The sequence below is a fragment of the Gadus macrocephalus genome, chromosome 4 (genome assembly GCF_031168955.1).
Source record: "Gadus macrocephalus chromosome 4, ASM3116895v1".
In the NCBI taxonomy this organism is placed as follows: Eukaryota; Metazoa; Chordata; class Actinopteri; order Gadiformes; family Gadidae; genus Gadus; species Gadus macrocephalus.
The window spans coordinates 34,175,193-34,244,349 of record NC_082385.1 but is presented as its reverse complement, the minus strand read 5'-3'; the positions used below and the strand labels follow the sequence as shown (position 1 = coordinate 34,244,349).

The 69,157-nt window shown below is 52.7% G+C and overlaps 4 protein-coding genes and 2 long non-coding RNA genes across 11 annotated transcripts in view; all 6 read right to left on the bottom strand.

The window, feature by feature from the left end:
* The window catches only part of LOC132456526 (uncharacterized), a 5,789-nt gene extending 125 nt beyond the window's left edge, over positions 1-5,664 (bottom strand). Inside the window, exons 1-4 of the long non-coding RNA XR_009525513.1 lie at positions 3,872-5,664; positions 3,539-3,640; positions 2,479-3,202; positions 210-305 (exon numbers count right to left, since the gene is read on the bottom strand). This is a non-coding gene — a long non-coding RNA (uncharacterized LOC132456526). The remainder of the gene's footprint in view (positions 1-209; positions 306-2,478; positions 3,203-3,538; positions 3,641-3,871) is intronic.
* On the bottom strand, positions 851-2,394 carry LOC132456525 (uncharacterized). 3 transcript variants are annotated; one of them, XR_009525510.1, is made up of 5 exons: positions 2,322-2,394; positions 2,121-2,214; positions 1,747-1,857; positions 1,327-1,528; positions 851-995 (listed from the first exon to the last, which is right to left on the bottom strand). It is a non-coding gene; the product is annotated as an uncharacterized LOC132456525 (long non-coding RNA). The 3 variants fall into 3 exon arrangements; XR_009525512.1 differs by having other exon boundaries at positions 1,747-1,834; positions 2,136-2,214; XR_009525511.1 differs by lacking the exon at positions 2,322-2,394 and having other exon boundaries at positions 2,136-2,229.
* Positions 5,665-10,593: 4,929 nt separating the features above from the next.
* ftcd (formimidoyltransferase cyclodeaminase) lies at positions 10,594-21,701 on the bottom strand. Of its 2 annotated transcripts, XM_060050894.1 has the most exons (14): positions 21,261-21,701; positions 20,668-20,851; positions 19,377-19,505; positions 18,510-18,598; positions 18,088-18,267; positions 17,609-17,746; positions 15,435-15,566; positions 14,941-15,002; positions 14,586-14,715; positions 13,923-14,084; positions 13,191-13,234; positions 12,881-13,019; positions 12,155-12,250; positions 10,594-11,287 (listed from the first exon to the last, which is right to left on the bottom strand). In XM_060050894.1, exons 1-14 carry the CDS (start codon positions 21,312-21,314, stop codon positions 11,204-11,206), a joined length of 1,623 nt encoding a protein of 540 aa, XP_059906877.1. In that variant the 5' UTR covers positions 21,315-21,701; the 3' UTR covers positions 10,594-11,203. The 2 variants fall into 2 exon arrangements, with proteins under 2 accessions (XP_059906877.1, XP_059906878.1); XM_060050895.1 differs by lacking the exon at positions 21,261-21,701 and having other exon boundaries at positions 20,532-20,811.
* A 2,112-nt stretch (positions 21,702-23,813) lies between these two features.
* On the bottom strand, positions 23,814-36,950 carry LOC132455510 (target of Nesh-SH3-like). The gene is given in 20 exon segments (XM_060049372.1): positions 23,814-24,163; positions 24,516-24,638; positions 24,864-25,022; positions 25,845-25,874; positions 26,115-26,194; positions 27,014-27,119; positions 27,729-27,938; positions 28,204-28,293; positions 28,711-28,884; positions 29,335-29,403; positions 30,812-30,931; positions 31,174-31,254; positions 31,391-31,430; positions 31,994-32,046; positions 33,076-33,229; positions 33,231-33,258; positions 33,470-33,591; positions 33,748-33,816; positions 34,024-34,111; positions 36,877-36,950. Coding segments are annotated over 20 exon segments (2,055 nt in total). The 3' UTR covers positions 23,814-23,978.
* Positions 36,951-38,268: 1,318 nt separating this feature from the next.
* Positions 38,269-65,444, bottom strand: LOC132455509 (mucin-4-like). The gene is made up of 22 exons (XM_060049371.1): positions 64,012-65,444; positions 62,652-62,879; positions 61,667-61,833; positions 61,239-61,267; positions 61,105-61,137; positions 59,989-60,026; positions 57,629-58,338; positions 56,021-56,290; positions 54,727-54,888; positions 54,264-54,322; positions 52,417-52,437; positions 51,594-51,832; positions 51,251-51,312; positions 50,108-50,372; positions 47,222-49,482; positions 45,678-45,897; positions 44,521-44,731; positions 43,975-44,163; positions 42,444-42,682; positions 41,837-41,907; positions 40,869-40,929; positions 38,269-40,286 (listed from the first exon to the last, which is right to left on the bottom strand). Exons 1-19 carry the CDS (start codon positions 64,070-64,072, stop codon positions 42,475-42,477), a joined length of 5,433 nt encoding a protein of 1,810 aa, XP_059905354.1. The 5' UTR covers positions 64,073-65,444; the 3' UTR covers positions 38,269-40,286; positions 40,869-40,929; positions 41,837-41,907; positions 42,444-42,474.
* A 2,184-nt stretch (positions 65,445-67,628) lies between these two features.
* senp6b (SUMO specific peptidase 6b) lies at positions 67,629-68,687 on the bottom strand. Of its 3 annotated transcripts, none has more exons than XM_060050917.1 (4): positions 68,530-68,687; positions 68,292-68,442; positions 68,013-68,169; positions 67,629-67,971 (listed from the first exon to the last, which is right to left on the bottom strand). In XM_060050917.1, the coding sequence occupies exons 1-3, from the start codon at positions 68,580-68,582 to the stop codon at positions 68,032-68,034; spliced, it is 342 nt and encodes a 113-aa protein (XP_059906900.1). In that variant the 5' UTR covers positions 68,583-68,687; the 3' UTR covers positions 67,629-67,971; positions 68,013-68,031. The 3 variants fall into 3 exon arrangements, with proteins under 3 accessions (XP_059906900.1, XP_059906901.1, XP_059906899.1); XM_060050918.1 differs by having other exon boundaries at positions 67,629-67,965; positions 68,037-68,169; XM_060050916.1 differs by having other exon boundaries at positions 67,629-68,169.
* Positions 68,688-69,157: the final 470 nt, after the last annotated feature.

Below are 69,157 nucleotides of genomic sequence, written 5' to 3'. Positions count from 1 at the left end.
GTAAAAAACAGTAGTAATTGGACTCTAATGTAAGGTAACAAACACAGTAGTAGTTTGTCTCTAATGTAAGGTCAAACACAGGAGTAGTTGGGCTCTAATGGCGCGTAAAAAAGTAGCAGCTGTAGTTTGTCGGGTAACCAACCACAGTAGTACCTTAACTTTCTACTGGACAAACTAATCCTGCGTTACAACAAGTCCACTCAGTTTACTTTATGCAAACTTACGATGATCCTTGTTGGTAGAGTGATGTCGTCCTCCAGAGTCTTGGCTCCCCTACCAGCTCGCCTCCGCTCCAGAAACACGTTCTAGTAAGAAAACACAGCGGTAGTTTGTTAACGCATGTCAAAGTAACTGCTGTATTTTGCCCTTTAATTCAACCATGTAAGTAAATACAAACTTACGAGGAATCCTTGTTGGTAGATTCCTAGTCGTCCTCCAGCGTCTCAGCTCCACAGAGTCCTGATCTGGAACAAACAGCGGAAATCTTGCTGCAACATGTGGTAAAACAGATGTAGTCATCTGGTATATATGGTACAAAAGGCGGTGGTTTGTGGTAGCAGTATTCTACGAGAAGTGGCAGTGAGTGTGATGATCACTGCAGAGTCAAGCTCCATCTACCCCACGACAGACGTCCTTCACCAGGCAGGGCCTCCACCAGCACCTCCACCAGGCAGGGCCTTCAGCACGGCTCCTCCACCAGGCAGGGCCTTCAGCACGGCTCCTCCACCAGGCAGGGCCTCCATCAGCTCCTCCACCAGGGGCCTTCAGCACGGCTCCTCCACCAGGCAGGGCCTCCATCAGCTCCGCCACCAGGCAGGGCCTTCAGCACGACTCCTCCACCAGGCAGGGCCTCCATCAGGCAGGGCCTTCAGCACGGCTCCTCCACAAGGCAGGGCCTCCATCAGCTCCTCCACCAGGCTGGGCCTCCATCAGCTCCTCCACCAGCTCCTTCAGCACGGCTCCTCCATCAGCTCCTTCAGCCATGGATTCCTGGTCTGGTTACAAACACAGAAGTTTAATACATATTTTTGTAAAGGAAAGCAGAGGAAAACATTTTCCCAGATGAATCTTTTCAAAATGTCACCACCAATCAGAAAGCAAGTGAAGAGGTTTGTGTAAAACCAGTCCTCCCTGACCAGCTCTGTCCCTGACTCTAAACCCTGACTCTCAACCCTAACGCTGAACCCTCTGAGGGCAGGAAGACGCGCCTTCAGTGTAAAGGTTCAAACCACGGAGAAGGAAGAAGAAGGGGAAGCAGTAGAGAGTAGTGAAGTAGTGAGGTTAGTGACAGACGTGAGGGAAAGGCGTGTGGAAGCACACAGGTACATGTGGGGTCAAGAAGATCACTCCCACTGGAGGTCATTGATCCATCAGCCTCAGACCGCTGAGCTCAGCAGGTCTTCTGGAGGACGAGGCTCAGATGAACTGAGGAGACGGGACCAGCAGGATATCCGGATCAGGGCGGGTTCAGCTCAGGTTTGTCTGCCCCCGACCACGCAGGATCAGGTGAGGTTCAGCTCAGGTGTGTCTGCCCGGACCAAACAAGGACATGGATTAGGTTCAATATTCAAAAGCTGCAACATTATCTGAACCAAAGAGACATCATTAAGGAGCAGGCAGGCTTTAGGGCACCTTGCTCAAGGACATATCACTGTATCCTAAGGACTTGAACCCGGCACCATTGGTCTGAGAGTTGAACTCCCAACCCCCTACCTAGTCCACTATATCCAGATAATGCAAACTTACGAGGAATCCTTGATGGTAGAGTCCTGGTCGTCCTCAGGATTTGCCTTCCAGATGTACGGCTTCTCCGTCAGTCCTCCAGATTCCTTGTCTGGTTACAAACGTAATTTGTCTCTAATGTAAGGTAACAAACACAGTAGTAATTGTCTCTAATGTAAGGTAACAAACACAGGAGTAGTTGGGCTCTAATGTAAGGTAGCAAACACAGTAGTAGGTTGTTTCTAATGTAAGGTCACAAACACAGGAGTAGTTGCGCTCTAATGGCGTGTAAAAAAGTAGCAGCTGTATTTGTAGTTTGTCTGGTAACCAACCACAGTAGTACGCCTTAACTTCTACTGGACAAACTAATCCTGCGTTACAACAAGTCCACTGTTTACTTTATGCAATCTTACAAGGATCCTTGTTGGTAGAGTGATGTCGTCCTCCAGAGTCTTGGCTCCTCCATCAGCTCTCTTCAGCCAGAGACTGGGTCTGGAAGAAACAGCGCAAGTCTGGCCCCAACGGCTGGTAACAAACATGTAGTTTGTCTTTATTTTTAAGCCCTTTATTTCCACTTTGCTAGGTTAATACAAACGTACAATCCTTGTTGGTAGAGTGATGTTCATCCTCCAGATTCACAGCTCCCCTACCAGCTCACCTCCGCTCCAGAAACACAGCAGTAGTTTGTTAACGCATGTCAGAGTAACAGCTGTATTTTGCCCTTTAAGTCAACCATGTAAGTAAATACAAACTTACGAGGAATCCTTGTTGGTCGATTCGTAGTCGTCCTCCAGCGTCTCAGCTCCTCCAGCAGCTCTCCTCAGCCAGAGTCCTGGTCAGGAACAAACAGCGGAAGTCTTGCTTCAACATGTGGTAAAACAGATGTAGTCATCTGGTATATATGGTACAAAAGGCGGTGGTTTGTGGTAGCAGTATTCTACGAGAAGTGGCAGTGAGTGTGATGATCATTTCAGAGTCATGCTCCATCTACCCCACGACAGACAGTCCTCCACCAGGCAGGGCCTCCATCAGCTCCTCCACCAGGCAGGGCCTTCAGCACGGCTCCTCCACCAGGCAGGGCCTCCATCAGCTCCTCCAACAGGCAGGGCCTTCAGCACGGCTCCTCCACCAGGCAGGGCCTCCAGCACGGCTCCTCCACCAGGCAGGGCCTCCAGCACGGCTCCTCCACCAGGCAGGGCCTCCATCAGCTCCTCCAACAGGCAGGGCCTTCAGCACGGCTCCTCCACCAGGCAGGGCCTCCAGCATGGCTCCTCCACCAGGCAGGGCCTCCATCAGCTCCTCCAACAGGCAGGGCCTTCAGCACGGCTCCTCCACCAGGCAGGGCCTCCATCAGCTCCTCCAACAGGCAGGGCCTCCAGCACAGCTCCTCCACCAGGCAGGGCCTCCAGCACGGCTCCTCCACCAGGCAGGGCCTTCAGCACGGCTCCTCCATCAGCTCCTTCAGCCATGGATTCCTGGTCTGGTTACAAACACAGTTGGCCTCAGCAGTAAATCACCTGGGGACGCAACACACCCCACCTACTGCATCTGAGGTTCACTTGTAAAATGGAGGATGAATTTAAAACATAATTAAACACTTAAATTAGACAACGTCTGCAGATTGTCGCGTTCAGCAATTCAACCACTACGGTCGTAGCAGCACTCGTAACAATAATGGCTCATATGACTCCTAGATAAACCCGGTATGAATTAACTCAAATCTCAGCTTGGCACAGATGTAAAGTCATAAGATGAGCAAAACCAGACCTAAACTACCGTGGATTTTAGTGTTTCAGATGAGCTTAGTGATGGATACCCTCTGGTCTGGTGCTGCAGGCCCCTGGTCTCCAGCCTCAGTCTCTGGTCCATCCTGGCACCACAAGCCTCCGGTCCCCAGCCTCTCAGCCTCGCCTTTCAGCTACAGCAGCAGGTTTACATCAGCATTTACCCAACAATAAACTTAATTGACTCATCCAAAACCTAGTTACACAATTAATTTAACTATTATTTTATAACTCAAGGCTGGAAAATACTTGAGACCAGACATGAGCATTCTATTTTGGGAATGAAGACAGCAGTCCAAAAGTTTAAAGAAGTGGTTCAGGCCATGCATTGAAACTGACCTCTAATCACACACAAGAGCACTGACCTGTTCTGGAGGACTTGTGAGGAGGTGGAGATCTGGCTCTGGGTGAGGAGGTGGAGGTCTGGCTCTGGGTGAGGAGGTGGAGGTCTGGCTCTGGGTGAGGAGGTGGACACCTTGGGACAAACTACATGTTACCTTTTTAACCTTGTACAGATAGAGTATCTTCTACTGTAACACGTGGGAAGGACGGCCATTATTTTAGCTTTGATATTATCCAGTTGGTAACTCAGCACCAAAGTCGTTGTTTAACGTCATTCCATTAGGTAGGGTTTAACTTCTGTGGCAATTAATGACAGCAGATATTTAGAACGTACAAAAGCTGAAGTCGCAAAGAACACTAAGCAGTATTGACATTAAATCAAATTTACTCGCCATATTCAGGTGCTGGGTTCCGTTGAAGAAATGTCAAATTATCTTCCACCTTGAAATGATCTTCAGCCTTCACTGATGTCAAAAATGGGCCCGCAAGTAGAACGCCGTTTTGTACGCAGCGAGAGTCCCGTTAACGTGGTTAAAAGTACGCTGCAACAATCGAAAATTAAACATATTGTACGATGTACGTGTCAGTATGTATTTAATATCAAACTTAAGTTGTTTAAGATAATGGGAAAACAATTCCCAATGGAAACGACGGAAAATAGTTTCCGTTGGCAACGGCTCGAGGTTACGCAAATATAATCCAGAACCTTCAGCCAGATTCCTGTCCAACTAACTGCCAGGTGGCTTCTAATGGTTGTCAAGACTACAACGTTCTATGCTAACCATTGGGACTAAATCAAGTGACCGCACTCAAAACCTTCCACGACGGGAAGCACAAACCGTCCGACTGGAATCCGAACATTCCAGCCGGAACCAACCAAGGAAAAAACATAACCAGCGCCTCACCTTGAGCTGAGCGGAGGAAGATCCTGAAGTCCAGCGATGGTCTTCATTAAAATACAGCCAACAGACTTACCTTGAGGAGATCTGTTTGTTGCTGTTGGTCATTACTACTATTCAGTGTACCTTTAAATTATTATGCACCCAGTGTGTACAAGTTATATCAATCAAAACCGTACGAAGAACCCAACTACCTTGTACATCCCACAACAACAAATCCTTGCCTAAAAACAATGGAATCATTCAATAAGGACTGCCCTTACTAAAATAAAGCCCAATTCCTGAACTATCCAACCATCTTCATGGTTTAAAGATTTACAGACTTGACATGCCATTGTGTTCCAATCACCTTTGTCTGCTCCCTCGTTACTTATAAAACTCTACAACTCCATCACTAGAGCGTTGCATCCTACTCATGGGGGTGTGGTCTGAGTGAGCAGAGATGCATGCTGGGATACAGTGCCGTCTGACGTCTTCAGTTCTATAGACAAGCCCCTCAGGAGAAACCAAGTGTTTGAGAATCTGTCGTGACATCAGTTACATGCACTAGAATATCCTTCAAGATGGCGGCAGGATTCTCAGAGGAGAAAGGCCAAGAGGAAGATGTGAGGGTTCTTCCCCTCAGCCAGTGGAACACAACAACGGTCTTCATCAGAGTACTATGGAACACTTTGAAACAGTCCTCCTCTTTACACCTTGAAGCCCCAGTGAAGGTTTCCTTACCTCCTCAGCCGAAGAGCACAACTTCAGCACGAAGAGCGCACTAGTTGGAGTTCCCACGATTGGTTCCCTTAAATCAGAACCAATCGTTCAGCTAGTCCTGTCCGAAACAAATACAGTTCAGCCTGCGAAGACGTGCAACTGAGAGCGAGACAAGATCCACAGGGCTCTCCATCAATCCAGGCTGGTAGGAAGAGCCATCTTGAATATCCATTTAGGTCCCTTTCCAACGTCAGACTCTCCTTGTGGAATTCCTTGGTGTCCATCCTCCATTGATCCTGATTGGTGTAGTCCTAGTTTGAAGTCACTGATCTGAACACGCTGCTTGCATCCTTTTACACTTGAGTTGGATACTCTCCTTCCTGCCCAGTGTGTTGGATATCGCTCCGCAGCGTCGCTCAGGGCTCTTCACGTCTACTGGAGGCCTCAAGTAAACGTGTGGCCGTCCATCAGGTATGATTTAGTTGACCATTCCAATATCCCAAGCCAACCACACAGACCCCCGTATGAACATTATCACAGTCAAAGCAAGCCGGACACACACGCACACACACAGAACCCAGGACACGGACGTAGAACCCCATGCCAGGTGGAACCAAACACACGTAGAACCCCATGCCAGATGCTCAAAAATCATCCATCTCATGTCAAACCCACACACACCACTGAGCCATAAAAGGCCAAACAATCATGCAGGGTAAAAACCTCATGCCAAAGAACATTCCATCATCCAACCCCAGCTCTCCTGCCAGGGCACCCAGAACAGAACAACCAATGTCTCCAGAGACGTAAATTATGTACAACATTCTTCAGTGGCGTCCCACATTGGTGATGGATTATTCTTGGCGTCTCCAAGGTTGATTCAACGTCTCTGAAGTCATGTCTTTGTAGTCCAGTGGTTTCCTGAATGAGGGGCCTTCACAGATGCAAACGGTGCAGCTTTAGTCAGCCTGAGGACAGGAAGGAGGTCATCCGTTCAGTAGACCACCCAGTGGAGGGGGGTGGCTCTTGAGGAGCAGGATACATCTGGGGATGGCCTCAAATATAACCTTCTTGGAAATGAAACCGTTCCTGAGGATTCACGATGCCTGGAGGGGACTGTTGAATGTGTTCCATGGTTCTCTGTGTCAGACTGAAGTTGTGTTTTAGTCGTTGAGATGAGGAGCCCCCTCATCCCCCCCTGGTGTTTCTCCTTCTGAATCCCCGTCTCCATCTTAAAGAACATTCTAGTCCAGGTAACTGACGTCACGACAGTTTCTCAAACACTTGGTTTCCCCTGAGGGGGCGTGTCTACAGACCTGTAGACTTCAGACAGCTCTGTATCCCAGTATGCACCTCTGCTCACTCAGACCACAACCTCATCAGTAGAGAAACACTCATGTGATGAAGATGCAGAGCTCAGTAGAGTAGCTGGAAAGAAGACTGAAGATATCAGAACCCAACCCATTACTCCAGTTTACAATGATAACTTAGAACCTGTAACCGTTTTAACAAACCATCAAAACCAACATAAAACAAACACCTAAGTAACCCATGAACCAATAAAACATCCTCACTTCTCAGATCAACCTTCAGCTAACAGGTTAACTCACCAGGAAGCCAAAGTACATCAATGTGCCCAAGAGTAATGAGAAACTAATCACTTACAGTTCAACTTCATGGTCAAGTTGGGATACTCACAGAACTGCAGTTACATATCCATGATGGACCTTTGAAGGACAGAACAGATTACCAATTTTCCCCAAACTTGGGCACTGTCCCACATCTACCATCTCCATTAAATCAGATAAATGAATGACAATACAAATTCAGGGCTTTTGGGATCATCCAACTTTTAAATAATGATTAAGATAATTAACTAATCCAGTTACACTAATTATTTGACTGTCATTAGTCAAGAGTGATTTACCTCTTACTTTGACAAGTTTGAATGTATAGTTTCTAAAATGTTACTTTCAGACAGAATCATTATTTAAATTTCGAATGAGAGTTAAACCACCACAATCCCTGATTTCCTTCGCACATTATCAGTGATTCATATTCAACATACAAGTCACCGCAGTTGTGCTTTACCACACAATACTACTCACATCAGGTCCAGATGAGATGCTCTTCCTTACTTCAAAAAGTCTTTAACCTGTGAAACAGGAAGAGATGACAAATAAGTTACAACAGACCTCAAAAAAACATTAAACACACGTTCTGATTTCTGGGAACACAACATACCGCGTTTGGGAGACGCAACACTGCCAGTGGAGAACTCCAACGTACTGTCCGGCTCCCTTTTAAGTGAAACGCACCAGATGCAACCAATTGACTAATTAAGAAAAACACTTGGCAGGCGAGCTGCGGCAGGTGAGCTAATTAGTAAAACTCGACGCAGGTTCTCACTTGGTAACAGTGAGAGTTTATTACAGCTCCGTGTTTGATCTTATATGACCTCCCTCATTTTAATTAAAGGGAAGAGTCTGATTTGACTGATTTAGATTCATACTTCAAAACGAAAAAAGTCTTCATTCAATTCACCTTACTGTGTGCATGAGTGTGTGTTACTGATGTCAAGTTGGTGAAAAGGAAGTCCCGTGTGATCTTGCGTCCCTGTGTGTGTAGTGAGCGAATGTGGACAGCGGAGGGCGATGTTACCACACGTGAACATCTGCTCTCTGAGCGCTCTGCGAGATACCGGCTGTTTCCCAAAGTGAAGGCTGCAGCCTTGCTAGGACGCGTCCTTGCTAGTCGCGTCCTATGGAGATGAGACTAGAGTGCTAGCTCGAGTGCTTCCTAGCGTTTGTAACGTCGGACTTTGGGAACGACTTGGTAGTGTGGAAGCGCTTCCGCTTTTTAATACTACGTGTCCGCTTGTAAACACATGTGCGCTTATGAATAAAACATGGAAGCAATCAAGCTGATCGATATTTATTTGACTTTTGTCTGTTATGAATGCGGTCATGTCTCCTTCGCATGGAGCCTCTTTGGGGAAGTCACAAAAGCTTTGTTGTTGTTGATCGAATTGTCTTTATTAAAAGGAAAATCCATTCAATTTTTATAAAACGAAGTGAAATTGTCTGAGAACTTAATTCATGCATCACATTTACAGTACGGTTGATTACTATTATGCAGGGGGAAAAAGACAAAGAAAGAGATGATAAACGTGTATTTATTTTTGAACACATAAGTATATCATATAAAATACAATTATATACGTTCATTAAAAATTACAAACGTTGCAAATGATCGGTTGTGCATTAATTTTACAACATTGGATAGTGGCACTATCCCTTCGACCGGTAAACAAATGTTTGTGCGCCACCCTAAGGCGCACAAAAGCCTCCGTTTGCTGGGCTGACCCTAAAAAAAACGATTCCACACAAACATAAATAGGTATACATAAATAATGTAATCTTGTGAGCGAGTAAATTGACATTGGTGACAGTGGTGTTTAACACCGGCTAAGTAGGCTACATGCAAAATATAGCAACGTATCATTAAGTTGCAAAAACGTTTGAAAAGTGGCACAGGTCTTTAGGCTGGATTATTTGCATCAACATGATGAATCTATAAAAAGCAATACGGCACAAAATATTTCTGAAAACTAATATAACTTCACTTCGTTTGAACGTGTACTGCTCTGCCATTTTCAAGAACCCGCCCAGTGAACGCAGAGGATTGTGGGTAGTTTTGGCTCGTCTAGGATGCAGCGATGCATCCTTGAAAAATCTCGGAATTCTCAAAAACAAAGGACGCAAAAATGGCGCAGCTTTCGAGTGTCCTCAACATTGGAACAGTGCTTGTCGGCGTTCTATGACGTAGCGTCCTTAAAAGGGCGGCCGTTAAGCATGCTTCCTTGACATTGGGAAACAGCCACCGTCTCCATTGCAACCGTAACTTGGCAGCATCCTGAACGGCCCTTTGAGGAGTGAGAAGGAAGCTTTCACCAAAGAGACCAGAGAGGCTTGTTCACTGGTTAAACTGGAGTCATCGCCTACCACCACACACACACACACACACACACACACACACACACACACACACACACACACACACACACACACACACACACACACACACACCATATAGATTCACACCATATGCACGAACACACCACAGATACACACATATAGATGAACACACAATATTGATCCACACAACATATAGATGCAAACCATATGCACACACACACGCTAGATACAAACCATACACGCACAACCCATAGGTATACATACCCTAACCCTCCACCATACAATAATACCATGCAGGCTATTAATACTATAATAACATCACGGAGTAATACTATAATAATACCATGTAGGCTATTTATACTATAATAACATCACGGAGTAATACTATAATAATACCATGTAGGCTATTTATACTATAATAACATCACGGAGTAATACTATAATAATACCATGGAATATAGGATACCATGGAATAATACCATGGAATAATGCTATAATAATACCCTGTATTAATGCTATAATACTACCATGTATTAATGCTATAATAATACCATGTAATATAGGATACCATGGAATAATGCTATAATAATACCCTGTATTAATGCTATAATACTACCATGTATTAATGCTATAATACTACCATGTATTAAGGCTATAATAATACCATGTAATAATGCTATAATAATACCCTGTATTAATGCTATAATAATACCATGTAATAATGCTATAATAATACCCTGTATTAATGCTATAATACTACCATGTATTAATGCTATAATAATACCATGGAATAATAATATAATAATACCATGTATTAACGCGATAATACCATGGAATAATACTTTAATAATACCATTGAATAATACTCCAATATAATAATACCATATAATAATACTATACTATAATACCATGTAATAATACTATAATATAATATCACACTAACAATAAACTGTTATAACTTTACTCTATACTATACGGTAGACTTTAACTCTAGGTAGACTTTAACACTAAGACTTAAACTCTATAAGGTAGACTTCAAATCTATAAGGCAGACTTTAACTCTAAAGGTAGACTTTAAATAGACGTTTAATGTATAAGTAGATTAAAACTTTCTTTAACTATCTTTGTAAAACTACATCAATAATCTTTGTAACATTACATCCAAAATCTTTATAACATTATATTTATAGTCTTCATAACATTACATCCATAATATTTATAACATTACATCTCTAATCGTTATAACATTACATCTATAATCCTAATGGCTTATATTTATAATATTTTAACATTACATCTATAATATTTATGACATTACATCTATAATCTATAACATTATATCTATAATCTTTATAACATTACATGTATAATCTTTATTAAATTACTTATATAATGTTTATAAAGTTACATCTATAATCTTTATAAAATTACATCTATAATCGTTATCAAATTACAGCTATAATCGCAATGACTTATATCCATAATCTTTATAACATTACATCTATAATCGTTATGACATTACATCGATAATCTTTATGATTTATATTTATAATCTTTATGACTTATATCACCTTAATGACATGACTTGTATTAACTTCAGACATTATGTCTTATTATTCAGGTTTACGGTTGAAGTTCTAGGCTAGAGTTGATCATCTAAATTCAAGGTCTAGGGTTGAAGGATGAGGAACCAGAAGGGAGGTTCTAGGTCTGGGTTGAAGGGGCGAGGCACTACAAGTGGGGTTCTGTTCTCGGCGTGGAGGTTCTGTTCTTGGTTCTAGGTTCTGTTCTCGGCGTGCGTCAGTACAACAGAACACTTCTCCTTGGCCTGCTGGAGCAACTCCAACGCTCTCTTCTGGGTCTGCAGAACCAACACAACAGGATTTACGGTCAATCGCGGTCAAAGTGTCTAATCTAGTATCAAATCTGGTTTCTAATCTACCATCTAATTTAGTGCCAAATCTGGTTCATAGTCTTAATCTAATCTGGTGTCAAATCTGGTTCATAGTCTACTATCTAATCTAGTGTCAAATCTGGTTACTAATCTACTATCTAATCGAGTGTCTATAGTTGCTAATCTAGTATCTATCTAGTGTCTAATCTGGTCACTAGTCTATCTAATACAGTGTCTAATCCAGTCACTAATGTACTATCTAATCTCATCTGTTATCTACTCTAGTGTCAATCCAGTCACTAATCTATTGTCTAATCTAATTTAATGTCTATTCTATGTAATCTAATCTAGTGTATAATCTAGTCCCCAAACACTCGGTGGTGTGTCTGGCCTCTCAAAGAGGCTCCACCCTCATGGAGGTGGGGCCTCTCAAAGAGGCTCCACCCTCATGGAGGTGGGGCCTCTCAAAGAGGCTCCACCCTCATGGAGGTGTGGCCTCTCAAAGGGGCTCCACCCTCATGGAGGAGGGGCCTCTCAAAGAGGCTCCACCCTCATGGAGGAGGGGCCTCTCAAAGAGGCTCCACCCTCATGGAGGAGGGGCCTCTCAAAGGGGTTCCACCCTCATGGAGGAGGGGCCTCTCAAAGAGGCTCCACCCTCATGGATGTATGAGGAGTCACCGTCCCCATGTATATCCCACTTTGTACGGGACCCCTCTGAGCTAGGGGACCCCCCTCTGAGCTACAGGACCCCCCCTCTGAGCTACAGGACCCCCCTCTGGGCTACAGGACCATCAGTGCCGGACTCTGACCTGCGGCCAAACAGGAAGTACTTACTGCGGTTTTGAAGGAGAGGTCGCTGATGTCTTTGAGGTTGATGACGACGTTGTAGTACGCACCAAACACCGCCGTCTCCAGCGCCTTGGCCGACACCTGGACACCGATAATACACCAATAATACACCAATATTACACCAATAATACACCAATATTACACCAATAATACACCAATATTACACCAATAATACACCAATATTACACCAATATTACACCAATAATACACCAATATTACACCAATAATACACCAATAATACACCAATAATACACCAATAATACACCAATATTACACCAATATTACACCAATATTACACCAATATTACACAAATTTTACACCAATATTACACCAATAATACACCAATAATACACCAATATTACACCAATATTACACCAATATTACACCAATAATACACAAATTTTACACTCTCTCTCTCTCTCTCTCTCTCTCTCTCTCTCTCTCTCTCTCTCTCTCTCTCTCTCTCTCTCTCTCTCTCTCTCTCTCTCTCTCTCTCTCTCTCTCTCTCTCTCTCTCTCTCTCTCTCTCTCTCTCTCTCTCTCTCTCTCTCTCTCTCTCTCTTTAAATCGGTGTCCGGAAACCAAATATTTCCCGGTCTCCCAACCAGGAAGGTTTTCTAGTGCTAGTACAAAGAAACAAGAAGCGAAACACAAAGCGTCAGGGGTCAGGGTCAGGGGTCAGGGTCAGGGGGTCAGGAGGTCAGGGTCTGACCTGGGCGTCGGACAGGCAGGATATGTTCCCCTGGAGGACCAGCTGTATGAGGGGGTCCCAGAGGGAAGACACCCTCTCAGCCAGAGAGAGAGGAACTCCCACCGCCTCGCGCAGACCGGCCTGCATGGCCGTCTGCCTCCTGGGCACGGGGGAGGAGGAGCTTGTGTTAGGCTGCTTTAGGATACTCCAGGTTACACTACGCTGCGTTACGCTACGCTGCGTTACGCTACGCTGCGTTACGCTACGTTACACTAACAGGAGGCCCCAGGCTCCCCAGGGTTCTTCCAGGAGGTCCTGGTCCAGGTCTCACCTCTCCAGCTCCTCCTCTGTGCCCTTGGGCAGCTTCAGCGCAGCCTGAAACGGGAGGGAGGAAACGTTAGATCTCTGCCCACCGTCAGCAGCACGTCACCTGACCTGACCTGTCCGTCACATTTCATCCTGTCCATCACAGTCTTAAAGCAGACGTTTATGCTCCCGAAACACAAAGTGCACACAATTTGAAGTTTGTGGAACTAATATCACATGGTGGATGTAATACGGTCAGAGTGGATGTGATATTAGACAGGATGGATGTGATATTAGACAGGATGGATTTGATATAAATCAGGGTGGGTGTGATAAAGTCAGGGTGGATGTGATGTGGTCAGAGTGGATGTGATGTGATCAGGGTGGATGTGATGTGATCAGGGTGGAAGTGGTAGTAGCCAGGGTGGATGTGATATTAGACAGGGTGGATGTGATATTGGTCAGGGTGGATTTGATATAAATCAGGGTGGGTGTGATAAAGCCAGGGTGGATGTGATGTGGTCAGAGTGGATGTGATGTGATCAGGGTGGATGTGATGTGATCAGGGTGGATGTGATATTAGTCATGGTGGATGTGATATTAGTCAGGTTGGATGTGATCAGGGTGGATGTGGTGTGATCAGGGTGGATATGATATTAGACATGGTGGATGTGATGTGATCAGGGTGGATGTGATATTAGTCCTGGTGGATGTGATCCAGGTGGATGTGAGCCTCTGTCCCGACGGGTCTCCCCACCATGTAGGAGGTGAAGGCCGAGGAGTCTGCATCCACCAGCAGCAGCAGGTCCTGGACCGCCTGATGGAACGGCGGGATGAGGCCGCGCATCGCTCCGTCCAGACCCTCAAACTGCCTCTTGCCGTACGTCATCTGGCCCACCATGGCGCCCAGTGCAGCCCCCTGCGGTCGTCAAGACACAGCATCACCTCCCCGTGTAGCATCAACTCACCTGAAGGTCTTGAGGTCTCAGGGTCTAAGGGTCTGAGATCTGGGGTCTGGTGGGGGTCTTTGGTCTGGGGACTAAGGGTCTGGGGGTCTAAGGGTCTGAGGTCTGGGGTCTGGGGGTCTGGTGGGGGTCTTTGGTCTGGGGACTAAGGGTCTGGGGGTCTAAGGGTCTGAGGTCTGGGGTCTGGGGGTCTGGTGGGGGTCTTTGGTCTGGGGACTAAGGGTCTGGGGGTCTAAGGGTTTGAGGTCAGGGGTCTAAGGGTCTGGGGGTCTTTGGTTGGGGGTCTAGTGGGGGCCTGAGGTCTGGGGGTCTGGTGGGGGTCTTTGGTCTTTGGTCTGGGGGTCTGGTGGGGGTCTTTGGTCTGGGCGTCTGGGGGTCTGAGGTCTGGGGGTCTGTTGGGGGTCTTTGGTCGGGGGTCTGGTGGGAGTCTTTTGTCTGGGGTCTGGGGGTCTCACCAGAGCAGCGACAGCAGCAGAGACGGAGCCTCCTCCTGGGGCGGCGGACCTGGCGGCCACACTCTGGACGAACTGACGCAGGGACAGGGAGACCAGACTCGTGTCCCCTGGTCCCTGGTCCACCATGTACCTGGACCCACAAAACACCATCAACACCTTGGAGTCACAACACACATGCTAACAACGCACACTTGAGTATGTTTGTAATGATATGTGTGTGTGTGTTTGCGCGTGTGTGTGTGTGTGTGTGTGTGTGTGTGTGTGTGTGTGTGTGTGTGTGTGTGTGTGTGTGTGTGTGTCTATGTGTGTGTGTAAATGTGTGTGTGTGCGTGTGTATGTGTGCACTATAACCTACTCAATGACTCTCTCCTTGGGGTTGAACGGTCCCAGGGAGTCCAGCCCTAGTTTACTGATGACCTGCAGAGAGAGACAGCTAGTTAGCCACAGCTAGTTAGCCGCAGCTAGATTGCAAGAGGTAGTGAGCCACAGCTAGTTAGCCACAGCTAGTGAGCCACAGCTAGTTAGCCACAGCTAGCTAGCAACAGCTAGTGAGCCACAGCTAGTTAGCCACAGCTAGTTGGCCACCAGTCACCGGGGCAGGTCTCCACAGAGTCATTCAGTAGGGTTGGTTAAGTGCTCTCATACTGGGACTGGTTCTGCCTCTCCGCTGGTTTCCAGTTCCATGTCACTCATCACTCAGATCCCGCCCCCGGCAACATGATTGGTCGACCAAAAGTCTGTGACCTCCGATGGCCCAGCAGCTCAAAGATGGGCGGGGCCTATCTATGATGGGGGCGTGGCCTCCCTCCGGAGGGGGGTACCCCTGGGGTACCGGGGCCAGAGGCTCACCAGGCGGACTTTGTGCTCCTCCTCCAGGATGAAGAGCTGATCCCTCTGGATGTAGAAGTCGGCGGCGTCCAGCAGAGCCTTCAGGGGCAGCAGCCCCACCACCTGGGAGCCCACCACCGGCAGCCTCAGGGCCTGGCAGGAGCACCGGGGAACCACCACCAAGAACCACCGAGAACCACCAAGAACCACCACCAAGAACCACCAAGAACCACCACCAAGAACCACCACCAAGAACCACCACCAAGAACCACCAAGAACCACCAAGAACCACCGGGGAACCATCACCGAGGAGCCAGACAGGAAGTACATGGAGAGGAGGACAGGAAGTACATGGAGAGGAGGACAGGAAGTACATGGGGAGGAGCACAGGAAGAACATAGGGAGGAGGACAGGAAGTACATGGGGAGGAGGACAGGAAACACATGGGGAGGAAGACAGGAAGGGGAACATGAAGAGGAAAAAATAAGTTTTCGATCAACAGTGGTTTCAGTTGACTTGCTAAGGTGAGGCCGTCCGGTACACAACCCTGGACTACACAATGCAGTGGCGCTGTGCAGCACCCAACACTACCACACAGTGCAGTGGCGCTGTGCAGCACCCAACACTACCACACAGTGCAGTGGCGCTGTGCAGCACCCAACACAACCACACAGTGCAGTTGCGCTGTGCAGTACCCAACACTACCACACAGTGCAGTGGCGCTGTGCAGTACACAACCCTACCACACAGTGCAGTGGCGCTGTGAAGTACTCAACACTACCACACAGTGCAGTGGCGCTGTGCAGTACTCAACACTACCACACAGTGCAGTGGCGCTGTGCAGCACCCAACACAACCACACAGTGCAGTGACGCTGTGAAGTACTCAACACTACCACACAGTGCAGTGGCGCTGTGCAGTACTCAACACTACCACACAGTGCAGTGGCGCTGTGCAGTACCCAACACTACCACACAGTGCAGTGGAGCTGTGCAGTACTCAGGAAGAACATAGGGAGGAGGACAGGAAGTACATGGGGAGGAGGACAGGAAACACATGGGGAGGAAGACAGGAAGGGGAACATGAAGAGGAAAAAATAAGTTTTCGATCAACAGTGGTTTCAGTTGACTTGCTAAGGTGAGGCCGTCCGGTACACAACCCTGGACTACACAATGCAGTGGCGCTGTGCAGCACCCAACACTACCACACAGTGCAGTGGCGCTGTGCAGCACCCAACACTACCACACAGTGCAGTGGCGCTGTGCAGCACCCAACACAACCACACAGTGCAGTTGCGCTGTGCAGTACCCAACACTACCACACAGTGCAGTGGCGCTGTGCAGTACACAACCCTACCACACAGTGCAGTGGCGCTGTGAAGTACTCAACACTACCACACAGTGCAGTGGCGCTGTGCAGTACTCAACACTACCACACAGTGCAGTGGCGCTGTGCAGCACCCAACACAACCACACAGTGCAGTGACGCTGTGAAGTACTCAACACTACCACACAGTGCAGTGGCGCTGTGCAGTACTCAACACTACCACACAGTGCAGTGGCGCTGTGCAGTACCCAACACTACCACACAGTGCAGTGGAGCTGTGCAGTACTCAGGAAGAACATAGGGAGGAGGACAGGAAGTACATGGGGAGGAGGACAGGAAACACATGGGGAGGAAGACAGGAAGGGGAACATGAAGAGGAAAAAATAAGTTTTCGATCTACAGTGGTTTCAGTTGACTTGCTAAGGTGAGGCCGTCCGGTACACAACCCTGGACTACACAATGCAGTGGCGCTGTGCAGCACCCAACACTACCACACAGTGCAGTGGCGCTGTGCAGTACCCAACACTACCACACAGTGCAGTGGCGTTGTGAAGTACTCAACACTACCACACAGTGCAGTGGCGCTGTGCAGTACTCAACACTACCACACAGTGCAGTGGCGCTGTGCAGCACCCAACACAACCACACAGTGCAGTGACGCTGTGAAGTACTCAACACTACCACACAGTGCAGTGGCGCTGTGCAGTACTCAACACTACCACACAGTGCAGTGGCGCTGTGCAGTACCCAACACTACCACACAGTGCAGTGGAGCTGTGCAGTACTCAACACTACCACACAGTGCAGTGGCGCTGTGCAGCGCTCACAGTACTGGAACATGGCAGCACAGCCCCAGGATGAGCCCTGACCTGAGCGTGGCTGCAGACGGCCTCGTAGACGGTGTGGAGGGCCGTGACCTGGTAGTCCAGCAGGTTGGTGGAGACCTGGGCCAGCTGGGCCTCCTCCAGGTACCAGCCCAGAGCCTGCACCTTCTGCAGCTCCCCTGGCTGGGGGGGGGGAGAGGGGTCAGGGGTGCTCCCACCGCACAGACACCCCTGGTAAGACCCCAAGGGGGCCCTAACCCCCCTGTATCTGGTCCTGGTACCTCCACCCAGATGAAGACTATCTAACCCCCCTGTATCTGGTCCTGGTACCTCCTGGGGGGGGGTCTAGGTCCTGGGGGGGGGTCTAGGTCCTGGGGGGGGGGGTCTAGGTCCTGGGGGGGTCCTGGGGGGGTTAGGTCCTGGGGGGTCTAGGTCCTGGGGGGGGGGGTTAGGTCCTGGGGGGTCTAGGTCCTGGGGGGGGTCCTGGGGGGTCTAGGTCCTGGGGGGGTCCTGGGGGGTCTCACCTGGCCCTTGCCCCGGCCCTGCTCCCTGAGGTCCAGCCCGATGCGGTGAGCCTGCTCCTTGGTGCTGATCAGGTTCACGTTGAAGGCGATCAGGAAGTGACGCGCCCCCGTTACCGTGGCGCCCCAGGAGGGGACGAAGGAGGCGGGGCCAAAGTCAGGGGCCCATTCGTCCTGCTTCAGCTGGGAGTTTGAGAGAGAAAGAGAGAGAGAGAGAGAGAGAGAGAGAGAGAGAGAGAGAGAGAGAGAGAGAGAGAGAGAGAGAGAGAAAGCAAATGTGGTTGTGGGTGTGTGTGCATTTGTGTACGTGTGCATATGTGTGTGTGTGTGTCTCGGCGTGCGTGCGTTTGTGTGAGTGTTCGTGTGCATATGTGTGCGTGTACATGTGTGTGCGTGCGTGTGTGTGTCGGTGTGTGTGTGTGTACCTTCTCAGGTAGAGCTTCATACTCTCCTGCCCGAATGGATGGAAGATTCCTCCTCTTCTCTGAGCGAGCGGCCGCTCCATACAGATACACTGTTGACACAGATACACCATAGTTACATTATAGTTGCACTATAGTTACACTATTGTTACACCATATAGCTACATTATAGTTGCACTATAGTTACACTATTGTTACACCATAGTTACATTATAGTTGCACTATAGTTACACTATTGTTACACCATATAGCTACATTATAGTTACACTATAGTTACGCTTTAGTTACACTATAGTTACTATCATCAGTCATGAGACGGGTCGTGTGGCGGGGGGGGTCATGTGACGGGTCATGAGACGGGTCGTGTGGCGGGGGGGTCATGTGACGGGTCATGAGACGGGTCGTGTGGCGGGGGTCATGTGACGGGGGGTCATGTGACGGGGGGTCGTGTGGCGGGGGGGTCGTGTGACGGGGGGGTCGTGTGACGGTGGGGTCGTGTGACGGGGGTCGTGTGACGGTGGGGTCGTGTGACGGGGGGGTCATGTGACGGGGGTCGTGTGACGGGGGGGTCGTGTGACGGGGGGGTCGTGTGACGGGGGGTCGTGTGACGGGGGGTCGTGTGACAGGGGGGTCGTGTGACGGGGGGGTCGTGTGACGGGGGGTCGTGTGACGGGGGGTCGTGTGACGGGGGGGTCGTGTGACGGGGGGTCGTGTGACGGGGGGTCGTGTGACGGGGGGGTCATGTGGCGGGGGTCGTGTGGTGGGGGGTCGTGTGACGGGGGGGTCGTGTGACGGGGGGTCATGTGGCGGGGGTCGTGTGGCGGGGGGTCGTGTGGTGGGGGGTCGTGTGACGGGGGGTGTGGGACTGACCCGGGACGTGCAGCAGCTCCGCCAGCCGCTGGCCGAACAGCAGAGCGCAGCGGACGCAGTCGTCCATGGAGACGTTCTGGACCGGGACGAAGGGACACACGTCCAGGGCCCCCGTCCTGGGGTGCTGCCCTGGAACACACAGGGGACTGGGACCGGGACCGGGACCGGGACCGGGACCGGGACCTGGACCCGGACCGGGACCAAGACCCGGACTGGGAACGGGACCGGGACCGGGACAGGGACCAGAGCATGGACCAGGACCACAGAGTACTACTGCTGGTACCGTGACATACTAATGAACACTCTGTTGACAGTCTGGGTTAAACAGTCACAGAGCGACCGTTGACCTTTGACCTCTCTGTGAAGTGATCCCTGACCGGGGTGTTCTGCCCCCAAACACCGGCCGCTGATTGGTCAGCGGCCAGCTGCCGTGGTTACACATTAACTAGCTCTGATGAGGTTACCATGGTTACAGATTAGAGCCACATTGTGTAACATTCCAACCAGCTCCTAGTTTTAACTCGCCCAGACGTATCGGTATTGAACGTCCATCAATGGGGGTTTCAATAATGGATCAATAAAATAACATCCCATAACCGATATATTCTCCCTAAGAAAGAGGAAACACTCCTAAACCCCTCCCACTTACCCTTAACTCCTCCCAATTACCCCTTAACCCCCCTTTCACCCTAAACGATGATGCTGGAGGCGGGGCTAACCTGTGTCTGTATGGGTGGAGGCGGGGCTAACCTGTGTCTGTATGGGTGGAGGCGGGGCTAACCTGTGTCTGTGAGGGTGGAGGCGGGGCTAACCTGTGTCTGTATGGGTGGAGGCGGGGCTAACCTGTGTCTGTGAGGGTGGAGGCGGGGCTAACCTATGTCTGTGAGGGTGGAGGCGGGGCTAACCTGTGTCTGTGAGGATGGAGGCGGGGCTAACCTGTGTCTTTGAGGGTGGAGGCGGGGCTAACCTCTGTCTGTGAGGGTGGAGGCGGGGCTAACCTCTGTCTGTGAGGGTGGAGGCGGGGCTAACCTGTGTCTGTGACGGTGGAGGCGGGGCTAACCTCTGACTGTGAGGGTGGAGGCGGGGCTAACCTGTGTGTCTGTGAGGGTGGAGGCGGGGCTAACCTGTGTGTGTGAGGGTGGAGGCGGGGCTGACCTGTGTGTGAGCTCATGTCGATGAGGGTGGAGGCGGGGCTGACCTGTGTCTGTGAGGGTGGAAGCGGGGCTAACCTGTGTCTGTGAGGGTGGAGGCGGGGCTAACCTGTGTGTGTGAGGGTGGAGGCGGGGCTGACCTGTGTGTGAGCTCATGTCGATGAGGGTGGAGGCGGTGCGGGCGGCGTTGAGGGCCCCCTCCACCACGGCCTCGGGGGAGCCCACGAAGGTGTAGACGGTGCGGTGGGTGGAGGCCCCGGGGTCAACGTCCAGCAGGCTGCAGCCCCGCGTGCTGGAGATGGCCCCCGAGATGGCGTCAATAACCTGCACACACACACACACACAGACACGTACAGGCACAGGCACAGGCACACGCACAAACACACACACACACAGGCGCACACACGCACACACACACACACACACAAATACGCACACACACACACACATACGCACACACACACACACATACGCACAAACACACACACACACATACGCACATGCACATGCACACACGCACAGATGTACGCACGTACACACACATAGATGCATGCACGCACGCACACACACACACGTACGCACACACACACGCAGACAGACACATAAGTACACACGCACGCACACAAACACACACTGTATCATATACCATACTGTCGCTTACACGCACCAAATAAGGTACTAACTATAACACACTTTAAGACACTATAACAGACTATACAATAAAGACTCTTACCTTTTTGTCTCGACCCTCTGAGAAGTTTGGAACACATTCAACAAGTTGAGCCATGATGTCCTACTACCTCCCTACTAACTCACTACTACCTCACTACTAAGTCACTACTACCTTCACTACGTCACTATTAGGCCACTACTACGTTCAGTACTTCACCACTGCGTCACTTTTACGTCACTCCTACGTTCAGTACTACTTCACTCCTCTGTCCACCTCTTGTTCAGTCCACTCCTTGACTCTGCAGAGAAGAGACAACTCAGAGAGGTACAGACCAGAGCAGTAGAGCACAGAGCAACAGACCAGAGCAGCAGAGCACAGAGCAACAGACCAGAGCAGCAGAGAGGAACAGACCAGAGCAGCAGAGCACAGAGGAACAGACCAGAGCAGCAGAGCACAGAGCAACAGACCAGAGCAGCAGAGCACAGAGCAACAGACCAGAGCAGCAGAGCACAGAGCAACAGACCAGAGCAGCAGAGAGGAACAGACCAGAGCAGCAGAGCACAGAGCAACAGACCAGAGCAGCAGAGCACAGAGCAACAGACCAGAGCAGCAGAGAGGAACAGACCAGAGCAGCAGAGAGGAACAGACCAGAGCAGCAGAGCACAGAGCAGCAGAGCACAGAGCAACAGACCAGAGCAGCAGAGCACAGAGGAACAGACCAGAGCGGTAGAGAGAAACAGACCAAAGCAGCAGAGAGCAACAGACCAGAGCAGCAGAGAGAAACAGACTAGACCAGCAGAGCACAGAGGGACAGACCAGAGCAGCAGAGAGAAACAGACCAGAGCAGCAGAGAGGAACAGACCAGAGCAGCAGAGAGAAACAGACCAGAGCAGCAGAGCGCAGAGGGACAGACCAGAGCAGCAGAGAGAAACAGACCAGAGCAGCAGAGCGCAGAGGGACAGACCAGAGCAGCAGAGCGCAGAGGAACAGACCAGAGCAGCAGAGAGAAACAGACTAGACCAGCAGAGCGCAGAGGGACAGACCAGAGCAGTAGAGAGCAGATACAGAGGCCAGCCCAGCAGAGCTCTCTAATGATTAACTTCAGAGTGTGGGTCAGCTGCCTCCCAGTTCAGCGTTCAATCCGCAGCCAACATTCCTCAACTATTAGTCCAGCAGGCGTACCATACTACCAGTATAGTCCACCGGTATGGACCAGTGTAGTTCAGTGTAGTTCACCAGTGTGGATGGCATACCACCAGTAAAGGAGACGGTTCAACCTCGAATCCTGCGGTTAAGGGTGAAGTGATGTTCGTTCAGGGACGGTCGGAGCCTGAGGTTAAGGGTTAAGGGTTAAGGGTTAAGGGTTAAGGGTTAAGGGTGAAGTGATGTTCGTTCAGAGACGGTCGGAGAGGGATCCAATGGGAATGAGCCTCAGAGTGAAGCCTCTTCTACTCGTCCAAACACGGCCTGCAGAGCGTCACAGCTGGAGCTGATAGAGCTGTGTTACCCCTCAGGAAGAGCTGGTTAGGGAGGTTAGGGTTAGTTATGGAGGTTAGCTTAGGGTTAGTTAGGTAAGGGTTAGTTAGAGAGGGGGGGGGGGGGGGGGGGGAGAGAGAGAGAGAGAGAGAGAGAGAGAGAGAGAGAGAGAGACAGAGAGACAGAGAGACAGAGAGACAGAGAGAGAGAGAGAGAGAGAGAGAGAGAGAGAGCGCCCTGGTGTCTGGCTAGGTGAAAGCAGAGATTCATGTCCTGCCTGACTCATCTGTTGATGCTTTTCACATGGATGTTCGCCCTGCCAAGGCCTAGACCTCCTCCCTCCTCCTCCTCTGTCCTTTTCCCGTCCTCTCTTCTCTCCTTATTTTCTATCCTCTCCTCCTTTCCTCACCTCTCTTCTCTCCTCCTTTCCTCTCCTCTCTCCTCACCTCTCTTCTCTCCCCCTTTCCTCTCCTCTCCTCTTTCCTCACCTCTATTCTCTCCTCCTCTCCTCTCTCCTCTTCTCTCCTCTTCTCTCCTCCTCTCCTCCTCTTCTCTCTCCTCTGCTCAACCTGGAGAAAACTGTGGTCGTACTGGATAGCTTTTAGTAGAACCAGTATGAGATTGTGTTTGTACTGGTCAGTCCCCAGTAGAGCGAGCAGCAGACTGTGGTTGTACTCGGAAGCTCCCAGTAGAAACATTATAAGGCTGATACTACTAGGTAGTCTCCAGTAGAAAAGACTCTGTCGCTATCTGGACCTAATTGGACCAACCCTACCAGAACTGTTTTAACAAGTCGGCTCATCCAATAAGAAGTCTTGAGGACAAGCTGTATAACAGACACTTAGCAGCAGCTAGCACTCCTAGCGTCCTTAAATTTGTTCCTTTAGTGGAACATTTCCTACCTGCCGGAAGTGAACTTAAGTACGACCAGGGGTTTAATTTGTCCTGCATACACAACTAACTTACTCAACTAACCACTTTAAACCTTGCGCTAAAACTTCCTTAAAGCTTAATAAAGGATACCACGAAAACCCTGGGGTCTTTTATCTTTGATTGTTTTTTATTATCAGAAAATCCACTTAAGAGTTTGAGTGCATTGAAGATGGAAGACACATCCTCCAACATCCAACATGGGAATAATGTGATTTACAAAAATGTTGTGAAAAAATAGACATCCTCTCCATTTACAGAGAATACATTTCTGTTGTGCAAAGCATGGAAGGGGGACTCTGACTGGCCCCCCTGTCGGCTCAAAGTACTGGGTATAGATCCATGCTAGTCTCCTGATAGTTCTTTCTGTATTTACAACACCGGGTCTCGGGAGGGACTCAGGAAGTGACAAAATCCTTCACTTCCTGTCTCGGGCGCGGGTCTACAGCGGCCCGGGATGGGCGTCCCGCACTCGTACCAGGACACGTAGCCGGCGGCGGCGCCGGCGCCCAGCGGCCCCAGGCGGACGGGCTCCTGCCGCGCGGCCCGGTAGAACCCTGGACAGGGCAGAGACCCTGGTTACCACGGTGACCCTTAACATCACGCAACGGGCAAGGACCCCTGTTACCACGGTGATCCGCAACATGACGCAACCGGGCGAAGACCCCGGTTACCGCGGTGACCCTCAACATCAACATCACACAACGGGCAGATACCCCGGTTACCACGTGACCAACACCATCACACAACAGGCCAAGGACCCCTGTTACCACGGTGACCCGCAACATCAGCCAACAGGCAGAGACCCCGGTAACCGCGGTTACCCGCACCATCACGCAGCGGAGGAAAAGGCACCAGTTACCACGTGGTAACAAGGGGCTGTGAGGGGCACTGGAGGGCGAGGGTCACCTGTGCGCGGCGGCAGCTGTCGGGGGCGGAGCTGTGGGCCGGTCCTCCCGTCCAGGAAGGAGTCCACGAACTGACAGTGGTCCTCTCCGAAGCCCGCCTCGTCCCCGATGTCGTAGAACTGACCTGGACAGACCGCCACCGCCGTCACCACCATCACCACCGTCACCACCATCACCACCATCACCACCATCACCATCACCATCACCATCACCACCATCACCACCATCACCACCATCACCATCACCACCACCACCATCATCACCACCCCTTCCTGGTCCAGAGGGACCTGTCTCTGGACTGTCTAACCCCAACCTGCTCCTCACTGCCCTGTGTCACCAGGTGTGTTACCTGTGAGCGAGTCACTCAGGTAGATCTTGTAGCGCAGCGAGTTGCAGAGCTGCACGCCCACAAACTTGCGGTACCAGGTGCGCTTGACGTACTGCTGGCCGGTACAGTCAGAGGGCGGGTCCGACCGGAACGGGAACCGCGTCCAGATGGCGTCTTTACCTGAACCCCGCCCACCAGGAGGGTTAGACAGTACAGACACGGGTCATTAGGGAGTAGGTAGGGGTTAGACAGTACAGACACGGGTCATTAGGGAGTAGGTAGGGGTTAGACAGTACAGAGACAGGTCATTAAGGAGCAGGTAGGGGTTAGACAGTACAGAGACAGGTCATTAAGGAGCAGGTAGGGGTTAGACAGTACAGAGACAGGTCATTAAGGAGCAGGTAGGGGTTAGACAGTACAGAGACAGGTCATTAAGGAGCAGGTAGGGGTTAGACAGTACAGAGACAGGTCATTAAGGATCAGGTAGGGGTTAGACAGTACAGAGACAGGTCATTATGGAGCAGGTAGGGGTTAGACAGTACAGAGACAGGTCATTAAGGAGCAGGTAGGGGTTAGACAGTACAGAGACAGGTCATTAAGGAGCAGGTAGGGGTTAGACAGTACAGAGACAGGTCATTAAGGATCAGGTAGGGGTTAGACAGTACAGAGACAGGTCATTATGGAGCAGGTAGGGGTTAGACAGTACAGAGACAGGTCATTAAGGAGCAGGTAGGGGTTAGACAGTACAGAGGACAGGTCATTAAGGAGGGGGTAGGGGTTAGACAGTACAGAGACAGGTCATTAGGAGCAGGTAGGGTTAGACAGTACAGAGACAGGTCATTAAGGAGCAGGTAGGGGTTAGACAGTACAGAGACAGGTCATTAGGAGCAGGTAGGGGTTAGACAGTACAGAGACAGGTCATTATAGAGCAGGTAGGGGTTAGACAGTACAGGTCATTTGGGGTTATTCTGTGTAAGTAGGTTTTCAGAGACGAGGACTCACCAGAGGCGTTCTCACTCACGCGTGGGTCAGCTGAGAGAGAGAGAGAGAGAGAGAGAGAGAGAGAGAGAGAGAGAGAGAGAGAGAGAGAGAGAGAGAGAGAGAGAGAGAGAGAGAGAGAGAGAGAGAGAGAGAGAGAGAGAGAGGGGGAGAGAGACAGAGAGAGAGAGACAGAGACAGAGAGAGAGAGAGATCATGGGGGACCAGTAGGTTGTGGTTCTATGTAGTCAGTACCTAGGGCGTCAATATTGTACCAAAGAGTCAAAGTCATACCTGACTCTGTGCTGAAGGCCACCGGCTCACTGGGGGGTCCAGCTCCAAGGTCATTCTTAGGTTTCACCTTGAATGCATAACTAGAGAGAGAGAGAGAGAGAGAGAGAGAGAGAGAGAGAGAGAGAGAGGGGGGGGGGGGGAGAGAGAGAGAGAGAGAGAGAGAGAGAGAGAGAGGAGGGGGGGGGGGGAAGAGAGAGAGAGAGAGAGAGAGAGAGAGAGAGAGAGAGAGAGAGAGAGAGAGAGAGAGAGAGAGATGTTTCTGGGGTGTCCTGGTTCTAGTGTCTCATGTTTCTAGGTGTCCTGGTTCTAGGTGTCCTGGTTCTAGTGTCTCCTGGTTCTAGGGTGTCCTGGTTCTAGTGTCTCATGGTTCTAGGTGTCCTGGTTCTAGGTGTCCTGGTTCTAGGTGTCCTGGTTCTAGGTGCCTGGTTCTAGTGTCTCATGGTTCTAGGTGTCCTGGTTCTAGCCTGTGCTGGTTCTAATGCCTCATGGTTCTAGGTGTCCTGTTCTAGCCTGTGCTGGTTCTAGGTGTCCTGGTTCTAGGTGTTCTGGTTCTAGGTGTGTCCTGGTTCTAGGTGCCTGGTTCTAGTGTCTCATGGTTCTAGGTGTCCTGGTTCTAGCCTGTGCTGGTTCTAATGCCTCATGGTTCTAGGTGTCCTGGTTCTAGCCTGTGCTGGTTCTAATGCCTCATGGTTCTAGGTGTCCTGGTTCTAGGTGGCCTGGTTCTAGGTGGCCTGGTTCTAGGTGTCCTGGTTCTAGGGTGTCCTGGTTCTAGTGTCTCATGGTTCTAGGTGTCCTGGTTCTAGGTGTCCTGGTTCTAGTGTCTCATGGTTCTAGGTGTCCTGGTTCTAGGTGTCCTGGTTCTAGGTGTCCTGGTTCTAGGTGTCCTGGTTCTAGGGTACCTGCTCTCAGGCCGGAGGTTCTCCACCACCGTGTGCGTCTGGTCGGTCGTCAGGACGGACACCTCCTCTCCGTCCGGTCCCGTTGCCGTGGAGATGACCTCGTACTCTGGGGAGAAAGGTGACGTCATCAACGCCCGCGGTCGGAACAGCAGCCGCGGAACCAGCTCTGAAGAACATCTGTTCTGAGGAACATCTGGTGCGGGCCCCCCACTGAGGGCTGGGTGGTGGGAGCATGGGGTGTCTGGGGAACATCTTGAATGTGGGCGTGGTGCTCAGCAGCATGCGGAACGCTAACCGGTTCTCCATCTACTGGTTCAGAACGTCAACTCTCAGCGCTCCGTGTAGAGGCTGAGAACAGGACGGGAGCTGGGTTCTCCTGGTCCGACCCAGCTGGGTTCTCCTGGTCCGACCCAGCTGGGTTCTTCTGGTCTAGCCCGGGTTTGGTACTCTAACAGTTATTTTTTTAGTTTATATAATTTGTGTTTGAAATTGTAAATAATTATACTTGAAGAAAATACTTTTGTTTTGAGAATTATTTTCCTTTTAGTGTGGTTCTCTAAACTGGGTGTGGTTCTTTAACCCGGGTGTGGTTCTATATCCCGGGTGTGGTTCTCTAACCTTGGGTGTGGTTCTCTAACCCGGGTGTGGTTCTCTAACCCGGGTGTGGTTCTCTAAACCGGTGATGGTTCTATAACTTTGGTGGTGGTTCTCTAACCTTGGGTGTGGTTGTCCGTGTTCTTCCAGTCCAGGATGATGAAGGAGGGGCATCCCTCCACCGTTACCACGGTGAGGTTAGAGGGCGGGGCCTGGGGTGGCGTGCTGGCGTCTGATTCGCCGGGCTTCTCTCCGGGGAAGAAGAGGAGGGAGGAGGTGACAGAGCAGGGCTCCTCAGGCCTCTTGTCCGTCTTGTACACCACGTGAGGGGCTGGGTGGAGTCAGGGTGGAGAACAGGGAGGAGAACAGGGAGGAGTCACGGTGGAGAACAGGGAGGAGTCAGGGAGGAGGGAGGGAGGAGGGAGGGAGGAGGGAGGGAGGGAGGAGGGAGGAGTCAGGGTGGAGGCAGGAGGTCAGGGTGTCTTATAGATACCAGGTCCTACCTAGAAAAGGTCTCACATAGAATTAATTATACAGAACAGGCTCCATGTAGAGCAGGCTTTAATACTGGTCCAGAGCAGTATTTCTTTCCTCACCAACGAAGCGTTTCTTCCCCAGGGCATCCAGGTCTGAGTTGGGCTGAGAGCTGAACACCTCTGACTCCTCCCAGAGATCCAATCTACTGGCTGATGAGATGAGGAAATACATATCGTTAGCTGAGTGTATACGTCTGAAACACACAAAGCTAGCTGAGTGTATACGTCTGAAACACACACAGCTAGCTGAGTGTATACGTCTGAAACACACACAGCTAGCTGAGTGTATACGTCTGAAACACACACAGCTAGCTGAGTGTATACGTCTGAAACACACACAGCTAGCTGAGTGTATACGTCTGAAACACACACAGCTAGCTGAGTGTATACGTCTGAAACACACACAGCTAGCTGAGTGTATACGTCTGAAACACACACAGCTAGCTGAGTGTATACGTCTGAAACCGTAGTTTACATGAAAACCATGTTCATTGTTAATGTGCCCTTATTGTTACATGTTGGCACTGTTTCTATGATGGCAGATGTATATGTAGAGGACAAGGCTACCCATACTGCTGGTGGTGGTGGTGGGGTTGGTGGTGGTGGTGGGGGTGGGGTTGGTGGTGGGGGTGGTCCTGGTCATCTGTCTCTCCTCCTGCCCCTTTGGCCTTGGTGTCACAGCGGGAAGGTTGGGCTTCACCCCCGACAACCTCTCCGTCTGCTTCCAGTGGCTGAGCTGGTCTACACAGGAGACAGATCCTAACTGCTCGGTCGTCGGCTTATTGGCCTTTCACACATGAAGTCCGGAAGAGCTCCGGGGAATCTGGTCCGGAGTTGGTCCGGAGCCGCCCTCTCACAGGCAACACACAGCCGGAGATCAGCAGCGTCAGATGTGTTCAAACGCACTGGGGGTGCTCCGGATACCTCAGGTCAGGTCTGGTGCCTGGGCGAGCGAGTAGGAGAGCGACGGGAAGCAAGAAGAATGCAGCGGGAGTCGCAGTGTGTCACTCTCCGTAACGCTGACCCTTTCTGCGATGGGTCAGAGCCGCCGTCTTTCAGATGTGTTCGCAGTATCACCACGAGAGCGGAAGGCAGAAAGGAGTCGGAACTTAAATACAGACGAGAAGAGCAAAGTGAGAAGCAGCTGCACTGCGTTCTCCCGATCGATGGTTCACAGACTCAGCGGTTCACCTTTGTCTCCAAGTTCGCCCACCAGGTTAGGGATCTGGTCGACTGGGATCGCAGGACGGACAGGATATCCTGTAAGGGAGGACAGACAGCTGGACGTCAGAACCAAACCTGGAACTGGACTCCTACATAAAGCGGAACTGTACACCGGTATAGACTAGACTATACATAGAGCATTGGTTATGGATACCGGACTCAGTGCCTTTGGATGTACCTTGTCTTTATGAGGACAGAACAGGGAAGAACGTCTGGTGTGGCTAAATGTTCCAGGGGAATACCTTATCTAATGCCATGGATTGTGTTCTTCTCTCAGCCAAACACCTGCTGCAAAACCTGCTGAAACCCTCCTTCATGAACCTGTAGCACATCGACCCGCCTCTCCCAAGAGACCACCTTCTGCCAATCAACACATTGATCCAGAGCTAAACCTAGTGCACATACATACAACACAAACTACGTACATGTACCATCTAGTACTAGGATGATGTGAGCACCATGGCTGTGCCATGTAGTACGAGTGCCATCTGACCTGTCTGTAGAACTGGTACCGTCTAGAGTACTCTGGCTGCAGTACCAGCACCAGCAGTACTAGTACCATGGCTAAAGGTTTTGCCAAGATTTTGCAGTTCAGGAACACGGCTGCTAGTTATCATTTAGTTTTCTTCGCCAAGGATGTTTCTCAGCCAATTATTCAATCCTCAGGCTAATTGACTTTCTTGGTTTAATAAATGTGTTTTTTTCTGAAGCGCTCCGTTGAAACATGTTGGATGCTCCCCTACGACTCACAGGAGGCCCGGGGAGGTCATTAGAAACACAAGCTGGCTTGGATCCACCGCATTCCAACGCATTTCCTCCGATCTCGTGCATCAGAACAAGCTGACAATACGCACAACATTACCATCTTCTCTGTCTCCTGATGGACCAGAATCTCTGGAGAGTCCAGGAGGTCTCCTGATGGACCAGAGCCTCTGGAGAGACCAGGAGGTCTATTGATGGACCAGAACCTCTGGAGAGACCAGGAGGTCCCTGATGGACCAGAACCTCTGGAGAGAACAGGAGGTCCGTGATGGACCAGAACCTCTGGAGAGACCAGGAGGTCCCTGATGGACCAGAAACTCTGGAGAGACCAGGAGGTCTATTGATGGACCAGAACCTCTGGAGAGACCAGGAGCTCTATTGATGGACCAGAACCTCTGGAGAGACCAGGAGGTCTCCTGATGGACCAGACCCTCTGGAGAGACCAGGAGGTCTATTGATGGACCAGAACCTCTGGAGAGACCAGCAGGTCCCTGATGGACCAGAACCTCTGGAGAGACCAGCAGGTCCCTGATGGACCAGAACCTCTGGAGAGACCAGGAGGTCCCTGATGGACCAGAACCTCTGGAGAGACCAGTAGGTCTATTGATGGACCAGAAACTCAACGACAACAACAGGTGGTGGAGGGTGGTGTTGACCCTGGCGAGTGGAGGGTGGTGTTTACCGTGGAGGGGTGGAGGGTGATGTTTTCCCTGGAGGGGTGGAGGATGCTTTTTACCCTGGCGAGGCCGGGACCAGACAACGGGGCGAGGGAGGACCAGCGGTCTGAGCGGGTCTCGATTGGCTGGGGAGAGAGGAGGGACTGTTAGCAGGCAGCCATCACAGGACCACCTCACCCAGCAGACCCAGCCAGTGGATCACAGAGCAGCCTCCAGGCTCTGCAGACCCAGCCAGTGGATCACAGAGCAGCCTCCAGGCTCTGCAGACCCAGCCAGTGGATCACAGAGCAGCCTCCAGGCTCTGAATGAGGAGACAGGAGGAGAGAGGAGGAGGAGACAGGATGAGGAGGCAGGAGGAGGTAGTCACCGAAGGAGGTCCGCGGGGAACCAGGGAAGGTCTGATGTTTGATCAGAGAGGAGAGGGGAGGGCGGGTCCGGTTATAAAGAGCTGAAACAGATCAGAGAGCACAGAACCCAGATCAGAGAGCACAGAACCCAGATCAGTGAACCCAGATCAGTGAACCCAGATCAGTGAACCCAGATCAGTGTCAGGGGGGTCTGGTGTGGCGGTCTCAGGGTCTCACCTGGTCTTGGAGGGAACATGGCCCGGGGTCCCAAAGGTTTCTGGACAAGACATAACATGACATAGCATGACATAACGTGACATAGCATGACCTAACAGGACATAGCATGACCTAACGTGACATAGCATGACCTAACGTGACATAGCATGACCTAACAGGACATAGCATGACCTAACGTGACATAGCATGACCTAACAGGACATAGCATGACCTAACGTGACATAGCATGACCTAACAGGACATAGCATGACCTAACGTGACATAGCATGACCTAACAGGACATAGCATGACCTAACGTGACATAGCATGACCTAACGTGACATAGCATGACCTAACAGGACATAGCATGACCTAACAGGACATAGCATGACCTAACAGGACATAGCATGACCTAACGTGACATAGCATGACCTAACAGGACATAGCATGACCTAACAGGACATAGCATGACATAACGTGACATAGCATGACCTAACAGGACATAGCATGACCTAACGTGACCTTACAGGATGTCACATGACTATGACGCTACATGATGCTATCGAGGTCCCAACCCCCCACCAACCAATCAGAATGCAGATCCTGCCGGCGGAGCCTACTCACCAGGGGGCTGGCCGGAGGGCTCCCCATCTGGACGGCCTTCCTCTGGCTCTGATCTGTGAGGAGAACCGGATCTATCATCGACGAGGTCTACTGTGGAACAACCTTCTGTTGTTCTGGTTTTATTGGTTCTACAGGTTCTACTGGTTCTAGTGGTTCTGATGGTTCTGATGGTTCTACTGGTTCTACTGGTTCTAGTGGTTGTACTGGGTCTGAAGGTTTTATTGGTTCTACCGGTCCTAATGGTTCTAGTGGTTCTGCTGGTTCTGATGGTTCTGCTGGTTCTAGTGGTTCTGCTGGTTCTAGTGGTTGTACTGGTTCTGACGGTTTTACTGGTTCTGCTGATTATATTGGTTTTACTAGATTTACGGATTCTAGTGGTTCTAGTGGTTCTGGTTGTTGTGCTGGTTCTAGTGGTTGTACTGGTTCCAGTAGTTCTACTGTTACTACTGGTTCTACTGGTCCCCTGTCCTCTGGTCCTCTGGTCCCCTGGTCCTCTCCCCTGGTCCCCCTCTCCCCTGGTCCCCCTCTCCCCTGGTCCTCTGGTCCCCCTCTCCCCTGGTCCCCCTCTCCCCTCTCCCCTGGTCCTCTGGTCCCCCTCTCCCCTGGTCCCCTCTCCCCTGGTCCCCCTCTCCCCTGGTCCTCTCCCCTGGTCCCCTGGTCCTCTGGTCCCCCTCTCCCCTGGTCCCCCTCTCCCCTCTCCCCTGGTCCCCTCTCCCCTGGTCCCCTCTCCCCTGGTCCTCTGGTCCCCCTCTCCCCCTGTCCCCTGTCCTCTGGTCCCCCTCTCCCCTGGTCCTCTGGTCCCCCTCTCCCCTGGTCCCCTCTCCCCTGGTCCTCTGGTCCCCCTCTCCCCCTGTCCCCTGTCCTCTGGTCCCCCTCTCCCCTGGTCCTCTGGTCCCCCTCTCCCCTGGTCCCCTCTCCCCTGGTCCTCTGGTCCCCCTCTCCCCCTGTCCCCTGTCCTCTGGTCCCCCTCTCCCCTATCCCCTGGTCCCCCTCTCCCCCTGTCCCCTGGTCCCCCTCTCCCCCTGTCCCCCTCTCCCCTGGTCCCCTCTCCCCTGGTCCCCCTCTCCCCTGGTCCTCCTCACCTCCCGGCCCGGTGCTGTGGAGCAGCGGGGCGCTCCAGGGCCCGTGGCGCTGCCCCCTGCTGGCGCGGACCCTGAACTCGTAGCGGGAGGCGGGCCGCAGGCCGGCCAGCACGGCGGCCGCCGTGGGGCTGCTCTGGTGGGCCCAGGGCCCCCCCCCGCCGGCGGTACCGCACCGTGTAGAACCTGCAGCGCACAGGGGGGCTCTGGTGGGGGGGGTGTGTACATGTGTGTGTGTCTACATGTGTGTATGTGTGTGTGTGAGTGCGTGTCTATATGTGTGTGTGTGTGTGTGTGTGAGTGTGTGTCTACATGTGTGTGTGTGTGTGTGTGAGTGCGTGTCTATATGTGTGTGTGTGTGTGTGTCTACATGTGTGTGTCTCTGTGTGTGTCTCACCCCTCCTCCAGACACTCCTCCATGACTTCCCCCTCCCCGTGGGGCTCCGGACCCCAGGAGAGGAACACCGCCGTGGGGCTCAGAGAGCCGGCCACCAGGGGGGGGGTCCAGGGCCGCCACGCCTACACACACACACACACACACACACACCCGCACACACACACACACACACACACATTTATGATGTAGTCAAATGGTAGATAGGAAGAGAGAGACACAGACAGACAGACAGACAGACAGACAGACAGACAGACAGACAGACAGACAGAGAGCTCTACCTGTGCAGTGTTTCTCCACAGGCTTGCGAGGGACAGGTCTGACGGCCAGCAGGTACTTTGGCTCTGCCTCTGAAACAGAAGCAGGTCAACATCATCATCCATCGCTCCTCAGGGTCCCGCCCCCCTCCACAAGGGGCCCCGCCCACCTCCATCAGAGTCCCGCCCCCCTCCACATGGGGCCCCGCCCACCTCCATCAGAGTCCCGCCCCCCTCCACATGGGGCCCCCGCCCAGCTCCACCTTTAGACCTTCAGAGACCCCCCCCCCCCCCCCTCACCGGTCTCCAGCTGGTAGGGGGCGCCGTGGGCGGGCAGCGTGACGAGGGTGGTGGCGCCGGGCTCACGGCCGTACCCCAGCAGGAAGCCCTCCATCACCGCCGCCGGGTCGGGGAGCAGGAACTGCAGCACCACCGTGTCCCCACTCACACTGATACGCACCCGCACTGAGGGGATGGACAGTGGGCCGTCAGAGGAGCAGGCAGGGGTTAGACAGTACTGACAGGTCATTAAGGAGCAGGTAGGGGTTAGACAGTAGAGACAGGTCATTAAGGAGCAGGTAGGGGTTAGACAGTAGAGAGACAGGTCATTAAGGAGCAGGTAGGGGTTAGACAGTACTGACAGGTCATTAAGGAGCAGGTAGGGGTTAGACAGTAGAGACAGGTCATTAAGGAGCAGGTAGGGGTTAGACAGTAGAGAGACAGGTCATTAAGGAGCAGGTAGGGGTTAGACAGTACTGACAGGTCATTAAGGAGCAGGTAGGGGTTAGACAGTAGAGACAGGTCATTAAGGAGCAGGTAGGGGTTAGACAGTAGAGAGACAGGTCATTAAGGAGCAGGTAGGGGTTAGACAGTAGACAGGTCATTAAGGAGCAGGTAGGGGTTAGACAGTACAGAGACGGGTCATTAAGGAGCAGGTAGGGGTTAGACAGTACAGAGACAGGTCATTAAGGAGCAGGTAGGGGTTAGACAGTACAGAGACAGGTCATTAAGGAGCAGGTAGGGGTTAGACAGTACAGAGACAGGTCATTAAGGAGCAGGTAGGGGTTAGACAGTACAGAGACAGGTCATTAAGGAGCAGGTAGGGGTTAGACAGTACAGAGACAGGTCATTAAGGAGCAGGTAGGGGTTAGACAGTACAGAGACAGGTCATTAAGGAGCAGGTAGGGGTTAGACAGTACAGAGACAGGTCATTAAGGAGCAGGTAGGGGTTAGACAGTACAGAGACAGGTCATTAAGGAGCAGGTAGGGGTTAGACAGTACAGAGAGAGGTCATTAAGGAGCAGGTAGGGGTTAGACAGTACAGAGAGAGGTCATTAGGAGCGACCGTCAGGGACTGGGCCTCTGAGGATAGCGGGCGGGGGGTGCATTCCGAGCAGGGGCCCAGTGGGAATGGAACCGCCAATGTTGTGCAGGAGGGGCCGGACCCCGGGGCGGTAGAGGACCCCAGTGTGCTCGCACAGTCCATAAGTACAGCCTTATACCTTAAGTAGAAGCGTATGTGAACAATGTACCAGTTACACACACACGTACACACACACATACACACATACGTCAGTTTGGGAGAAATGTTTTGGTTTAGAGTAGAAACACTAACCTACCAAAGTCCCCTCTCCTCTCTCCTCACCTCCTCTCCTCCTCTCCCTCCTCTCCTGCCCTCCTTTCCTCCTCACCTCTCCTTTCCTCCTCTCCTCTCCTCCCCTACTCTCCTCTTCCTCCCCTCTCCTCCCCTCCTCTCCTCACCTCTCTCCTCTCCTCTCCTCTCCTCTCCTCTCACCTCTCTCCTCTCCTCTCCTCTCCCCTCCTCCCCCTCCTCTCCTCTCCTCTCCTCTCCTCTCCTCCTCTCACCTCTCCTACTCTCCTCTCCTCCCCCCCTCTCCTCTCCCCTCCCCTCCTCCACTCCTCTCCTCACCTCTCTCCTCTCCTCTCCTCTCCTCTCCTCTCACCTCTCCTCCTCTCCTCTCCCCCTCTCCTCTCCCCTCCTCCCCTCTCCTCTCCCCTCCCCTCCTCCACTCCTCTCCTCACCTCTCCTCCCCCAAACACCCACAACATTCCAGACTTTACTGGCCTCTACCTACATGTGTACATGGACACATACAGACACACACACACACACACACACATAAACACACAGACACACACACAGGTATACACACACACACACACACACACACACAACACAACACACACACGTATAAACACACACGTGCAAACACATATGCATGCAACAACATGAAAAACTTTCAGGAAAGCCTTACAATGGAAGGACACCACACAGGGACGCACACACTACTACACACAATGACTCACACACTACATGTACACAAAGACTAACACACTACATGTACACCCAAGGACTAACACACTAAATGTACACACAGGGACTCACACACTTCATGTCCACAAACACATGCATGTTTACACACAGATGAACGTGCACAAAAACACGATATGTGTGAAATGTCCGTTGTCAGGGCTCACCGGACGCTCAGTCGTCACGGTAACAGGTTGACTCACCCCGTGGGGTACACACACACCCACTACCCACAAACACACACACGCACTAACACACCGCACGCAGCAGGTACACAAACACACACACTCAAACCCTGTTGTGGAATGTATCTTGTCGATAATTTAGTTAAAAAAAGTATCATGACTCCCTCTCTGTGTCTCTCTCCCCCTCTCTCATTCTCCCTCTCTCTCTCTCTCTCTCCCTCTCTCTCTGTGTCTCTGTGTCTCCCTGTGTCTCTCTCTCTCCCTCTCTCTCTGTGTCTCCCTGTGTCTCTCTCTCTCTCTGTGTGTGTCTCTCTCTCTCTTCCTATTTCAGTGCGTGTCTATGTCTCTCGCTCACCTCTCTCCCACTGCGTGTCTATGTCTCTCGCCCACCTCTCTCTCAGTGCGGGTCTATGTCTCTCGCCCACCTCTCTCTCAGTGCGTGTCTATGTCTCTCGCCCACCTCTCTCTCAGTGCGTGTCTATGTCTCTCGCCCACCTCTCTCTCAGTGCGGGTCTATGTCTCTCGCCCACCTCTCTCTCAGTGCGGGTCTATGTCTCTCGCCCACCTCTCTCTCAGTGCGGGTCTATGTCTCTCACCCCCCCTCTCTCTCAGTGCGGGTCTATGTCTCTCGCTCACTCTCGCTCTCCGGGGATGCTGTCGACCAGCAGAAGTCCACACAGCAGCAGGAGGATGCAGAGGACGGTTCCCATGGCAACGGGCAGTCCAAGCCTGTCTGTCTCCGTGTGTGTGTCTCTGTTGGTGTGAGTGTGTCTCTGTTGGTGTGTGTGGTGTGCGTCTCTCTCTCTCTGTTGTGTGTGTGTGTGTCTCTGTTGGTGTGTGTGTGCGTCTCTGTTGGTGTGTGTGTGCGTCTCTGTTGGTGTGTGTGTGTGTGCTGAGTGTAGACCCAGTGTGTTGTGGAGGAAGACGACTACAGCAGCATCGCTACACACTGAGGGAGGAGCACCCCCACCCCCTCTCCCTCTCTCTCATGTTTCTGTTTCTGCACAATAGCACGTGTAACTGTCACTGGTTGTAACATGTACAACTCTGTTCCACACACACACACACACACACACACACACACACACACACACACACACACACACACACACACCCCCCCCGTGGTCCGATCCTGTGTTTAACTCTGGATCCTGGGAGGGTCCTGTAGTCCTGCCAAGAGGCCCCTCCTCTTGGCATCAGGACAAGGCCATGGCCCCACCAGGAGACCACGCCCCCACCAGGAGACCACGCCCCCTGCCTGGAACAGTGGTGAGAGAGAGAGCGGGGAGGAGAGAGAGAGAACACATGCAGCCGTGCACACCCATGGCGTGCACACCCCTGACGTGCACACCCTTGACCGTGCACACCCTTGACATGCACTAGCTAGATGTAACGGGTTCTGGGGACGGTTGTAATGGGAGAGGAGAAGAGAAGAGAAGAGAAGAGAAGAGAAGAGGGGAGGGGGAGGGGAGGGGAGAGGGAGAGGAGAGGAGAGGAGAGGAGAGGAGAGGAGAGGAGGGGGGAGGGGAGAGGAGAGGAGAGGAGAGGAGGAGAGAGGAGGGGAGAGGAGGGGAGAGGAGAGGAGAGGAGGAGAGAGGAGGGGGGAGGAGAGGAGAGGAGGGGAGAGGGGGAGGAGAGGAGAGGAGGGGAGAGGGGAGGAGAGGAGAGGAGGTGAGGAGAGGATGAGGGGAGAGGAGGAGGGGAGAGGAGGAGGGAGAGGAGGAGGGGAGAGGAGAGGAGAGGAGGAGAGGAGGAGAGGAGGGGAGAGGAGAGGAGAGAGGAGAGGAGGAGAGAGGAGGGGGGAGGAGAGGAGAGGAGGTGAGGAGAGGATGAGGGGAGAGGATGAGGGGAGAGGGACTCCACCTTCCCCACGACTCCTCAACCCTCCTGCGTGGCTCAGGTGGAGACCTGGACTAGGTCCGGCTATACTATACAGCTTACCACTGTAGTAAGATAACTAATACTACGTCTGTTAATAAAATAAGTGTCGCCATCGTGTTGTGTTTACAAACACCCCCCAGGCCAACCTTAAGTCAAAGATATATTTTATTTTAGGAAACACTTCCTCTGCCTCACGTGAATCCCACTAGCACCCAACACATACACAACACAACCAAGAAGAAAGAACACAGGACCAGGAAGTGACATCACACACAACCAGGAAGTAGGAAAATATAAAGAACCAGGAAGTGATATCACAAACAACCAGGAAATGACATCACACAAGCAGGAAGTAAGAAAATACAAAGAACCAGAACGTGATGTAATGCTGCCTTCAAAACAGCTCAGAGGTTCGGTAGCTCTGACGTGTCTTTGCGCAAACCGTCCATTCTTCCGAAATAAGAGTGTTCAGAAAACGCCCCTTAGAAGTTTGTAGGCTAAGACATGAAACCGGAGGACTCAGGTATCTTTACTTCCGCACAAAACTCCCAGCTTTGTTTGCTTCCAAACCAGGAAGCAAAACAATACAATATACCAAAATGAGGCAGGCCCGGAGAACAGTGTAGGTGTCGAATAACATGACTGTACCATCGGCTGTAAATCATAACATATTTAATCACATCACAACTATACACAAACTGAAGCTTTACACCATCATCACCCCCATCGTCTTCCTCCTCTCAAGCCTTTCTGATCCGAGCGTTCGCTGGTATTTGTGGATCACTTGTATGAGTGGATAGGCTAGTATTTGCTAGCCACCAGCTAGCTTTATGTCTCCAAACAAATGCTGAAATAGGATTCATGAATCCCCCTGTTGAAGTACCATAACTTATTACAGACGACATATCCCATCGTGGATAAGTGTGAATCCATGGTAACTACGGCAACAATAGAACATATAGAGCAATATTACGGTGCTACACTGCATTAACATTTAGCATTAAACCTTTTAGAGCTGAAGAACAGATCCTAGAGCAAAAACATATACAACATAACCCGAAAAAAAAAAAGACATTAAACATCGTACATCCGAACAAAAAGACATTAAACATCGGTCATCCGAACAAAAAGACATTAATCATCGTACAGGGCAATGAAATCATATGAAACATCGTACAGCCAACCAGAACCGACGCGGGGTATGGGCCGGTGAATCCGGTTCCTCTGATTGGTCGGAGAGGTGGCTGTGAAGCGACAACTCCTGTAAGAACACCGAAGGCACTGGGCGTTGCCTCATGGCTGTCCGACCGTCACAGACCGACAGACCAGCGCAGAAACCTAGCCCTACTGTAGTGTTTAGTAGCTGACCAGAGAACGTCTCAGACCAACAGACCAGTGTAGGAACCTAGCCCTACTGTAGTGTTTAGCAGCTGACCAGAGAACGTCTCAGACCAACAGACCAGTGTAGGAACCTAGCCCTACTGTAGTGTTTAGCAGCTGACCAGAGAACGTCTCAGACCAACAGACCAGTGTAGGAACCTAGCCCTACTGTAGTGTTTAGCAGCTGACCAGAGAAAGTCTCAGACCAACAGACCAGCGTAGGAACCTAGCCCTACTGTAGTGTTTAGCAGCTGACCAGAGAAAGTCTCAGACCAACAGACCAGCGTAGGAACCTAGCCCTACTGTAGTGTTTAGTAGCTGACCAGAGAACGTTTCAGACCAACAGACCAGCGTAGGAACCTAGCCCTACTGTAGTGTTTAGCAGCTGACCAGAGAACGTCTCAGACCAACAGACCAGCGTAGGAACCTAGCCCTACTGTAGTGTTTAGCAGCTGACCAGAGAACGTCTCAGACCGACAGACCAGTGCAGGAACCTAGCCCTACTGTAGTGTTTAGCAGCTGACCAGAGAAAGTCTCAGACCAACAGACCAGTGTAGGAACCTAGCCCTACTGTAGTGTTTAGCAGCTGACCAGAGAGCGTCCGATCGCTGTGAGCCTGGCAGTGCGTAGTTCACGTTCTACGATGTCGTAGAGCATGAAAAGTGTCTGTATAAAAATGTAGCCCCAAACTTCCTTTGGTTTCCTCTCCTGTCCGCTGATATCACCACGGCAACAGGAGACTCCTCCCCTTCCTCGGCAGAGAGGGCGGGTCCAGGGAGTTTGAGCTGGAAGACAAGATGTGAGAATGAGTCAGAGTAAAGTATGAGTTAAGACGTAGTGAGATAAGTATACACCTAGCAGTGAGTACCAGAACATGGGCAGGCTAGGTTAGCATGGAACAGCTTACCAGTCTCTGGACTACAAGTAGGCTAGGTTAGCATGGAACAGCTAACCAGTCTCTGGACTACAAGTAGGCTAGGTTAGCATGGAACAGCTAACCAGTCTCTGGACTACAAGTAGGCTAGGATAGCATGGAACAGCTAACCAGAACCAGAGACCATAGAGCAGTCACCCATCTCCTTGAGATGACGTAGAACCAGAGACCATAGAGCAGTCACCCAGCTCCTTGAGATGACGTAGAACCAGAGAACATAGAGCAGTCACCCAGCTCCTTGAGATGACGTAGAACCAGAGAACATAGAGCAGTCACCAGCTCCTTGAGATGACGTAGAACCAGAGAACATAGAGCAGTCACCCAGCTCCTTGAGATGACGTAGAACCAGAGAACATAGAGCAGTCACCCAGCTCCTTGAGATGACGTAGAACCAGAGAACATAGAGCAGTCACTCAGCGCCTGTCGGACGTACCTCAGAGAAACAGCGGGGGCCGTGGGGTTAGGTGGAGGAGCTCCGTCTGCTGCCCAGAAACCTGAACCACCACCCACAGAAGATTAGTTAGGAGGAGAAGGCGTGAGGTGGAGGAGGAGGGGTTAGGAGGAGGAGGTGGGAGGTGGAGGAGGAGGAGTTAGGAGGAGGAGGTGGAGTTAGGAGGAGGTTGGAGGTGGTGGAGGAGGAGTTAGGAGGAGGTGGGAGGTGGAGGAGGAGGAGGAGAGTTAGGAGGAGGTGGGAGGTGGAGGAGGAGGAGTTAGGAGGAGGTGGAGGAGGAGGAGAGGAGTTAGGAGGAAAATGCTGCGTTTGACGTATTCTCTGTGAACCGACTCGGACCTCGGATCTGACGCCACGCCCACACTTCAAGCGTTTTATTATTTCGCTCGGTCGTTGGAGGAAAACATGGACGCCGGCCGGATAGCTGTTGTCGCGGTAGCATTGGCAGAGGACCAGGCGCTCCAATATAAGTAGGCTATAGGCCATAGGCAGAGATACGGACGCAGTAAGGTATTACAGTAATACGAGTGATTGAAATTACCATTTAAACCACCAAAGTGGTCCAAGCACAATGACAACAGTTCATACTTCAAGTCACACCGGGCGCAGCCATCTTGAATTCTGTCTCGGAATTTTGCTCGGTCACCACTGAGTTCAACCGAGATGGCGAGTTCGCCGTCCGAGGAAAAGGGGCGTGTTTGTGCGTGTCGTCCTCGGACCTCCGAGACGGATGGATATTAAAACGCAGCAAAAGATGGGAGGTGGTGGAGGGGGAGTTAAGGAGTGGTGGAGGAGGAGTTAGGGGGTGATGTAGGAGGAGTTAGGGGGTGATGTAGGAGGAGTTAGGGGGTGATGTAGGAGGAGTTAGGAGGAGGAGGAGGAGTTAGGAGGTGGAGGAGGTGGAGGTGGAGGAGGAGAGGTGGATTTTGACTGAAGGAGAGAAAACTCACAATTGAGTCTGTCGCACAAAGTCTGCAAAGTGTTTGTCCTGAGAGTAAAACTCATGCATCCGCACTCGCTCCTAAAGTGAGAGAGGGAGAGGGAGAGAGAGAGAGAGAGAGAGAGAGAGAGAGAGAGAGAGAGAGAGAGAGAGAGAGAGAGAGAGAGAGGGAGACGGAGAGAGGCAGAGAGAGAGAGAGACAGAGGGACAGAGAGAGAGAGAGAGAGAGAGAGAGAGAGAGAGAGAGAGAGAGAGAGAGAGAGAGAGAGAGAGAGAGAGAGAGACGGAGAGAGGCAGAGAGAGAGAGAGACAGAGGGACAGAGAGAGAGAGAGAGAGAGAGAGAGAGAGAGAGAGAGAGAGAGAGAGAGAGAGAGAGAGAGAGAGAGAGAGAGAGACAGAGAGACAGAGAGAGAGAGAGAGAGAGAGGCAGAGAGAGAGACAGAGGGACAGAGAGAGAGAGAGAGAGAGACGGAGGGAGTGAGAGAGAGAGAGAGAGAGACAGAGAGACAGAGAGACAGAGAGAGAGGGAGAGAGACGGAGGGAGTGAGAGAGAACATGAAGGTGAGATGAAGGTGGGATGAAGGTGGGGTTAGGGTGTAGGTGGAGGTGTTGTCACCTGTGCAGTGAGGCTGGTGTTGGTGGTGTTCTTATGGGTGGGGTCTGGGGGGCCCCGTGGGGTCTGGGGGGCCCCTGGGTTCCCGGGGGTCCGGCCCGTCTCCGGGTGGGGCGGCGGTGCAGTAGTGGGGCAGGTGGTCGTCGTAGCGACGGTAGTACTGGGCTGAGACGGGCTCGCTCCGGTACCCGGGGGGGAACCCACTGGAGCCCTCCTCCGTCGATGAGGCCCTGTCGCCCTGTCTGCTGGACAGACAGACAGGTGGTGAGTCAGACAGACAGGTAGGTAGACAGACAGGTAGTCCGTCAGACAGACAGGTTTGGAGTCAGACAGACAGGTAGGGAGTCAGACAGACAGGTAGGTAGACAGACAGGTAGTCCGTCAGACAGACAGGTTTGGAGTCAGACAGACAGGTAGGGAGTCAGACAGACAGGTAGGTAGACAGACAGGTAGTCCGTCAGACAGACAGGTATTAAGAAAGACAGGTAGTCAGTCAGAGAGGTAGTCAGTCAGAAAGACAGACGGGTAGGTAGACAGACAGGTGGTCAGACAGACAGTCAGACAGACAGGCGGTCAGACAGACAGGTAGTCAGACAGACAGGTGGTCAGACAGACAGGTGGTCAGACAGACAGGTGGTCAGTCAGACAGACAGGTGGTCAGACAGACAGGTGGTCAGACAGACAGGTGGTCAGACAGACAGGTGGTCAGACAGACAGGTGGTCAGTCAAACAGGTGGTCAGACAGACAGGTAGTTAGTCAGACAGACAGGTGGTCAGACAGACAGGTGGTCAGACAGACAGGTGGATAGTCAGACAGACAGGTGGATAGTCAGACAGACAGGTGGTCAGACAGACAGGTAGTGAGTCAGACAGGTGGTCAGACAGACAGGTAGTGAGTCAGACAGGTGGTCAGACAGACAGGTGGTCAGTCAGACAGACAGGTGGTCAGACAGACAGGTGGTTAGTCAGACAGACAGGTAGTCAGACAGACAGGTGGTCAGACAGACAGGTGGTCAGTCAGACAGACAGGTGGTCAGACAGACAGGTGGTCAGTCCGACAGACAGGTGGTCAGACAGACAGGTGGTCAGACAGACAGGTGGTTAGTCAGACAGGTGGTTAGTCAGACAGACAGGTGGTCAGACAGACAGGTGGCCAGACAGACAGGTGGTTAGTCAGACAGACAGGTGGTCAGACAGACAGGTGGTTAGTCAGACAGACAGGTGATTAGTCAGACAGACAGGTGGTCAGACAGACAGGTGGTCAGTCAGACAGACAGGTGGTCAGACAGACAGGTGGTGGTTAGACAGACAGGTGGTCAGTCAGACAGACAGGTGGTTAGTCAGACAGACAGGTGGTCAGACAGACAGGTGGTCAGACAGACAGGTGGTCAGACAGACAGGTGGTCAGTCAGACAGACAGGTGGTCAGTCAGACAGACAGGTGGCCAGACAGACAGGTGGACAGACAGACAGGTGGTCAGACAGACAGGTGGTCAGTCAGACAGACAGGTGGTCAGACAGACAGGTGGTCGGACCGTCGGGGGTCCTCAGAGTCCTGGGGGGGGTACTGGTCCCTCAGCGTGCGGGCCAGGAGGTACAGCCCCCCCGCCGCCAGCAGCAGGACCCCCAGCACCGCGCCCATCGCTATGGCGACCGCCAGCGGCTCCGACACAAGCTCCTCACAGCGCCGCCCGCGGTACCACCAGCGGTCCCCCACGGGACACCTGCACACACACACACACACACATTATATACACACACACACACACACACACACACACACACACACACACACACACACATTATATACACACACACACACACACACACACACACACACACACACACATTATATACAAACATACATTATATACACAAACACAAACGCACACGCACACATTATATACACACAACCACACACACATGCACAATATATATATACACACACACACATTATATCCACACAAACACACACACACATTATGTACACACATTATATACACACACACACATTATATACACACACACATTATATCTACACACACACACACACACACACACCCCCCCACATCCCCCCTCACCTGCAGACGGCCCCCCTCCCGGGGACGAGGTCGCAGCGGCCGTCGTTGAGGCAGTAGGGGGGCGTGGCCTGGCAGACGCTGCTGCAGGGCAGACCGCCCACGCTGTGGAACCCCGCGCTGCACACGCACGCCGCCTCCCCGGAGCCCGGGTCCACCACGCAGCGCGAGAACGCGTTACAGGGCTGGAACTTACAGGGGTCCGCCCGGTCCCCTGGGGAGACACACAGCCCGTCAGAACCGGAACCAGCGGGTCGGAACCGGATCCAGACGGTCGGAACCGGAAACAGACAGTCAAAACCGGAACCAGACGCTCAGAACCGGAACCAGACGGTCGGAACCGGAAACAGACAGTCAGAACCGGAACCAGACGGTCAGAACCGGAACCAGACGGTCGGAACCGGAAACAGACAGTCAGAACCGGAACCAGCGGGTCGAAACCGGAACCACAGGTGAAACCGGAACCAGCGGGTCGGAACCGGAACCAGACGGTCGGAACCGGAACCAGCGGGTCGGAACCGGAACCAGCCAGTGGGAACCGGAACAATAACACAACCAGTCAGAACCGGAACCAACCAGTCAGAACCGAAACCAACCAGGACCAACACAGCGAGTCAGAACCGGAACCAACCAGTCCGAGCCGGAACCTTAGACTACTGCAGGGGTCCATCTCAGACTGATTAATGCAAACCAATGCTAGCACTGAACCTGCGGCCAGACGGCTTAGCGCTCAGGTGTGGTGGTCTGAGCATGCCAACACCAGGGTTAAGTGCAAGGGGATTAGCCTACTGCCTGTCTGTCTGTCAGCCAACTGCCTGTCTGTCTGCCTGTGTCTCTGCCTGCCTGTCTGTCTGTCTGTCTGTCAGCCTACTGCCTGTCTGCCTGTCTGTCTGTGTCCCTGTCTGCCTGTCTCCCTGTGTCTCTGTCTGTCTGTCTGTCAGCCTACTGCCTGTCTGTCTGTGGTTCAGCCTACTGCCTGCCTGTCTGTCTGTCTGTCTGTCTGTCTGTCTGTCTGTCTGTCTGTCTGTCTGTCTGTCTGTCTGTCTGTCTGTCTGTCTGTCAGCCTACTGCCTGTCTGTCTGTCTGTCTGTCTGCCTGTGTCTCTGTCTGCCAGCCTCCTGCCTGCCTGTCTGTCTGCCTGTCTGTCTAAGGGCACCCACCCGTCTCCACGTCCAGCGAGGTCCTGTCGATGGTCAGGTCCATGGTGTGGTAGGCGGTGGCGGCGAAGTCGTCCAGGATGAGGTGCACCACGGTGGCCACGGCCCGCGGCACCGGCCCCCCGAAGCGCAGCCGGCTGTTCACCACCACGCTGCCGTTCTGGAAGTTCAGGATCTCCAGGTTCTGGAAGTTACTGAGGTTGGACTGCAGGTACGGCACCAACTGCAGGGGAAGACAGAGTTATAGCATGCTATCCAGCGCTAGTGGCTAAGGCTAACGCTAACCCAGTCATAGCATGGTGGCTAAGGCTAACCCAGTCGTAGCGTGGTAGGTAAAGCTAACCCAGTCATAGTACGGTTGCTAATGCCAACGCTAACCCAGTCATAGTTTGGTAGCTAACACTAAAGCTAACCCAGTCATAGCATGGTGGCTAAGGCTAACCCAGTCATAGCGTGGTGGCTAAGCTAACCCAGTTATAGTGTGGTAGGCAAAGCTAACCCAGTTATAGCGTGGGGGCTCAGGCTAACCCAGTCGTAGCGTGGGGGCTCAGGCTAACCCAGTCGTAGCGTGGGGGCTCAGGCTAACCCAGTCGTAGCGTGGGGGCTCAGGCTAACCCAGGCGCAGCGTGGGGGCTCAGGCTAACCCAGGCGCAGCGTGGGGGCTCAGGCTAACCCAGGCGCAGCGTGGGGGCTCAGGCTAACCCAGGCGCAGCGTGGGGGCTCAGGCTAACCCAGGCGCAGCGTGGGGGCTCAGGCTAACCCAGGCATAGCGTGGGGGCTCAGGCTAACCCAGTCGTAGCGTGGGGGCTCAGGCTAACCCAGTCGTAGCGTGGGGGCTCAGGCTAACCCAGTCGTAGCGTGGTGGCTAAGGCTAACCCAGTCATAGTGTGGGGGCTCAGGCTAACCCAGGCATAGCGTGGGGGCTCAGGCTAACCCAGTCGTAGCGTGGGGGCTCAGGCTAACCCAGGCATAGCGTGGGGGCTCAGGCTAACCCAGTCGTAGCTTTGGGGCTCAGGCTAACCCAGGCATAGCGTGGGGGCTCAGGCTAACCCAGTCGTAGCGTGGGGGCTCAGGCTAACCCAGGCATAGCGTGGGGGCTCAGGCTAACCCAGGCATAGCGTGGGGGCTAAGGCTAACTCAGTCGTAGCGTGGGGGCTCAGGCTAACCCAGTCGTAGCGTGGGGGCTCAGGCTAACCCAGTCGTAGCGTGGGGGCTCAGGCTAACCCAGGCGTAGCGTGGTGGCTAAGGCTAACCCAGGCGCAGCGTGGTGGCTAAGGCTAACTCAGTCGTAGCGTGGGGGCTCAGGCTAACCCAGTCGTAGCGTGGGGGCTCAGGCTAACCCAGTCGTAGCGTGGGGGCTCAGGCTAACCCAGGCGTAGCGTGGTGGCTAAGGCTAACCCAGGCGCAGCGTGGTGGCTAAGGCTAACTCAGTCGTAGCGTGGGGGGTCAGGCTAACCCAGGCGCAGCGTGGGGGCTCAGGCTAACCCAGGCGCAGCGTGGGGGCTCATGCTAACCCAGGCATAGCGTGGGGGCTCAGGCTAACCCACCAGGTGGAGGAAGCGCTGCTCCAGGTCCCGGTACTCCGCAGAGCTCTTGTTGAACAGGTCCGTGGAGAACCTCATGTTGGTGACCCTGAGGCTGAAGAACACCGACAGAGCCCTGCCCGGGGCCGTGGGCCGGGCCACCGCCTGCCGCGCCGCCCCGGGCTCCTCCGGGAGCCCGCTGCCCTCTCCGTCCAGGGGCCGGGTCGGGTCAAAGGTCAGGTCCCCCTCGGGCCCTGAGGGGGGGACCCCGGCGGAGGGTCGGACCCCCTGGACCCCTGGGCCGGGCGTCGCTGTGGACACGCCCTCGGTCTGGTTGTTCTCAGCCCAGCCGGAGTGGGACGTCATGTCGTCACGATGACGAGGCTCTGGGAGCTGGTCGTCGTGGAGACGAGACTCTGGGAGCTGGTCGTCGCGGGGAGGAGACTCTTGGACGCGGTCGTCGAGGCGGTCGTCGAGGCGGTCGTCATGGCGAGGAGGCTCCCGGAGGTTCCCCTCGTCTTCCGGCGCCGCGTCCGACACGCGCGTGAACGGGGAGTCCATCTCGGGGGACAGGGAGATGCTCTGCTCGGCGGTCACCTTGGCGACCGGTGCGGTCGTAGCAGTCGTCATGGTAACCAGCATGACCTCGTCCTCGACCAGGTCCTCCGGGGACAGGTCGGCCGGGGGTCGCGTGGGCGTCACCGGTTGGGCCCCGCCCACACGGTGCTCCGCCAGAACCCCAAAGTCCTCCTGATGGTCCCCTTCTGGCTGCAGCAGGACGGGTTCTACCTCCACCTCTGGTTCCCCCTCCCCCTGTGGTTCCACCGCCGCCCCTGGCTCCAGCCCCTCCGTGGACAGAACCTCAGGGTCATGCTGCGTCAGCAGAGGAGGCTGTGGGGCGGCGCTGGGTGGTCCCTCACTGAGGGGGCGGTCTGGACCAACCACAACCTCCCTGGGGTCGGAGGGAACCTCCTCTTCAGAACCATCCACTCGGATGTTCTGAGGCTGAGGACCGGAGGAGGAGGCCGGGGCTGGAGCAGAGGCCGGGTCTGGAGTAGAGGGTTCTGTAGAAGGAGCAGAAGGTTCTAGAGAAGGAGTAGAGGGTTTTGTAGAAGGAGCAGAAGGTTCTGTAGAAGGAGCAGAAGGTTCTAGAGAAGGAGCAGAAGGTTCTAGAGAAGGAGCATAAGGTTCTAGAGAAGGAGCAGAAGGTTCTAGAGAAGGAGCAGAAGGTTCTCTAGAAGGAGCAGAAGGTTCTAGAGAATAGGGAGGAGGTTCTGTAGAAGGAGCAGAAGGTTCTAGAGAATAGGGAGGAGGTTCTGTAGAAGGAGCAGAAGGTTCTAGAGAATAGGGAGGTGGTTCTGTAGAAGGAGCAGAAGGTTCTAGAGAGAAGGGAGGAGGTTCTGTAGAAGGAGCAGAAGGTTCTAGAGAATAAGGAGGAGGTTCTGTAGAAGGAGCAGAAGGTTCTAGAGAAGGATCAGAAGGTTCTGTAGAAGGAGCAGGAGGTTCTAGAGAATAGGGAGGAGGTTCTGTAGAATGAGCAGGAGGTTCTAGAGAAGGAGCAGAAGGTTCTAGAGAAGGAGCAGAAGGTTCTGTAGAAGGAGCAGAAGGTTCTGTAGAAGGAGCAGAAGGTTCTGTAGAAGGAGCAGAAGGTTCTGGAGAAGGAGCAGAAGGTTCTAGAGAATAGGGAGAAGGTTCTGTAGAATGAGCAGGAGGTTCTGTAGAAGGAGCAGAAGGTTCTAGAGAATAGGGAGGAGGTTCTGTAGAAGGAGCAGAAGGTTCTAGAGAATAGGGAGGAGGTTCTGTAGAAGGAGCAGAAGGTTCTAGAGAATGCGCCCCGTTGGGGGAGAAGGGCTCCATGAAGGAGAGGTCTTGGGGGATCCCCGAGGCCCCGGGGGTCCGGCCCAGCATCTCTCTGGGCCGCTGGGCCATGGTCCACAGCTCGGGGGGGCTGGGGGTGCTGGTGAGGCGCGGGTCTGAGCCGAGGTCCTGGGTGATCACCACCGGGCCCTGCGGGGCCCCGGTGGTGCCGTCGGGGCCCTCCTCCGGGGCCTCCTCCTCCAGGTCCGGGGGGGGGAGGCCCTCGTAGAAGGCCCCCCCCCTGGAGTCCAGCGGGGGGGTCCAGGCCTCCAGGCCGCTGCCCGCCCCGTCCCCCGAGGAGCCTCCAGAGGCCCCCTCCTCCAGGGCCGCCGAGGGCCTCGGGGCGGGGGGGCCCGGGGCATCAACCCCTCTGACCGGGGCCGGGAGGCTGCTGAAGAGGAAGCCCTCATCGTCCAGGCCTCCAGCATCTAGGAACCAGGAGACAAGGAGGTGAGACAGGGACCCAGGAGACAAGGAGGTGAGATTAAGATTTTGTGGACCAGCGGACGAGCAGCTCCGGCGGGGGGAACTCTGCGCTAGCCCTGCAGCTAAGCTCCGGGAGTACAATCCTTTTCTTCTCCACGTCGCGGTTCATGGACTTCAGAGAGTCAAGGCCAAAGTTCCTTCCCCCCAATTCTTCTCAACCATGGCCGAGATAACCCCCACTACGAGTCTTCACTTACGCACATAGATTTTGGCCGTGATATTAGATAGATTATATAAATACCCTTATATAATATTATTATTATGTTATATTATACTATATTGATATAGAGCTCCAGGAGTCAGCAAACTGCAACAATCCCTTCTCCTCCATGCTGTGGTTCAGTCTGACAGCTCATTGGTCAATGGGCAGCAGCTCATTTGCATCACCGCTACAGACACCAGAAACAGCGCGTTCTGAAGGGACTGAAACAGGGGAATAGCGGTAGACAATAGTTTTTTTTCCTAAAGGCTATTTCCAGCAAACAGCTTCAAAAACATGTTTTCTGGAACTCAAATACTATGTTTACATGTTGGGAAAACACCATAATATGTCTCCTTCAAAGCTACCTGCTCCGAGGTCATCTGTCCAATCAGGGACAGGGGGAGTGGCTGTGCTCTCGTCCAATAGGAGCACGTCGTTTTCACTGCTCGCCACATCGGAGTGTTTCCCTTTCCAGGGGTCAAAGGTCGCCAGCAGGAAGTTGTCCTTCGTGAGGACGCCCTCAGCGCCGCCCACTTCCTGTGACGCGGCGCCGCCCACTTCCTGTGACGCGGCGCCGCCCACTTCCTGGGGTGGGGCGTCCGGAGGCCTCTCCGCTGCCAGGACGTTTTCCTGCAGAGCACACGTCCTCACTCATCACCTTGTCTCCTACCACCTTATCTCCTTATCTCCTCCACTACCCACATAACACCTCGTCTCCTCCACTACCACCTTATCCCCTCCACTACCCACTCATCACCTTATCTCCTTATCTCCTCCACTACCCCCTTATCTCCTCCACTACCCACTCATCACCTTATCTCCTCCACTACCCACTCATCACCTTATCTCCTACCACCTTATCACCTTATCTCCTCCACTACCCACTCATCACCTTATCTCCTACCACCTTATCTCCTCCACTACCCACTCATCACCTTATCTCCTCCACTACCCACTCATCACCATATCTCCTCCACTACCCACTCATCACCTTATCTCCTCCACTACCCACTCATCACCTTATCTCCTCCACTACCCACTCATCACCTTATCTCCTACCACCTTATCTCCTCCACTACCCACTCATCACCTTATCTCCTCCACTACCCACTCATCACCTTATCTCCTCCACTACTCACTCATCACCTTATCTCCTACCACCTTATCTCCTCCACTACCCACTCATCACCTTATCTCCTCCAATAACCCTAACCCTAAGGCCTGAGAGTTAGGGTTAGGGTTAGGGCTAACCCTAACCCTAACCCAGGCTGAAGCCGTACTAACCCTAACACACACAGCCTGGGTTAGGGTTAGGGTTAGGGCTAACCCTAACCCTAACCCAGGCTGAAGCCGTACTAACCCTAACACACACAGCCTGGGTTAGGGTTAGGGCTAACCCTAACCCTAACCCAGGCTGAAGCCGTACTAACCCTAACACACACAGCCTGGGTTAGGGTTAGGGCTAACCCTAACCCTAACCCTAACCCACAGAGGGGGGGGGGACTCACCATCAGGCCCGGGGCGCCCCCCCGGGCCCCGGCGGGCTCGGAGGACGGCAGGACGTTCTCCACTGGAGGGGGGGCAGAGAGGGGAGGGGTTGGTTTAGTGGGCCTAACCCAGTCATAACCCCTGACCCCACCCTAACCCCACCATAACCCTAACCCCACCGTAACACCACCCTAACCCCACCCTAACACCACCATAACCCCATAACCCCACCCTATCCCCACCCTAACCCTAACCCCAACATAACCCTTACCCAGACATAACCCCACCCTAATCCCTGACCCTAACCCCAGCATAACCCCACCCCCCCCTGACCCCCCCCCCCCCCCCCGCGGTGGTCCGTACCGTGGTGCGGGGCGGTGGCGTCGGGCTGGGGGGCGGTGCGGGGGAGGGGGTCCCGGTGCAGAGCCTCGGTGATGTAGTTCCTGTAGTCGGTGATGGTGTAGACCACGGTGGGCTGCTCCGCCCGGTACGAGAGCTCCACCCCCGCGTTCAGCTGGGTGACGGAGTCCAGGGTGTGGCTGCTGACCCCCCCGCTGTCCACCTCCAGGGTGACGGCGTAGTGGACAAGGACCACCAGACCCCTGGGCAAGAGAACCCCACTGTGACCCCCACTGAGACCCCACTGTGACCCCACTGAGACCCCACTGTGACCCCCACTGTGACCCCACTGTGACCCCGCTGTGACCCCACTGTGACCCCACTGTGACCCCCACTGTGACCCCACTGAGACCCCCACTGTGACCCCCACTGTGACCCCACTGTGACCCCCCACTGTGACCCCCACTGAGACCCCCACTGTGACCCCCACTGTGACCCCCACTGTGACCCCACTGTGACCCCCACTGTGACCCCCACTGTGACCCCCACTGTGACCCCCACTGTGACCCCCAGAGAACCCCACTGTGACCCCAGAGAACCCCACTGTGACCCCCAGAGCCCTGGACCAGACCCTCCAGACCCCTTGACCAATTATCATCACCTCCACCACCTCCATCACCTCCACCACCTCTATCAGTACACAACTATCACCTCCACCACCACTACAGAACTATCACCACCTCCACCACCTCCATCACCTCGATCAGTACACAACTATAAGCTCCACCACCACTACCGCCATCACTACACAACTACCACCACCTCCATCACCTCCTCCATCACTTACCTCTCCAGATCTTTCTGAGGTCTGAACAGAAGAAAAACATGAGAAAAATAATCCAAAAGAAAATCAGAACTGCAAAACGAATACAACATATACATACAAACAAACAAACAAACCTACATACATACACACACATACATAGATATTAGAGCTGTCAGTTAAACGCGTTATTAACGGCGTTAACGCAAACCAAATTTAACGGCGTTAAAAAATTTGCGCGATTAACGCAATTATTTTATTAAACTTTTTTTTTTTTTTTTCTTTGGCTCAAAACAAAGAAGCAGTAGCCTGACTGCTATGTTCATATGACATTTGTTCAAAGCGTCGTTTAATTGCACTATAGGCTCTTTTTTTGTATCGTCCTGTTTTGATCAGTATATGCCAATGTTGTTATCAATAAAAAATCATTTGCACAAGGCAAGCCGATGCACTTCACCATGTTGATAAGAGAATTAAAATGAGAAGAATTATGGGACAAAAAAAATCAAGGGATATTTAGCATAGAAAAATAATTTGTGATTAATCGCGATTAATCGCGAGTTAACTATGACATTAATGCGATTAATCACGATTAAATATTTTAATCGCTTGACAGCTCTACATAAAATATGCATACATCTATTCATGTCTGTTTGATCTGAATCCACCCTGACCTGTAATAATACCATCAGCAGAATCCACTATACTCTGTAATAATACCATCACCTGAATCCACTATACTCAGCTATACTCTCTAATAATACTATCAGCTGAATCCAATATACTCTGTAATAATACCATCACCTGAATCCACTATACTCTGTAATAATACCATCACCTGAATCCACTATACTCCACTATACTCTGTAATAATACCATCACCTGAATCCACTATACTCCACTATACTCTGTAATAATACCATCACCTGAATCCACTATACTCTGTAATAATACCATCAGCAGAATCCACTATACTCTGTAATAATACCATCACCTGAATCCACTATACTCAGCTATACTCTCTAATAATACTATCAGCTGAATCCAATATACTCTGTAATAATACCATCACCTGAATCCACTATACTCTGTAATAATACCATCACCTGAATCCACTATACTCTGTAATAATACCATCACCTGAATCCACTATACTCCACTATACTCTGTAATAATACCATCACCTGAATCCACTATACTCTACTCTGTAATAATACCATCACCTGAATCCACTATACTCTGTAATAATACCATCACCTGAATCCACTATACTCTGTAATAATACTATCAGCTGAATCCACTATACTCTGTAATAATACTATCAGCTGAATCCACTATACTCTGTAATAATACTATCAGCTGAATCCACTATACTCTGTAATAATACTATCAGCTGAATCCACTATACTCTGTAATAATACCATCACCTGAATCCACTATACTCTGTAATAATACCATCACCTGAATCCACTATACTCTGTAATAATACCATCACCTGAATCCACTATACTCCACTACACTCTGTAATAATACTATCAGCTGAATCCACTATACTCTGTAATAATACTTTCAGCTGAATCCACTACACTCTGTAATAATACCATCACCTGAATCCACTATACTCCACTATACTCTGTAATAATACCATCACCTGAATCCACTACACTCTGTAATAATACCATCACCTGAATCCACTATACTCCACTATACTCTGTAATAATACCATCACCTGAATCCACTATACTCTGTAATAATACCATCACCTGAATCCACTATACTCTGTAATAATACCATCACCTGAATCCACTATACTCTGTAATAATCACCTGAATCCACTAATACTACAGGCGGTCTGTTAGTGGGTCTCCTACCTGAACTCCACCACAGAGACGCTCTTGAAGCCAGGCACCTGGTCGAAGACGTCTCGGACCTGGAGGTGGAGAGAAGGTTTAGGACCAAAGGTCTAGGGTGGAAAGGTACCTCCTCAGAGGAGAGGAGAGGAGAGGAGGAGAGGAGAGGAGAGGAGAAAGAGAGGAGGGGAGAGGAGAGGAGAGGAGAGGAGGAGAGGAGAGGAGAGGAGAAAGAGAGGAGAAAGAGAGGAGGGGAGAGGAGGAGAGAGGAGAGGAGAGGAGGAGAGGAGGAGAGAGGGAGGAGAAGAGGAGAGAGGAGAAAGAGAGGAGAGGAGGAGAGAGGAGAGGGGAGGAGGAGAGAGGAGAGGAGAGGAGAAAGAGAGGAGAGGAGAGGAGAGGAGGAGAGAGGAGAGGAGAGCAGAGGGGAGGAGGAGAGAGGAGAGGAGAGGAGGAGAGGAGAGGAGGAGAGAGGAGATCTCCTCACCTTGCGTGTGAACCGTCTGGAGAGCAGGAGGTGCTGGGAGCTGCTGGGGTCCCTGAGGGCGTTGGTGAAGGTCTCTCCCCTCAGCCTGACGTAGAGCTCCACCACCTGCTCCTTCAGGGGCCGGGGGGGCCGCGGCCGGCTGGCCCCCATCTCGTTACCGATCTGAACGAAACAAACGCCCCAACATGAAGGCTACGGCTGAGCTAAACAAACGCCCCAACATGAAGAGTACACCTGAACGAAACAAACGCCCCAACATGAAGAGTACACCTGAACGAAACAAACGCCCCAATATGAAGACTACACCTGAACGAAACAAACGCCCCAACATGAAGACTACACCTGAATGAAACAAACGCCCCAACATGAACACTACACCTGAATGAAACAAACGCCCCAACATGAACACTACACCTGAACGAAACAAACGCCCCAACATGAAGACTACACCTGAACGAAACAAACGCCCCAACATGAAGACTAAGCCTAAACGAAACAAACGCCCCAACATGAACACTACACCTGAACGAAACAAACGCCCCAACATGAAGACTAAGCCTAAACGAAACAAACGCCCCAACATGAACACTACACCTGAACGAAACAAACGCCCCAACATGAAGACTAAGCCTAAACGAAACAAACGCCCCAACATGAACACTACACCTGAACGAAACAAACGCCCCAACATGAAGACTAAGCCTAAACGAAACAAACGCCGCAACATGAACACTACACCTGAATGAAACAAACGCCCCAACATGAAGACTACACCTGAACGAAACAAACGCCCCAACATGAAGACTACACCTGAATGAAACAAACGCCCCAACATGAAGACTACACCTGAACGAAACAAACGCCCCAACATGAAGACTACACCTGAATGAAACAAACGCCCCAACATGAACACTACACCTGAATGAAACAAACGCCCCAACATGAAGACTACACCTGAATGAAACAAACGCCCCAACATGAAGACTACACCTGAATGAAACAAACGCCCCAACATGAAGACTACACCTGAACGAAACAAACGCCCCAACATGAAGACTACACCTGAACGAAACAAACGCCCCAACATGAACACTACACCTGAATGAAACAAACGCCCCAACATGAACACTACACCTGAATGAAACAAACGCCCCAACATGAATTATTCTAAACTCTGAACTCTTAACTCTCTTAACTTTCCGAAATCTTACCAACCGAACCCTTAATTTTCCTAACTCCTTACTCTCCTAACCCTTAACTCTCCTAACTCCTAACTCTCCTAACCATCTCTCACCGTGTTCTGCAGCTCGTCCTCCAGGCCGAAGACGTTGTTCCCCAGGAGGTCCTGGTTGTCTTCCTGCGTTTCCATCGTTGGTTCCGGGAAGTTCCCGTTGTTGTACTCTACAATGTACCTGGGGGTGACCTCTGGGGTCGTGACCTCTACCGTCGTGACCTCAAGGGTCGTGACCTCAAGGGTCGTGACCTCTACCATCGTGACCTCAAGGGTCGTGACGTCTGTGGAGGTGGTGGAGGTGACGTCTGTGGAGGTGACGTCTGTGGAGGTGACGTCTGTGGAGGTGACGTCTAGGGAGGTGACGTCTGTGGAGGTGACGTCTGTGGAGGTGACGTCTGTGGAGGTGACGTCTAGGGAGGTGACGTCTGTGGAGGTAACGTCTGTGGAGGTGACGTCTGTGGAGGTGACGTCTAGGGAGGTGACGTCTGTGGAGGTGACGTCTGTGGAGGTGACGTCTGTGGAGGTGACGTCTGTGGAGGTGACGTCTAGGGAGGTGACGTCTGTGGAGGTGACGTCTGTGGAGGTGACGTCTGTGGAGGTGACGTCTGTGGAGGTGACGTCTAGGGAGGTGACGTCTAGGGAGGTGACGTCTGTGGAGGTGACGTCTAGGGAGGTGACGTCTGTGGAGGTGACGTCTAGGGAGGTGGTGGAGGTGACGTCTAGGGAGGTGACGTCTAGGGAGGTGACGTCTGTGGAGGTGACGTCTAGGGAGGTGACGTCTAGGGAGGTGACGTCTGTGGAGGTGACGTCCGTGGAGGTGGTGGAGGTGACGTCTGTGGAGGTGGTGGAGGTGACGTCTGTGGAGGTGACGTCTGTGGAGGTGACGTCTAGGGAGGTGACGTCTGTGGAGGTGACGTCTGTGGAGGTGAAGTCTAGGGAGGTGGTGGAGGTGACGTCTGTGGAGGTGACGTCTAGGGAGGTGACGTCTAGGGAGATGGTGGAGGTGACGTCTAGGGAGGTGGTGGAGGTGACGTCTAGGGAGGTGGTGGAGGTGACGTCTGTGGAGGTGACGTCTGTGGAGGTGACGTCTAGGGAGGTGACGTCTAGGGAGATGGTGGAGGTGACGTCTAGGGAGATGGTGGAGGTGACGTCTTGGGAGATGGTGGAGGTGACGTCTAGGGAGGTGGTGGAGGTGACGTCTAGGGAGGTGACGTCTAGGGAGGTGGTGGAGGTGACGTCTGTGGAGGTGACGTCTGTGGAGGTGACGTCTGTGGAGGTGATGTCTGTGGAGGTGACGTCTGTGGAGGTGACGTCTAGGGAGGTGACGTCTAGGGAGGTGGTTGAGGTGACGTCTAGGGAGGTGACGTCTAGGGAGGTGGTGGAGGTGACGTCTGTGGAGGTGACGTCAGTGGAGGTGACGTCTGTGGAGGTGACGTCTGTGGAGGTGACGTCTGTGGAGGTGACGTCTGTGGAGGTGGTGGAGGTGACGTCTGTGGAGGTGACGTCTAGGGAGGTGGTGGAGGTGACGTCTGTGGAGGTGACGTCTCGGGAGGTGACGTCTAGGGAGATGGTGGAGGTGACGTCTAGGGAGGTGGTGGAGGTGACGTCTGTGGAGGTGACGTCTGTGGAGGTGACGTCTAGGGAGGTGGTTGAGGTGACGTCTAGGGAGGTGACGTCTAGGGAGGTGGTGGAGGTGACGTCTGTGGAGGTGACGTCTAGGGAGGTGACGTCTAGGGAGGTGACGTCTAGGGAGGTGGTGGAGGTGACGTCTAGGGAGGTGACGTCTACGGAGGTGGTGGAGGTGACGTCTAGGGAGGTGGTGGAGGTGACGTCCGTGGAGGAGGTGGAGGTGAGGTGGGTGGGCGGTGTGTGGGGGCCGTGTCCAGGACCCTGAGAGGAGTGCTGGTCTGAGGAGGCGCTGGGGGTCTGGACCAGGACCTCGTCAGGAGGAGGTTCCTGTTGGGCGGGGTCCCAGAGCCCCACCGGGGCCCCGGGAGAATGGTCCTCCTCAGGTTCTGCGGGCTCCTCGTTGGCGGTGGTCGGCGGGGCTAGAAGCTCTGCGTCTTCAGAGACGACCTCCTCCTCCTCCTCCTTTTCCTCCTCTGCTCCGCCCTCGGCTGCTGCCTCCGCCGCATCTCCACCCGTCCTGAGGTGGTCCGAGGGGTCTGAGGGGACCCCCTCGTGGTCTTCCTCTCCTGGGAGCGCCGTGGGGGGCCCGGCCGGGGGGTCAGGGGACGTCCCAGGAGCTCCCGGGACGTCCTGCTGGGAGGCGCTGGTGACGTCACCGCCCGGCGTCGCCGTGACGACGGGGGGCTCAGGTGAGAGGTCACCGAGGTCAGCCGTGGTGGGTCCTCCTCCCGGGGTCACGACCCCGTCCTCTGTAGACCCGGACCAGAGCATTGATCACTACCGGATCGTTGATCACTGATCACTAGTGGATCATTGACCACTACTGGATCAATGATCACTGATCACTAGTGGATCATTGATCACTAGTGGATCACTGATCACTAGTGGATCATTGATCAATAGTGGATCACTGATCACTAGTGGATCGTTGATCATTGATCACTTCACAGATCATTGATCACTAATGGATCATTGATCATTGCCGGATCATTGATCACTTCACAGATCATTCATTATTGATCACTACTGGTTCATCGATCATTGATTACCGTACTTCACAGATAATTGATCATTGATCATATTGATCACCATCGGATTATTAATCACTACCGGATCATTGATCACTACTGGATCAATGATCACTACCGGATCATTGATTACTACTTGATCATTGATCACTGATCACTTCACAGATCATTGTTCATTGATCACTCCACAGATCAAGTGTGCATGGAGAGTTGTGTTACATTCCTGTACACATTCACAAATCTCAGAACGCATTTACAGATTACTGCAGATTACTACAACTCTCCACGCCGGCTGTGGCCACTCTTGGCCCAACGGCTCGGACGGATCACCACAAACACTCAGTGAGCACCCAACACCTCTCAGACAGACAACACTCTCCCTTCATTACTGTTGTTGGTTTGGCTCCACACACACACACACACACACACACACACACACACACCTCTGAGCCACACCCTCTCCCCCCTCCCCCTCCTCTCCCCCCTCTGGTGAGATGAGACTAAGAGGGTTAACACGTCTATTCTGGGAGGAGGGTAACCACCACACACACACACACACACACACACACACACACACACACACACACACACACACACACACACACACACACACACACACACACACACACACACCTCTGAGCCACACCCTCTCCCCCCTCCCCCTCCTCTCCCCCCTCTGGTGAGATGAGACTAAGAGGGTTAACACGTCTATTCTGGGAGGAGGGTAACCACCACACACACACACACACACACACACACACACACACACACACACACACACACACACACACACACACACACACACACACACACACACACACACACACACACACACACACACACACACACACACACACACACAGATCCCAGACGGCTCAGACAGCACAATATACTACTGCTAGACGGCTACGACAAGTGATCCTACAGTAGCATTGCAGTAGTATACAGTAGTACTAGGACTACAGTAGTAGTAGGACTACAGTAGTACTAGGACTACAGTAGTAGTAGGACTACAGTAGTACTAGGACTACAGTAGTAGTAGGACTACAGTAGTACTAGGACTACAGTAGTAGTAGGACTACAGTAGTACTAGGACTACAGTAGTACTAGGACTACAGTAGTAGTAGGACTACAGTAGTACTAGGACTACAGTAGTACTAGGACTACAGTAGTACTAGGACTACAGTAGTAGTAGGACTACAGTAGTAGTAGGACTACAGTAGTACTAGGACTACAGTAGTACTAGGACTACAGCAGTACTAGGACTACAGTAGTACTAGGACTACAGTAGTAGTAGGACTACAGTAGTACTAGGACTACAGTAGTACTAGGACTACAGTAGCAGTAGCGGTAACAGTGTGTGTTGCGTACCTGTCCAGGTGATGTCGCCGTGGGCTGGGGGCTCCGTACTGCAACCAGGAAACAAGAGTCAACCAGCAAACCTACCCCGGTGACTCGGAGCAAGGCACTACACTGCAGGGTTGGTGGTTCTACTCCCCGGTGACTCAGTGGTAGAGCAAGGCACTACACTGCAGGGTTGGTGGTTCTACTCCCTGGTGACTCAGTGGTAGAGCAAGGCACTACACTGCAGGGTTGGTGGTTCTACTCCCTGGTGACTCAGTGGTAGAGCAAGGCACTACACTGCAGGGTTGGGGGTCTGACTCCCTGTGACTCAGTGGTAGAGCAAGGCACTACACTGCAGGGTTGGTGGTTCTACTCCCTGGTGACTCAGTGGTAGAGCAAGGCACTACACTGCAGGGTTGGTGGTTCTACTCCCTGGTGACTCAGTGGTAGAGCAAGGCACTACACTGCAGGGTTGGTGGTTCTACTCCCTGGTGACTCAGTGGTAGAGCAAGGCACTACACTGCAGGGTTGGTGGTTCTACTCCCTGGTGACTCAGTGGTAGAGCAAGGCACTACACTGCAGGGTTGGGGGTCTGACTCCCTGTGACTCAGTGGTAGAGCAAGGCACTACACTGCAGGGTTGGTGGTTCTACTCCCTGGTGACTCAGTGGTAGAGCAAGGCACTGCACTGCAGGGTTGGGGGTCTGACTCCCTGTGACACAGTAGTCAGTCCCTCCAGAGAAATGCGGCGTTTTTTTGTGATTATTGCGGCCAAAAATTAAATATGCGGCATATTTATGTGATTTTATGCGATGAAAATTGCGGGACCTTGCGAAAAATGCGGGAACTGCTCTTGTGTGAAGTAAACGCAACATTTTTCAACTTTCTGCTAAGATATATGTGACTTTTTTGCAACGAAAATGCGGGGAGTATGAAAACATGCAAGCCCTGCATATTTTTCGCAGAAATCTGCAATTTATGTGGTGAAAGTGCGGCATGTTTGAAAAAATGCGGCCCCTGCATGAATATGCAGACTTTGGCTGATTATGCGTTGAATTATGCGATCGCATAATCCCGTTTTTCTGGAGGGGCTGAGTAGTAGAGCAATTCACTAGCACTGCAGCCTTTATGTGGTCAGTCCTACCTGCAGAGTGGGGGGGCGGAGCTTGTAGGAACGCTGCAAAGGGGGGGGGGGGGGGGGGGGGTACAAATGAGGGACTCAACACAAGGTCATGTGACCAACGGAAGCCATTGTTTACCAAAATGCAGAGAACTCACCTGTTCAGCGATGCAGTCACCTCTACCCTCTGAAACAATACAGTCAATCGATTACTCACTGATTCATCAACCAATTACTCAGTGATCAATCAAGCAATTACTCACTGATCAATCAACCAATTACTCAGTGATCAATCAAGCAATTACTCACTGATCAATCAACCAATTGCTCAGTGATCAATCAAGCAATTACTCACTGATCAATCAAGCAATTACTCACTGATCCATCAACCAATTACTCAGTGATCAATCAAGCAATTACTCACTGATCAATCAACCAATTACTCACTGATCAATCAAGCAGTTACTCTTGTTACTCTTAAGTTAAATTGACAAATTACCCACTATCCAGTTAACCAATGAGTCCCTATATAGCCCATTATGACAACAAGCCAGACAGACAGACAGACAATTATGAGCAGACTCACAGTCCTGATGAGCTGGATGTGCTCCTGTGATTGGCTGAACTGCCGGCCAATCTCAATGAGGCTGACAGAACCGTCCAAACAACGGCTCAGCCAATCATGGTACTCCTCCCGGTCGGGGAGGCGGTCCCAGAAGATCTTATAGGCCTCCCACACCGTCTCCTGACACACTGGAGCGCGCGCGCGCGCACACACACACACACACACACACACACACACACACACACACACACACACACACACACACACACACACACACACACACACACACACACACACACACACAGCAGGTGAGGAGGGGCAGGGGGGAGGAGAGAGGGAGGAGGAGGAGAGAGATGGGGGAAGGGAGAGGAGAGAGGGGGAGTAAGGAGAAGAAGCAGTTAGTGTGCACTAGTTAGTTTGAGGCATGTTTAGTGTCTGAGAACCTCATGCAGTTCCCTACAGCGCCCCCTGGAGGCTCCTCCACCCTTCACCTTTCATACATTTACTAAAGAAAAGATTTCTGAGTCAACCTGACACAACAGTGTGCTAGTTAGTATCTAGTTCGTGCTAGTTAGTGTCTAGTTAATGTTAGTTATTGTCGGGTTAGTGTAAGTTAGTGATAGTTGGTATCTAGTTTGCGCTAGTTAGTGATAGTTGGTATCTATTTAGTGTCTAGTTAGTGCTAGTTATTGTCTGGTTAGTGTAAGTTAGTAATAGTTATTATCTAGTTAGTGTCTAGGTAGTGTTAGTTAGTTAGTGTCTGGGTAGTGCAAGTTAGTGATAGTTGGTATCTAGTGTCTAGTTAGTGCTAGTTATTGTCTGGTTAGTGTAAGTTAGTAATAGTTATTATCTAGTTAGTGTCTAGGTAGTGTTAGTTAGTTAGTGTCTGGGTAGTGTAAGTTAGTGATAGTTGGTATCTAGTTAGTGTCTGGTTAGTGTAAGTTAGTGATAATTGGTATCTAGTTAGTGCTAGTTAGTCTAGTTAGTGTTAGTTAGAGTCTGGTACCTCTCAGGTGGAAGTAGTCCAGGTGGTTCCTCAGCGCCGTCTCCAGCGTCTCCTGGGAGCAGAGCTTCACCCCGCTGGGGAACAGGGCCTCCCTCCTCTGGCGGGACAGGGCCCCGGGCCCCCGGCGGCCCGCCGCCCAGAGCCCCGGCCCCGGCCCTGGTCCGAGGGTTCTGGTCCCCGCAGACCGCCCCCAGGCCACGCCCCCACCTCCGCCTCCACCACGGGCCTCTGTGGGGTCAGACCGCACCGTCAGCAGGGACCCTATAACGGACCCTATAGACCGGTCTACAACAGGGACCCTATAGACCGGTCTACACCAGGGACCCTATAGACCGGTCTACACCAGGGGCCCTATTGACCGGTCTACACCAGGCCCCTATGAACCCGGTCTACACCAGGTCCCTATAGACTGGTCTACACAAGGGACCCTATAGACTGGTCTACACCAGGTCCCTATAGACCGGTCTACACCAGGTCCCTATAAACCCGGTCTACACCAGGTCCCTGTCCTCAGGTAGCAGACCATACACGTCTACTGGTCTACAGTAAATGCACTGAACCTATACTGCACTGTTCTAACCAGTGGCCGCTCAGAGCTCTTTACAATACTGCCTCACATTCACCCATTCATACACACAGTGTCACACATTCATACACACAGTCACACATTCATACACACAGTCACACATTCATACACAGTCACACATTCATACACACATTCATTCAGTGTCACACATTCATACAGTCACACATTCATACACAGTATCACACATTCATACACAGTCACACATTCATACACACATTCACACATTCATACACACATTCACACATTCATGCACACATTCATGCACACATTCATACAGTGTCACACATTCATACACAGTCACACATTCATACAGTCACACATTCATACACACATTCACACATTCATACAGTGTCACACATTCATACACCCAGTCACACATTCATACACACATTCATACACACAGTCACACATTCATACACACATTCACACATTCATGCAGTCACACATTCATACACCCAGTCACACATTCATGCACACATTCATACACATTCATACACACAGTAACACATTCACACACCGACGGGCAACAGCCAGCTGGTCAGAAGCAGTCAGGGTGAGGCGTCTCACTCAGGGACACCTCCACACTCGAACTAGCAACCTTCCGGCTACCCCCTGAGCCACATGGCGCCTGTACTACAGGTCTACTGGTCTACAGGTCTACTGGTCTACTGGTCTACAGGTCTACTGGTCTACAGGTCTACTGGTCTTCAGGTCTACTCCATGTCCAGGTCCTCGGGTAACAGTATCTACAGGCATCTACAGGTGTCTCCTTACCTGTCAGCAGGTGAAGACCACCCAATAGAAGCCCGGTCCAAAGGGTCCAGCAGACCATCATCTTGAACCTCTAGGACGATCCACGCATCCCCAAACTCAACCTCACGCTGTTCCGCTCCTCCACCGTCTGTCCTCAGAGTGTCCGTCTTCACTGGGTCACATGGCCCCCCGGTCTGTCCTCAGAGTGTCCGTCTTCACTGGGTCACATGGCCCCCCGGTCTGTCCTCAGAGTGTCCGTCTTCACTGGGTCACATGGCCCCAGGTCTGTCCTCAGAGTGTCCGTCTTCACCGGGTCACATGGCCCCCCGGTCTGTCCTCAGAGTGTCCGTCTTCACTGGGTCACATGGCCCCAGGTCTGTCCTCAGAGTGTCCGTCTTCACCGGGTCACATGGCCGGGTGCAGGCAGAGGGTGGTGCGGGCGGAGGTATGACTCCTGTCGGGCGGAGGTATGACTCCTGTCGGGCGGAGGTATGATCTTGTTGGGCGGGGCGTTGGGGTGTGATGCTCCGGGTCAGGGCGGCGCTCCGGGACACGGGGCGGTGATGACGGCCGGCGCTGCAGATGGACCTCCTCCCGACACTAATCCTATTTGCCGGCTCTCGGGATTGTCTCCTCTGCGCTCTAAGACCGCGGAGTGACCTGAGCCGTACTGACAGGAAGTCGGGCGACAGACGCAGCCGGCACGCCTCCGTGTTCTGACCGTCTCACTGCCTCGGACCCTGAGGGTTGCTGGTTCGATGCCGCCAGGTTTGGGGCTGATCTACGTCCGCGGGCCCCTGAGCCTCGGATGGGTGAGCAGTGAACGTGTTCTCGGGTCGGGGAGCAGAGCGGCTCATAGAGATCACCTCTCCACCTCTATCCCCCCCTGACAACACCACTAGTATTTACCACGCGGTCATTGGCTCGCGCTCTAATCCCCGCGCCGGGCGCTGAAACGTGGAGACGCTGAGGAGCCCTGACCTTCAGGATCACTGGGAGGGGTGGCACTGGGGGGTCAGATCCCGGGGCCTTCAGCTGGGAGTGGATCACCCTAACCACTCGACTGTCCCGCCCTAAAGACCGTGGCTGTGCTGGGAAGCACCCAGTAGAACCAGTAGCAGAGTATGGCTGTACTGGGCAGCTCCCAGTGGGACAGGGACTTTAGGACTAAGGCCTCACAGCGTTCCTCGGCAGCAGGTGGTCTCGGCAGCCGACTGATCTCTGGATTATCTGGCCGGGCTGCGAGGTGACGCGCCCTGGGAAGGTCAGGAGACCTCTCTGAAGGTCACCCCTGGCCCTCCACTCCCCGCTGTTTACTCCTCAGCCCTTCCTACTCCGTGGGTTCATCTCCTCGCTCAGGGGCTCAGGATTCACCCAAGCCGTTGGGTTTGGTTTCCGTCAGATCATCAGAACGCCCCCGGGTGGCTGGCTGCCGCTACGTACCGCCGCTCCATCCCAGGCCTTCAGAAACACCGGGCCACGACCGCACCTCCAGGTCCGGAGCTCACGGGTCTCCAGGGCGAGGGGCGAATCCTATTAAAGCTACCCTAGGGAGCTTCAATAGACCCTAAGGAGGTCTAGAGACCCTAGGGAGGTCTAGAGACGCTAGCAGGGAGGTTCTCCTTCCAAGTGGGAAGAATATAACGATTCGCTGGGTGGATCGTGGACGGGCCGGGTTTGTTTTAAGAACGTTCTGGTTCTGGTTCGATGTTGGAGAAGAGAGAAGCAGTGGAAGGTTAGGGGCCAAATATATAACCTGGTTCCTCTAGATAGCGCAGGTTCCTCTGGGTGACCCCAAGTTCCACTGGTTGACCCTAGGTTCACCAGGTTCCTCTGGGTGACCCCATGGTTCCCAGGTTCCCCTGGGTGACCCTCTGGTTCCCCAGGTTCCTCTGGGTGACCCCAGGTTCCCCAGGTTCCTCTAGGTGACCCCCTGGTTCCTCTGGGTGACCCCAGGGTGGGCTCCTCTCCTGGGACGGTGTGGAGCAGCGTGGTCGGTGGGCCTTCGTTCCCGTCGAGGCGTCGGGCTAACGGGATTAGCGGTCGGCCCTCGGAGGGGCGTGTCGCGGTCGGGGCCCCGGGCACCGGGCTTTAGGTGAGCCCTGCCCACTCGTCTGAGCCAGTCGCCGTAGAACCCAGGAATAGATCGTGTCTACGGGAATTAGAGATCAGTTGAAGGTTGTGGGGGGTGCCCGTCTTCCCTGAAGCCCTAAACCGGTCTAATCCGGCGGGATTAGAGCCGTCCTGTGTCCGGTGGCAGTGGGCCACAGGTGCGAGCTAGACACCGTCTCCTCTCCACCTTAACCCAGGCTAACCCTTGACCAGGCTAACCCTTGACCAGGCTAACCCTTCAGGCCACAGGTGGGAGCTCAGCGCTGTCTCCTCTCCACCTGACCCTAACCCTTAACCCAGGCTAACCCTTAACCAGGCTAACCCTTAACCAGGCTAACCCTTACCACAGTCAGTGGCCAGACGTCCGGTCAGCTCCGTCACTCCAACACCCGTCGTGTGCGGAGCTGCAGCTGGGTCCGCGAGCGGTTCAGAGCCTCATCCCCACACGGCCTGACGGGCCCTTTGAGGCCGCAGCTGGGATTCAGGGCTGTACCAGGAGAATGGAATTGAATTGAAATTAAACTAGGGAGGTCTGTTAACCGCTAGCAGTACAGGCAGGCTAGCTAGAGACTGTTCGCTGGTAGCCATACAGAGTGGGTAAGCTAGGCCTGCTAGCGGTGCGTTCGGAGCAGCTAAACTAGGCCTGCTAGCGGTGCGTTCGGAGCAGCTAAGCTAGGCCTGCTAGCGGTGCGTTCGGTGCAGCTTAGCTAGGCCTGCTAGCGGTGCGTTCGGAGCAGCTAAGCTAGGCCTGTTAGCGTTAGGAGCAGCTAAGCTAGGCCTGCTAGCGGTGCGTTCGGAGCAGCTAAGCTAGGCCTGCTAGCGGTGCGTTCGGAGCAGCTAAGCTAGGCCTGCTAGTGGTGCGTTCGGAGCAGCTAAGCTAGGCCTGCTAGCGGTGCGTTCGGAGCAGCTAAGCTAGGCCTGCTAGCGGTGCGTTCGGAGCAGCTAAGCTAGGCCTGTTAGCGTTCGGAGCAGCTAAACTAGGCCTGCCAGCGGTGCGTTCGGAGCAGCTAAGCTAGGCCTGCTAGCGGTGCGTCCGGAGCAGCTAAGCTAGGCCTGCTAGCGGTGCGTTCGGAGCAGCTAAGCTAGGCCTGCTAGCGGTGCGTCCGGAGCAGCTAAACTAGGCCTGCTAGCGGTGCGTCCGGAGCAGCTAAACTAGGCCTGCTAGCGGTGCGTCCGGAGCAGCTAAGCTAGGCCTGCTAGCGGTGCGTTCGGAGCAGCTGGTCTTATCCTCATGAGGCTAAGCTGCTCCGGGGGCTAACGCCCCCCAGATTACTGGAGGCTCTCATCCTCCCCTCAAACAGAGAGCGGGGTGGGGGGTGGGGGGCCAGCTTGAGACCCTCCAGGAGGTGAATCCTACTATGGCCACGCCAATATCCCGGAGACACGGCCGCCCGTTTCTGATTGGTCCGTCACGCGCGTCACCCCTGTCTTTGATCGTACTGTCTATGGATTAGAGTACCGTGCTTTCACTGGCTCGATGGACACTGAGACGGTGTTTTAAGGCGATGGAAACGTCGAACACAAAATGTTTTTAAAAAAACATTTTATTCAAACAAACATTGGGAATTTGTTCAAAAAATAACTCTTTATAAATATTTATTATTGCACGAGTGGCGGTGAAGCCTGTCTGGTCCGGGCTGGATCCGGTCCTGGTCATGATACTAGTCCTGGTGGCTCTGGTCTCTACTGGTCTGGCCTCTACTGGTCTGGTCTCTACTGGTCTGGTCTGGTCTCTACTGGTCTGGTCTGGTCTAGCGTGGTCCCGGGTGGCTCTGTTCTCTACTGGTCTGGTCTAGTCTGGTCTGGTCTGGTCTAGCGTGGTCCTGCGTGGCTCTGGTCTCTACTGGTCTGGTCTGGTCTAGCATGGTCCTGGGTGGCTCTGGCCTCTACTGGTCTGGTCTGGTCTCTACTGGTCTGGTCTGGTCTGGTCTAGCGTGGTCCTGGGTGGCTCTGTTCCTCTCGGAGGTCCAGGACCAGACTCCGGATTTGGTCCCGTTTGGATCTGATCTGCTGCCGTGGAAACCAGCCCTCCAGACGAACCGGGAGGTCAAAGTGCACCACGGGGTTCTGGAGGACCAATCAGAGAGCAGGGTCAGGGCAACAGCCAGGAGGAGGTGAGGGAGGAGGAGGAGAAGGAGGGGGAGGAGGAGGAGGAGGAGGAGGAGGAGGGGGAGGAGGAGCAGCAGTACCTGGAGGAAGCTCTCTGCATACTGCAGGAGGTACAGGCCGCAGTCGCTGCTGTTGTCCTGCAGGGGGAGCCGGCACACGGCGCTGCACACGGTGTCGGGCGTGAAGAGGCGGGCCCTCCCTCTCCTCACCTGCCACTCCACCTGCAGGTATCTGGAGGGGCGGAGCCTCGGGTTACTGCTGACCGAGCCCAGTGGGGGGAGACAGGGTGGGGGGGGGGTGAGGGAGACGCAGACTCACTCTCTCAGCAGCCTGCAGGCGTTCTCATGGGCCGACAGCCTCAGGGAGTCCATCACCAGGATACAGGACCTGACACACACACACACACACACACACACACACACACACACACACACACACACACACACACACACACACAGTGAGGAGGAGGAGGAGTAGACACACACACATTATTGTATGCAATAAAGGATATGCAATTCGGAATTTTTGACCTCAGGAGGAACAGCACTCGTCTGAGTACCAGAGAGCTGATTGTGGATCAAATAAACAATTCAATACACACACACACACACACACACATATAGACACACACACACACACCCACATACAGTATAGACAAACACACACACACACACAAAGGCACACAAACACATGTAGACATACACACACACACACACACACACACACACACACCAGGGGTGTGAACGGTTACAAAAAATTGTAAACGGTTACGCAACCCCTTTTATTCGTGTACAGTTAACCGTTTTTTTTTAATTAATTAAGGATTTTTTCTTTTTTCAAAGTGGACCGCAGTCGCGCTATAGCATATAACGCCGTTATATGCTATAGACCAGGGGTTTTCAAATTGGATGAACGTGAGCCTCCCCTTAGAGTAGGTAAGGACAGC

What these genes read in the sequence shown, in the direction of transcription:
- ftcd (XM_060050894.1), bottom strand. Translation starts at nt 21,314, where the DNA reads ATGGCTCAACTTGTTGAATGTGTTCCAAACTTCTCAGAGGGTCGAGAC. An exon ending in CAGAGGGTCGAGACAAAAAG is followed by an intron (nt 20,852 to 21,260) that starts GTAAGAGTCTTT and finishes GTGTGTGTGCAG; the next exon opens with GTTATTGACGCCATCTCGGG. An exon ending in CGGCCTTCACCTCCTACATG is followed by an intron (nt 13,235 to 13,922) that starts GTGGGGAGACCC and finishes CTCCCGTTTCAG; the next exon opens with GCTGCGCTGAAGCTGCCCAA.
- LOC132455509 (XM_060049371.1), bottom strand. Translation starts at nt 64,072, where the DNA reads ATGATGGTCTGCTGGACCCTTTGGACCGGGCTTCTATTGGGTGGTCTT. An exon ending in AGGACGAGCTGCAGAACACG is followed by an intron (nt 54,889 to 56,020) that starts GTGAGAGATGGT and finishes TGTTTCGTTCAG; the next exon opens with ATCGGTAACGAGATGGGGGC. An exon ending in GGGGCGCCCCGGGCCTGATG is followed by an intron (nt 50,373 to 51,250) that starts GTGAGTCCCCCC and finishes TGTGCTCTGCAG; the next exon opens with GAAAACGTCCTGGCAGCGGA.
- senp6b (XM_060050916.1), bottom strand. Translation starts at nt 68,582, where the DNA reads ATGGACTCCCTGAGGCTGTCGGCCCATGAGAACGCCTGCAGGCTGCTG. An exon ending in GCCTGCAGGCTGCTGAGAGA is followed by an intron (nt 68,443 to 68,529) that starts GTGAGTCTGCGT and finishes CCGCCCCTCCAG; the next exon opens with ATACCTGCAGGTGGAGTGGC. An exon ending in ATGCAGAGAGCTTCCTCCAG is followed by an intron (nt 68,170 to 68,291) that starts GTACTGCTGCTC and finishes TTGGTCCTCCAG; the next exon opens with AACCCCGTGGTGCACTTTGA.